The 72089-nt window shown below is 31.9% G+C and overlaps 3 protein-coding genes and 1 pseudogene across 7 annotated transcripts; 3 read left to right on the forward strand and 1 right to left on the reverse strand.

Moving 5' to 3' along the window:
* Positions 1-16717: 16717 nt before the first annotated feature.
* Positions 16718-21219, reverse strand: LOC112721566 (exosome complex component RRP41 homolog; annotated as a pseudogene).
* Positions 21220-41655: 20436 nt separating this feature from the next.
* Positions 41656-47772, forward strand: LOC112737211 (serine/threonine-protein kinase Nek4). The gene is made up of 15 exons (XM_025787002.3): positions 41656-41786; positions 41940-42075; positions 42251-42317; positions 42863-42928; positions 43238-43284; positions 43399-43444; positions 43559-43639; positions 43732-43774; positions 44048-44097; positions 44217-44298; positions 44420-44469; positions 44999-45072; positions 45506-45557; positions 46201-46659; positions 46847-47772. The coding sequence occupies exons 2-15, from the start codon at positions 41990-41992 to the stop codon at positions 47489-47491; spliced, it is 1848 nt and encodes a 615-aa protein (XP_025642787.1). The 5' UTR covers positions 41656-41786; positions 41940-41989; the 3' UTR covers positions 47492-47772.
* Positions 47773-49053: 1281 nt separating this feature from the next.
* On the forward strand, positions 49054-54732 carry LOC112737220 (serine/threonine-protein phosphatase 7 long form homolog). Of its 5 annotated transcripts, none has more exons than XM_072214974.1 (5): positions 49313-49666; positions 50088-50320; positions 50774-51516; positions 51611-51698; positions 51794-52896. In XM_072214974.1, exons 2-5 carry the CDS (start codon positions 50252-50254, stop codon positions 52496-52498), a joined length of 1605 nt encoding a protein of 534 aa, XP_072071075.1. In that variant the 5' UTR covers positions 49313-49666; positions 50088-50251; the 3' UTR covers positions 52499-52896. The 5 variants fall into 5 exon arrangements, with proteins under 5 accessions (XP_025642832.1, XP_072071075.1, XP_072071074.1 ...); XM_072214973.1 differs by having other exon boundaries at positions 49335-49666; positions 50036-50320; XM_072214977.1 differs by having other exon boundaries at positions 49335-49666; positions 50065-50320.
* Positions 54733-70018: 15286 nt separating this feature from the next.
* On the forward strand, positions 70019-71873 carry LOC140176553 (uncharacterized). Its single transcript, XM_072208077.1, has 6 exons — positions 70019-70519; positions 70669-70735; positions 70814-70922; positions 71038-71104; positions 71269-71708; positions 71765-71873. The coding sequence occupies exons 1-6, from the start codon at positions 70019-70021 to the stop codon at positions 71871-71873; spliced, it is 1293 nt and encodes a 430-aa protein (XP_072064178.1).
* Positions 71874-72089: the final 216 nt, after the last annotated feature.

A 72089-nucleotide genomic window follows, 5' to 3' on the forward strand; every position in this document is an offset into this window, starting at 1 on the left:
ATGTTAGACAAAAATATTATTTTTATAAGAAAATAATAAAAAAAGTAATTAGTCATATGGTGATGTTTTTGTATATAATATTTATATTTATTTTTATTAAAATTAAGTCATTTGACAATTTAGTTATTTATTTGGATTTTTTAAATTAACATCAAGTAAGGAGTGCGAACAGCTACGGATGTAATTTAAATTTTTCGAAAATGATGTACAAAGAGTAACTGTCAGTTGATATTAGGTTAGTCTATAAATAGCGCTTTAGGAACACATTGTAGGGAGTTCAGTTCTTTTGAAAAACAGTTAGAAACTCAAAATCCTTTCCGCCCCTTGACATCACAAAGTAAAATTGGAAATCTTAAGTAATTCCTCTAAATTCAAACACTTGTAATTTGTTTCTTTCCAGTTTTTATTAATAAAATTTTTCTATTTTTATTTGTTCTTCTCTTTTATGTTTGTGTTTTTTTCTTTATCTTTTTTTATTACTTATTTTAAGGGATAAGTATTGTTTTGGTCCCTCACGTTGAAGGTCGGAATCGAAACCGTCCCCAACGTAATTTTTGATTTAGAATCATACTTAACGTTTTTTTCGTATTAAAATTGTCCTTTTAATTTTTTTGGACCAAAATACCCTCACCACTACCAACACAATTACCTCCTTCACCAGCACCACCACCAACACCAACACCAACACCGCCACCACAACCAACACCAGCACCAACACCAACACCAACACCAACAACACCACCACCACCACCACCACAACCACCACCAACAACAATAGAATAAACAAAAGAGAAAAAAATTGAGACCTGGGAAGCAGAAATTTGGAGCAGAAAAGGAGAAGGAAAAACACAGCACCAAAATAGCACAATGAACAAAAGTGATGGATTCATGCAGTATTCTATTTGTTGAATTCAACAACCAATTACAAGTAAGCAATAAGAATTCAAACAATTACACCCAACTGAATCCAACAATGAAGGTCACATTGAAACAAGAACTCAGCAGCAATAACAACTCAAATTCATACATTGAGCAAAAATCATCCCTACACAAGCAACCATTAACAATATTTAGTAGCTGATTCACTCCAAACCGCCATGAACAAATGCACAGCAGCAAGAGACAGGGGTGCAGCAGAATCAGACAAGCCAATTTAGCACTGGGCAAATCAATGAAACAGCAACATTTTCAAACAGCAGCATTAATCAAAACAAAAAACCTAAATCCACTATCCAGCTCAGATTTTCTAACCACCTGGGAAGCAGAAAATTGGAGCAGGAAAGGAGAAGAAAACGTGGTGGTGAGGAACGGGTGGAGCAACTCAGTTGGCCTGGTGGTGGCGCTGGCAATGTGGCAGCGGTCAGGACGCAGTGAAATGGAAACAGGGATTTTGTCCTGTTCTAACCTTCGAAGACAGTGGGAGGAGCGATGGAGCAAGGAGAAGGGGAAAAGGCTTCGCACGAAGGGGAGGGGCCTGGACGCCGCGGCGGCGCTGGGTTGGGTCGCCATGGCTCGTCGATGGTGGAGGCTACGGGTCAGTGGTTCGGCCATGGGGAGGTTGGTTCGCGATGGTGGTTCGACGCTGAAATTAGACGCGAGGGGGAGAAGAGGGTAGAGGGTCACGGGGGTGGTTGGCTGGGTTAGGGTTCGGACAGGGGATGGTGACGGGTTGGGACGCTGGTAAGGGCGCAGTGACGAAGGTTGGGTGGCAACGCCATCACTGAGGGGCGCGGTAGCTATTCGGTGGCAGAGTAGAGGAGAGTGGGGCAAGGGGACAGAGAAGAGATGAGAGAAGAGGAAGAAGAAAGGGGAGAGGGGGAAAGCTGGTCGCGGTGGCTCGCTAGGACTATTCGGTGGCAAAGGAGAGGAGAGTGGGGGCAAGGGGATAGAGAAGAGATGAGAGAAGAGGAAGAAAAAAGGGGAGAGGGAGAGCGGTGGCTCGCTGGGGATTAGGGGTAGTTTAAGAATAAAATTAAAAATTTTATTAAAAAAGACGATTTTAATACGAAAAAAAACGTTAAGTATGATTCTAAATCGAAAATTATGTTGGGACGGTTTCGATTCCAACCCTCAACGTGAGGGACCAAAACAATACTTATCCCTTATTTTAATTTTTACAATTTACTTTGTCTCATATACTTCGCATTTCTTTATTTATTTGATATTTTCAATCTTTTTTAGTTTTTATTAACTATATAACTACGATATTAAAATACCTACTAGACATTAATAAAATTTGAGTAAAACACTTATATATATGCATTATTATCGGTTGACTTCCTGTTTGTGGCAAACAAGGAATCAACGTAAACAGTGATTTTTCTAATACGTATGTATATGTATCTTAAAAGGTTGTACTTGAATGAATAGCCTAATAATAGTAACGGAGAAAATTTGTTGTGTATATACTATGGAACAATTTTTTTTTTTTTAATGTTTGCATGGCCATTGACCAGAGATCGATCTGCATGATGATCATAAAGAAATTATCGGTGAATAATGGCATTATAGTTCCCATGTTTGTTGCATTTAATTTGGATATACTGCATGTGCCACACACTACTATAATAATAATAATAATAATAATAATAATAATAATAATAATAATAATAATAATAATAATAAGTTTGTTTTTATCTGCCTTAATCAAGCATAGGTTTAACCAATGACAATACATAGTTCTACAAACAAACCATATTATAAATTAAAGTTTATAACTTAAGCTTTATTTGCACGCTCATTTTAGATTGAAAATAACACAGAACCCTATATGTAGATATATATGTCTTATAATTATTGCAATTTTGGAGTGGATTGGTCCTGAAGCTGAGAGTCAAGAAGAATTATCAAGATGAATTATACATATATATTACATTATATATGATGGAAGTTAATAACTAATTAAAGTGTAGTGGGTTGTATGCAGGAGTGCATATCGATTGATCCAGGTTTAATTAGACTCCATCTTGATCCTAATATTTTGTTAGATCTATTTTATACCGATTTTAAATTTTAAATTGATCCGAAACAAATTGGATTAATTCGAGTCGATTCAATATAAAATTAGTATATATAAATTTATAAATTTTATATAATAAAATTTTATTAATAAATTATTTTAAATTTAAAATAATATTATATAATATAAAAATTTCAATTAAAGTATAAAAATATAATATTTTTATTAATTTTACTTTAAAATGTATATATTTTAATTATAAAACACAACTTTAAACTAAATCAAATGATTTAAAGTGTGACTCGAACCAACCTAAAAATAATACTGAATAAAAAAAGATAAATTTAAATTCAATAAAATAAATTTTGGGTTTACATACACCAGATCAGATTAAATCTTGAACATTCTTGGATATATGTGAATTTCTGATCATTTAAGGTGGTTGACCTGTGCAATATATAAAGGACTTATTAGTTAAACCACTACATAATAAAGATATAGAATGTTCATTGAAAATTCTTAAGGAATTTGAGAGGTGTAGATTTGTTTTTTCCTATGATTGAGTTTGACCTTAGTTGAAAAGAGAATTGAATAATAAAATATATTATATATAAAAAATTTAATTATTCTATCGGTTCTTAAACTATCGAATTTTTAATTAAATTTCTATACTTTTTTTATTGGATTCCTGTGTTATATCAGATTTTGTAATTAAGTTCCTACCATGACAAAAACATTAAAATTAACAAAATATTCTATTTAACTATATAGAATATTCAATCAAGTGTTAGGCATATTCGTTTTGTTTAATGGAATATTCCGTTCATTCTAGTATTTTTGTTACGGCAAGAATTTAATTACAAAATTTAATACGGTATAAGAATTCAATCGAAAAGAAAAAAAAAGTATAAGAATTTAATTAAAAATTTTTGTAAAGTTATAGGGACAAAATAATTAAACTTTTATAAAATAATGTAAGATAATTTTATCTAGCAATATATAATTGGGTAACAAAATTTTGTTACATATACGTGACCATACATTATTTAATTTTAAATTTTATATATTCTCTGAAATCTCTGAATTGTATCCATCAATATATCTCTTCATTCCTTTTGTTGGTTGATTTTCTAAAGAATTGAAAGAGACATGAAAGAAGAATAATAATGTAACAATATATGACATTACAAATAAAGAACCCTTTAGGATTTCCCTTTCTTCAATTAATGTTTCTTAACGATTTCTTCATTCCCATTGTTCTCATTCAATCAGATTGTGACTAGAAATCAACAATTATCAAAAGGGACACACGATGAGTATAAAAATTCACAGGCAATGCGAGTTGACTAGTGGTCCAAGCCACTAGCTAGGGTTTGCTATGAAGAAGCCATGTGGTGCAATGAAAAATTATGCAATATAATCCTTACCCTATGCTTTATTAATTGACCCCACTAAGATCATTATAACTAGTGTTGCTTGTGTGTGGCCCGGAAAGCAAACAAAAAAAAAAAAAAAAAAAATTCTGTTCTCAATGTAAGAAAAAATTCTTATCTATACTTGGTTATCTTTTTTATATATATGCGGGAGACGTTTTATAAAATTTAAAGTTTAATTTTAATATAGTGATAATGTAAAGTATTTTATATAATATGTAATTATATTTATTTTTTTATAATTATTTATACGGTTAATATAAATTAAAATATATTAAATATACATATAAAATTATTTTATATTGACAGTGTATTAAAATTAAATTTAAATTTAAATTATTTTTTTAAATTTACTCAAATATAAATTTTTTTTTTATTTTTTAAAAATAAAAAAGTGAAAAAGTGATTTCTGATTTTAAAAACAAAAGAAAAATAAAAAGTAAAAACAAAGGGCGATTTTTATTCGTAAAAAGAAAAAAAAAATTCGCATTGCGTCACATATTCGTAAAACATCAAATAAAACGTATGAGTTATTTATTTTTGTTTATCTTTTTATTATACTTTCTCTCTTTTCTTAAATGTTTGTACTAGTAAATCAATTTGAAAAAAAAATTACACTTCATTTATATATAATGTATTTAACAGTTTCACAAAATTAAAACATATTTGATGCCACACTTGTTTGTTCACTACAAGAGACGCGGAATTTAGCAGTCGAAGATTGTTGGCCGTTGTTCCAAATCGTCATAGTTTTATTGAATTGATGCGGTTTTTACTATGTAATTAAGCCCTATTCTAATTGATCTAACTTGAAGCGATTTTGGGCAGTCACCGTATCAAATAACCTTAGGAAAAAGGAGTTTTGTTTCCTTAAAATACCCAAAGAAAAATTATTAGGCGCCATAAACCTTTAGCCTTTGGCGCGAGAACTCCAGCAGTGCAAAGGTAAGTTAATTACTGGTCTCTTTTCCCGCCTCATAATTCTTTCCTCTGTCAGTTCCAGCTTTCACGTTCGCTTCATCGTTCGTCCCAGTCACCAATCTCCTCCCTCAGCCGTGTAGCTCCCGTGCACGAAGGTAAAGTGGAAGAGGTCGTCCAAGTTTTCTCCTTCTGCCGTGCATGTCCGTGATGTTGTCGGCGTCCTCTCCAGCCATCCGTCCCTGTGTCATCATCGACAACCTTCTCCTCTTGTCCTGTTGTGCGTTGCCGATTGCAAGAGACTCCCCTCTCAGTTGTATGTTCTCCTCCCTTGTCCCAATTTAATTTCGGTGGCTGTTGATAAATTAATCTTGCATCAATTTAATCTTTGTGGCTTCTGAATTGAGGTTTGAACAACGTTGATTGATTAATTTTGGCCAAATTTTTCTTCCCCAATTTAACATTCAGATTTAGTAGTTTTTCCCCAATTTCTGAACCCGAGTCTTGATATGTTTGTGTTTATTGCTTCGGCTCATTTAGCACATGCTGCTTAACAGTTTCTCCTGACGATAGCAACTGATGCTCAAGTTATTGTGACTTCTCTTTCAGTTCTCCTTTAGCACCGTTGATTTCTGCTTCAATGCCTCTTCTAATTTTTGTTTCTTTGTTGAAAGTTCTGCATTTTTCTTTTATAGATCATTCACCAGATTAGTAACATCTTGATTATCTTTTTTGAATGTTTCTATTTCTTGTTTCAATGCTGAAATTTTCATGGTTTTATTCTCAAGATCTCTCATCAGCTTATCAATATCTTGGTTACCATTGTTCAATGTTTCCTCTAATTCTCGGAATAACATTCTGAATTTATCTTAACTTAAGCTTATCTATGTATTCTTTTTGTTTGCCTTGAAGCAAGTTCTCTGACGAGCGGATATTTCGGAGATCTGAAATAAATTACTTGGGGTGTGTTCCTGTACCTGCAATTGTGACAGGTATTTCATTTGTCAAGAACCAATAAGTCTTGTACAAAATCTTTTTGAGAATTTACTTAGTATTCATTTTTAATCTAAAGACCTATAAATTAATGGTAAACTACTCCACAGATCTATTTGTTCTATTATTCAAGTTGTTCTACCAACCAGAATTAGTAAAATCTAGGATTGTTATGTACAAATGAAATTACTTATTTGAAATTCAATTAGCACGCTTTTAAATGAAAAATGTATTGTCTCACCTTTATCCTTTTTTTTTTATAAAATTTTTGCACTCAACTTTGTGTTTTTGGGTAGGAGCAGGTGTATATATAAATCTTGTCTATAGACTAAAAAAAAGTAACTCTTTTTTACTATTAGTACATAAAAATAAATTTTACATTATTATTATTATTATTGTAATTTTAGTGATTGAACTTGGAAGGGAAGAATATGGTATGTCATATTCAAGACTAAAATATTAAAAATGAAAAGGTAAATTGAACTTGAAGTTGAATTAGAGTTTCTTGCTTCTTTTTTTTCTTGATTTATACTTCAATAATTGAAATCTAGTTAAACTTAATCATCATGTTTCAATTAGTTATCAAGTTATAAACATACTTTAAAATAGCTATGTTTCCTCAAATATGGTTCAATCATCTATGGTTTGGTCTAACTGTGCAACAATTTTATATTGATAACTATTTTTTGATTCATGAATAACTTATGATGAACAAATAATACTCATGTTTTCATTTTATGTTGACAATGACAACCAAAAAAACTCGAACGTTGTTGACAAGTGCTGCACATGTTCATTTGAATCATATTGATTTTTCAAGCACACCAGGAACTTTTCCTGAAAATAAAGATGGCTTTCAGTTCTGCTTTGCTAACTACTTTTAAATTGAATTTTTGAAGAACTATACTAGCAAATGCTTGAAAGAATGAAAGAAAGAAAATAATTATTAGTTATGAAATTCTTGAATAATATACAATTAATAGCTTAGAAGTTAGGTGAAGATAATTATAACTTCACAAGATGTACAAAATAATGAGTCAATCGTATATATTCCATATTCAAATGAAGTCTTCATCATTTATTTTATTATATATTTTGTGTTCTTATGTGATATAATTAATGGGTCAATTAGATTTCATACAATTTCAGTTCCGCAATTTTAATATATAAGAACTTCAAATTGATTCTTAAAGAATGAAATATTAAACATAAAAAGGTTAATTGAACTTGAACACCCGTTAAACTCAATCATCATGTTCCAACTAGTTATCAAGTTATCTATGTACTTTGACACGGCTATGTTTTCTCAAATGTGAAACCACATACATTTGGGTTAGGAACTAGCGGATAATTACTAATTAAATCATGTATTATCAAATTATTGATGTGAAAGAAGAAGAGTAAGAAGAACCCACCTATACGCATATAACTATAGATAAATATAGGATGTGTTGTTTAACTTCTCCTTTATATTGGTCATATTTCTAATATAGAATAACAAAGACAGAGAAAATTAATGAGTTAGCATTTCAAAAGATTTTGATATTTTCATTTTGGGTGTTTCCAAGCATAAAACTATTCTCCATGTTATCACTTTTACCATTTTGATTTACCCATTTTTATTTCTATATTGTTTAGTTCGCCAACTCATACATTATATTGTAATACTATATTAATTTCTCATTTTATTATTTCTCAGATTAATATAATATTCCTCTTTTTTATTTTTAAGGAAGGAATTTTTTTCATTTCAAATTTTTGACATTGAACCCAGAATTTCTTTCTTCTAGTAATTTTTTTTAAAGTGTAGAATTTTTCAATGAGTAAGCAACCTTCTCAAATAATTATTGATTTGGGTGGGTTTTGTGAAAAAGAAATTAAGTGAAAAATAATGGTTAATATGAGGAATTTGGGGTAAGTATACTTGTGAGGAAAAATACTTCTATTAATGAAAAATAAGCAATACAAGAACCAATGATAAGAAATAGAGGTGGAGAACAAGTGTTGAGACCTCCACTAATGTCACAAGAGGATGAATGAGTTTTGTTTAAAGTGGACAAGGGTTGGTTAATGGTTGTCGAGTGTTTTGGTGGAACACCAGAATGCCAGTTTTTACTCGTGAAGTGGTGAATGAAATAAAGAACAATGAAAGAAAATTTGGGTAGAGGAAAAGATGGATTTTTTAGCTTATTAGCTTCAGAAGTCAGAAAGGTCTAGAAGAAGGTGAAGGTGAAAGTGAAAAGTAGTGAAAGTGAAAGTAAAAGTCTGGTTGAAGGTCTGTGAAGAAGAAGATCCTCAAGGTGAAAGTGAAAAATGAGAGTCTGGTTGAAGGTCTGTGAAGAAGAAGATGATGATTTTAAGAAATGGTTTGAGGTCATTTTATGGTGTAAAACTATAATGAAGAGAAAATCTATTGTCCAATGGTTTTTAATCTGATATTTGGTTTACTACTTTTTCCAAAATATCTTTAGGTATTCGTATTACCTCAAGTTTTGTCAACTGAAAAGGTAGAAAGTTGATTCCCGCACGTTAAACTAAAGCTCCTGACATGTGACATTAGTGAAGGGACATCTAGTTTGGTTTTCTTTTAACTATATGACATCTTTATACTCCAAATCTAACCAATCCACTTCCACCAATATAGTTCCCATTGAAGAGAAATTCAACTCCTCAAGGTATTCTTTTGGGTTCCATCCTTTTAGCCCAATACCTTTAGGAGGAACTTAACTCTTTTTTGACCATGGTTGTAGGTCATTATAAAAATTAATTATGTATAAAAAAAGGTTTATATTTTTAGTACACAATCATAAGCCCCCATGTAGTCTTTGAGGGTACAAAGTATTTCTTCAAATTGCATTAAACTTTTTTGTACTCAACAGAATAAGAATAATTTAATTTTTTTTTTTTTGGGTTAACATACCATAACTCTAAAGAATCAAAATCTCTCCTCTTTTATTTATTTTTTTCATAATAATATATGTATTTGTAAATGATATTCAAATATAAATATTTCTGTATAATATGAATATAATTATGTACTCATACAAAATGAATAAAAGAATATTTTTGTACAAATATTTTAAATATTAATAAAATAAATAAATAGATAAATAAGATTAGTAAATAAATATATTCATAATTTATTTGTGTATACGTATGTATTTATTCTTAAAAGTAGTGTATGTGTGTAAATAATAATAATAATAATAATAATAATAATAATAATAATAATAATAATAATAATAATAATAATAATAATAATAATAATATATTAAATGAAGAAAGAGGGATGATTTTATTTAATATAATAATTTAAAATATATATATATATATATATATATATATATATATATATATATTTTAAGGAAATAAGAAGGGGGAAACTCTTACCCTTTTAATTGGACGCGTTTTAAATTTGAGTACCTGAATTTGGAGAGACACAAAAGGAGAGAGTATACCTGGACTGGAAGGAAGGGAGGGTAGGAGAGGGTGTTATTCATCATCTCTGCTAGGGCATTTTTTACACAGTGTAGTATCATCACTACTATCACCACCACCATCTAAATTCTCTGTCTTCTTCATCAATTGAGAATTTTTCTTAGGGTAAAGGACACTCCCACATTCAACTTCGCTCTGTTCTTTTTACTCTATCTTCTTACTTGGTAAGACCCTTTTTCTTCTTTTTTTATTTTTGTCTTAACCCATCTCAGCCCCCATGTATATTGAGTTGCTAATTTTGGAATTAGCTATAGGAATTCTTTGATAAAGATCTTTCACCTTACAATTTTGGATGTTATATTCTCATTTGTATACGTTTCCAATGAAATCACAAATAAAAAAAAAAGAAATTGAATTAAAATTATGAGCAATGTTCATTTGTAACCATAAATAGATATTTAAAAATAAAAATAATTTATTTTTTTTTTTTTTTGCAAGAGGAGGGTATGATTTTAAGAAAAGCAGGATTATTTACTGCTATTTTTCTTCTGCCCTTTTTTAGGCCGAAAAAGGAAGGTACCCATAACTTTCTTGCCCTATTTATGCTCTACTCTTTTTAGGAGCTTGGAGGGTGGGACACATCACTTTTTAGGAACTATTTTGTACTACAAATTTTTTAAGATGCATCATTCACATCTTTTAAGTGTATGATTGCTAATGCAGTTTTTTCATGTATTGTAGGATGCTTGTAGAATAATATAACATAAACATTGGCTCTTGATAAAGAAGTCTTTTGGAATTAAAATTCTAACTACTAAAGTTGAAATTAGGCATAGTACTTTTTAACGTACTTGAAATTGATGGGTCGGTAGTTGTTCCATGATCCGGGTCCAGCAGGATGCAGTGTCTGTTGGGGTGTATTTCAGAAACAATGTAAGGACCCTCTCATTTGGGAGCCCATTTTGGCAAAGACATCTTTCTCATTACTGCATTTATTGATTTTAGTACCAGATCTCCCTCTAGAAACACCCTGGACCGAATGTGCTTGTCATAAGGTAATGCTGGTCTTCTGGTGATATTCTTCCATCTTGCTTTCCACAACTTCTCTTTTTCCTTCCAACTCTTACAACTCAGCTTCACGATCCTTTGCCTTGTACAATACGCGCCAACTCCCTACGAGTAACTGGGGTGTTCTCGTCTTCCTCCATATTCTCCGGATTCGCGAATGGAGGTGGTAAGGGGGTTTTATACCTCGTTTGATCTCTAGCCATCACGTCGAAGTGTTCCTCTCCAGTGGAGTCGCCAGATGATTCGGGTGGGTTTTGTAAAAAATAGATTAAGTGAAAAATAATGGTTAAGATGAGAGATTCAGAGTAAGTATACTTGTGAGGAAAAACACTTCTATTAATGACAAATAAGCAATACAAGAACCAATGATGAGAAATAGAGGTGGAGAATAAGTGTTGAGACCTCCACTAATGTCACAAGAGGATGAATGAGCTTTGTTTAAAGTGGACAGGGGTTGGTTAATGGTTGTCGAGTATTTTGGTGGAACACCAGAACGCCAGTTTTTACTCGTGAAGGTGGTGAATGAAATAAAGAACAATGAAAGGAAATTTGGGTAAAGGAAAAGATGGATTTTTTAGCTTATTAGCTTCAGAAGTCAGAAAGGTCTAGAAGAAGGTGAAGGTGAAAGTGAAAAGTAGTGAAAGTGAAGGTGAAAGTCTGATTGAAGGTCTGTGAAGAAGAAGATCTTCAAGGTGAAAGTGAAAAATGAGAGTCTGGTTGAAGGTCTGTGAAGAAGAAGATGATGATTTAAAGAGATGGCTTGAGGTCATTTTATAGTGTAAAACTATGATGAAGAGGAAATCTATTGTCTAATGGTTTTTAATATGATATTTGATTTACTACTTTTTCCAAAATATCTTTAGGTATTCGTGTCACCTCAAGTCTTGTCAACTGAAAAGGTAGGAAGTTGATTCCCGCATGTTAAACTAGAGCTCCTGACATGTGACATTAGTGAAGGGACATCTAGTTTGGTTTTCTTTTAACTAGATGACATCTTTACACTCCAAATCCAACCAATCCACTTCCACCAATATAGTTCCCATTGAAGAGAAATTCAACTCCTCAAGGTGTTCTTTTGGGTTCCATCATTTTAGCCCAATACCTTTAGGAAGAACTTAACTCTTTTTTTACCATGTTTGTAGGTCATTATAAAAATTAATTATGTACAAAAAAAGGTTTATATTTTTAGTACACAATCAATTATGTTAGCTGTGTATTATCCTGGATGCTAGTAAATGTGTGTTTTATTATTCGGTTTAAGAGTTATTCTCCCATTCTATATCAAGTGTCAATTATTAACTTTTTTCTCGTGGTCTGACTTTATTTTATGATTTTTCGTCGTTCTACTATTTCATTAAATTAGATATTGATAAGAGTTGGATTTCAAAGCCACCAATTGGTGCAGAATATAGGAACGGTTTGACCAGATTCTTAGATTTTGCATTTGCCAATGCATCATCCGATGGGATGATACGTTGTCCATGTCCGAAGTGTGGGTTCCGCCTCTTACAAAATAGAGAGGATGCATTCGATCATTTGCTGATAAACCCTTTTCCGTCTAGTTACACATTTTGGATCCATCACGGTGAGAGACGTGTGGTCGAGAGCTCTAATAACGGACAAGAAGATCAATCTGAACGAAATTTCAACGCCCTGATGCTTGATATGGTCCACGAGGCATTCAACTTCTCAGGACTTCCCGGCGATGAAGAAAACTCAAAGAATGAATAGGATGTCGGCGCTGTGTATGAGTTGCCTTACTTATACAATGAACCTAGTCGAGAGACCTGCAATTTTCATGACTTACTCGATGATGGGGAGCAGGAGTTATACCTAGGATGTTCAAAGTTCTCTAAGTTGTCTTTCTTGGTGAGGCTCTATCACATAAAGTCCATGTGTGGAGTGAGTAATAAGGCCTTCGGAATGATATTGGAGTTGCTCGCGGATGCCTTTGAGCATGTCCGGATTCCATCCACTGTGCACGATGCCAAGAAAGTCATAAGAAAGCTCGGTCTCGCATACAAGAAGATATATGCATGTCCACATGACTGCATGCTATACCAGGGCAACGACCAAAAGCTGACCAAATGCAAGCGGTATGGGACATCGAGATGGAAGCATAAGACTAAGAAGAACTCTAGGGTGAGGATCAAGATGGTTGATAAGAAGAATGGCAAATCGCAAGCGGCAAAGATTCTTTGTTACTTCCCCCTTATTCCACGATTGCAGCGGTTATATATGTCTAGTAAGACAGCCATTGACATGCTATGGCATAAGAGAGGTCCTAACTCTGATGGTATGTATAGGCATCCAAGGGACGCCGAGGCATGGAAGTCATTTGACATACGATATCCCGACTTCTCTGGTGATCCGCGCAGTGTTCGCCTAGCCTTAGCTAGCGATGGCTTTAAACCTTTTGGGAACATGAGCTCGAAGTACTCAATTTGGCCCGTGGTTTTTATTCCGTATAACGTGCCCCCTGGATTTGCATGAAATCCACTTTGTTTATCCTCTCTATGATTATTGCTGGTCCTAAAATGTTTGGAAATGACATAGATGTGTACCTAGAGCTATTGATCAATGAGTTGAAGCAGTTATAGGTTGGTGTTGAAATTTATGATGCAGTCGAGAAAAAAATCTTCAAGATGTATACTGCGTTGATGTGGATAATTAGTGATTTTTCAAACTTGGGCAACTTATCTGGGTGGAACACGTACGGTGGGAGAGCATGTCCTGCGTGCAATTTGGATGCTGAAACAAACCGGCTCACACACAATCAAAAATGGTGTTTTATGAGTCATCATCGCTTTCTGAATCATGACCACAAATATAGAAAAGACCGGTACTCCTTTGATGGAAAGATAGAGGATAGAGGTCCACCTATCAAATTCTCTGGTAGAGACATTGTCCGGCATTTAGAGGGTGTGCATGTCCAACTTGGCAAGGTGCAATCGGTTACGGGGAAAAGGACACGTGGACAGAAAACTGCCGTACAAGACGAGACTCTTTGGAAGAAGAGGAGTATATTCTTTGAGCTGCCATATTGGGAGAACAATGGATTGCGTCACAATCTTGATGTCACGCACATAGAGAAGAATGTGTGCGACAACGTAGTTTTCACCATACTAAACGAGAAAAGTAAGTCTAAAGATCACATTAAAGCTCAAAGAGACCTCCAGTCGATGAGAATCAAGCATGATTTGTGGTCACGAAAAGATAAAAAGTACCCATCCGTCATCTTTATTATGACCAATTCACAAAAGGAGCTCTTTCTAAGGACTATCAAGAACGTGGTCTTTCCAAATAGATACTCTAGCAACATTTTCCGCTGTGTTGACTTACGACAGCGCAAGTTATCGGGTTTGAAAAGCAACGACTGTCACATTCTAATAGAACATCTACTTCCAATCGCGTTAAGAAATGCATTGCTTGCTCCAATGTCTTTTGTTCAATGATAGTTAATTTGTATTCAATGACCATGATTATCTTAGACCAATCATAATAAAAAAAAAAGATTTAATAATATATATTTAATAATAAAAATATACAAAAGTAAACGTAATTATTGTTTGAATAATAACAAGAATAATTCATGTTAAGTGTTATAAAAAAAAATCGGTACCTTATACTAGATCATCAATGAGATTTGGCATGATTTGCCCCATTATAAGAAATAAATAAGACAATATTGCTTGTGGCAAAAATCAGATAACTAACATGATTAAATAGTTTTTCATAAGTATTTGAAATTGTGGGAACCTATTTAAAAAACTGTGGCAGCTTTAATTTTATGTGTGTGATGCTATATCTTCTTTTTTTTTCTGTCTAGTCATTATCACATAATTCTCTGGATCAATCTATAGATTTGGATTATTATATCACCTTATTCAAAATAAATACATTATTTTTCATGCTCAAATAATTAGTATAAAATGATTAAATATCTAACAAGTATAATATATGTTCGATCAGCAATAATTATTTAGGTTGACTTTTGAAAAGATAAAATTTTTAATCAATTGCAATTTTCGAATCGAACGAAGGTGGTACTTATAAGAGAATTTCAATGGAAATCAGAAAAAAAAAATTTGTGTATACTTTGAAATAGATATTTCACCTAATATTTATAGTATACATGTTATGAATTCGAGAAGAATTTAACCAGATTCTTACCAAATTTAGTGGGATATAATTTTATTTAAGTATTTCGTGATCCAATTATTCTCTAAAAAATACATTAAGACCGATAAGATACCTTAATCCCAGTTAAAGATACTCAATTGTAATAACATCCAAACTCACATTGTATTTATTTGTACAATTATTATTGGCTCATTTGTATTTAATCCCAGAGAGACAGTAAGACGAGAGAAATGTACTTAGAAGTAGGTTTATAATGTAATTTTAATATCTATAGATGGATTAGAATTGTTATTTTTTCTACTGCTTTCACTTTTTAAGAGGATAGGAAATACAAAAAATTTATATTACAAGGTATCATCATAATTAAGTATTTTTATCACATTATAATTCATTCAATACATTTTATATATATTTTCTAAATAAAATTATCCACTATTAAGTAGAATCATAAACCTAAAAATTATGATTACAAAGTAAACCAAAAGTACTATAGATTAGTCGTATTCTTGTCCTTTAAGTTGATGGCTTATATATAATTATACCATAGACCTAAAGTTGTGACTTTGAGCTTTGAAGGATCATGTCCACAATCTAAATTAATAGCTTTCTTTATTTTAATTATTATTACCTTAATTTTTTCAACATTGTCTTAGATGAAACTCATCAACATTGTCTTCATAATTTACATGATAACAAAAATCTCATTTTTGAAAATGTGTATTTTTTGAGATTTACTAACGCCACATGTAGTGCTTTCTTAACTGTTTCCTGTAGCATTATTTGTTATGACATGATGATTATATATTTTTTTTATTGGTATGATATTATGATTATACTTGATAGCAACTGCATTGGATGATCTCTCTTAGGCGGCGTTTGGTAATTGAGAAAATAGAATCTAAATAATTATATAAAGATAACGAAACAAAATAGTATATATATATATCAGGATATATAATTTTTCTGGCTTTTCATGTTCTAAAAAATAAAGATAAAGAAAACACAAATTTTCTGTCTCTTAACATAAATTATATTTTACAAAGTTATGCATACTACCAAAACAAAAAGCTTAGTCATGAAAAAATTCGTGGCTAAATTTAAAAAAAAAAACTGTGGCAATTATACTTTCGCAACAAATGAACATATGTAGCTAAAGAGGGCGACGCGTTTTTAATTAGTCACACTTTTTACTCTGAAAGCTACAATTTTAACACTCGTAGAGACATTTTATTAGCCACAACTTTGACACGTTTAGACACATTCTTTTTCGTAATAAAATAAAAGGATGCATAACAAAATAATTGTTTTTGCCACGTTTTATCCGTGACAAAATTGGCTAAGCCGAACTTTTTTGTCACACTTTTTCTGTGGCTAACGATAAAAGTTAAATTTAAAAAAATATCATAATAAAAATACTCCTTAATATAAAATTACATCATATAATATTAAAAAATAATTACATTATTCCTATACATATTATTTATAGTATAAAAATATGAAATTAACTAATACTTAATATTAAAAAGCAAATATCCTAGATTAAATGGGTTTAATGTTAAAAAAATTACCAAATAAAACTATTACAAAATAAATATCAAATTTTACTAAAATAATACAGAAAACTAAAAGTCTAAAAGTACCAAGACAAAATGAATTTATCAAGCTATACATTTCTTGTTACACAGATAACCCACATGCAAAAATATATTTCCAGGTAAATAGCAAAAAAAGACACATAACTTCAGCTACTGAATTATACACTCCGTCAATACTCCAGTTGCTTTGTATGCTCCAATAAAATCTGTTAAGCAAGATATTAAGCTAAGAAATTAATAGGCCATAATTTGACTCCTTCGAAAATTATCAAAAAAATTACGGTATAACGCTTACTTCTCGGATGTAATTTACAACTGCTTTGCAGCCTTCATTTATCAGTTGCATAACATTTTTTAAAATGTCAATTGATAGTTTAGAATCTATCTACAGTCAACAACAAAAAAAATAATGCATATTGGAATAACAAAAAAGAAAAGTCTAAAATTAATTTACATTGTTGACTAAAAGAAGTGTAAAAAATAAAATGATATCATGAAAATTAACCTGAAAAAATATAACTTTATCCCATTTTAGCAAAATTTAAACAGTAACATCAGGATCTCCAACACTATCTTTTACATAGTTTAAATCTGTCCATATTCATACAAGTCTCAATAATTACAAAGCCATAAAACTAAATCAAAAGTTGAACAGTTTAAAAGAAAACATAAACTTAAATTTAGCCAATTAAAAAGTCAAGTAAAATAGATGCATACCAAGCAAATGGATACTATTAAGGTATCCAGCACTACATGAAGTTACAAGATCATCCATGGGGATCCCAATATCAGCAAGAGCTAAAGTTACAGCATTGATACACGTAAATCTAGTTCCTAGACAAGGAATATTAGAAAAAAGAGGTAGTGAATGGTCAAAAAATAATCTTTTAAATAAAAAAATAACCACTAGCAAAAAATTAATAACTTACATCACTGGTGAGAGCACCTATTTTTTTTATTTTATCTTTGAAGTAAATGCTTTCTTAGTTTTAGATAAATAATTCAATAAACAAACTGTTAATCCCCTTTATTAGAGAAAGATCCAACAAAGAAAAAATAAGTAAACATAAAAAAAGGATGGTGCTGCAGTTTTCAAAGAGATTTAAGGGTTAGGGTTCTTTACTCTTCGGGGAGAATAATCGAACAAAAATAAAAAAAATTGGAAATTATATTGTAATTATTTGGCTGTCCAAATAATCAGCTACAGAAATCACATTAGGGTTGCAAAATTTTATTTTTTTATGAGACGTATTTTAAATAAACACAATATGTGACTTATTTCGAAAACAGCTAAAATGCTTGCTTGAGAAGGGAAAAAATAGTTGATCTAGAAGACCCAATGATATAATGGATTAAAATAAAATGACACATACAAAATACACAAAAATATGTTATTTTCAATTATTAGACTCACATGAATTTAATTAATAGTAAGTAATTAAATTAATTATTATTTCAATTAATCATACTTAATAAATTCTACTTTCTAGAATTAATTAGACCTATTCTGTTAAAGATAAATATGTACTCTTATTGTATTCTTTTTATAATTTTAATATTCATTCTCAATTGAATTATTTTATTCCATCACCAAAATCTTTAAATTAACACATATTGTAAAATTATACACTGAAACTGCATTTAGCCAGAAAAAATATGGCCAATAAATGTAACAACTAAAAAATATAAATAATAAAATTATATATATATATATATATATATATATATATATATATAATTTGATCTCTTTAGTGGCATTACAATGTAATTTTTATACAAGTAATAAACAACACAATTACACTAAAAAAATAACTGTTAAAAGGAAAAATTAACAAAATCAGTGCGTAACCAGTACTAAAGAAAAAAATAAGATTAAAAGATATGATAGAGTTAAAGAATCATATCAAGTGAAAAAATTGCACATCATCAACAACATCTAAAATCAAACAATTAACATACCTTATTAATTTTTCAGTGACAGCACTGAGAAGGAGGGAGAAGAAACCAAGGATCGAGTAATTGAAAAAACTTGCATCCTCACTGATAAATTGAATTTACCTTAGGTTAGGATTTAAATTTAAGAAAAGTATAAACTGCATAAAAATATTTGAAAAGAAATGGAGGAAAACATTAAATTAAGTGCAGAATTCAGAAGTGAAATCGTTCGATTTCGCCACGATGATTATTGTATCTGTGGTAACTGAGAGAACTCATTTCAAGTTGGCCACGAACAAACAAAACCGTCAGAAAACTCCGCAAATTTACCCACAAAGATGCAAGATGTTGTAAGTGATTACCACTATCATAAAAATTTGCCACTATTTTTATTTGTGGGTATCTTTCCGTTGATAACTCCCGTATTTCTGGTAGTGACAATATAATAAAATAGTATTTTTGTGACAATTATTTTTACTGTTTAGCGATCATTTTAATCGTTGTTAATTTTTTTTTTTTGCGATGGTTAAAATAGTGTCATTGATTTGAGCGTCGTTAGTAGACTTAATGACAGTTTTCAACAAACAATTAGTAAGGTCGTGGCTAATTTTTTTGTAACAATTTTAGAAGTATAAAACTATTGCTAATTTATAACACATATAAAAAAGTTTTTTTTTTGCTATATTTAGCAACGGTTTAAAGTTGTCACTAAATTACTAATTTTTATATGTTTTTTTTTTGTTAAATTTAGTTGCGGTTTTACAATCTCTTCGGCATCAAATTTATCATTTTTGAATACTTGTGTCAGTTTAAATCAGTCATAATCTTTTTAACATCAAATTTTTTCTTAACCCAAAATTACTACTATATGTTATTTTTCCTTTTAATTTTACGCATGAGTTTACTTTTTGTTTTATGCTGAAATTCTATTTTTATTGAGAAGAATAAAACAATAAAAATAAAATTCTAAATCTTTTATCATAAAAAGTTTGATATATATTATATTATTTACCAACTCTCTTAAAAATTTAGTATGTTAATTAGATAGAGATTACTGTTACCCTTGTTTCTTTTCCATGATGAATCCAAAACAATGGCACCACATAATTTAGGAATACAGGTGAAGAGTAAAATATTATAAGGATTAGGAAGCATGTATAAACAAAAATGTCCATCAATATATAAAGCTATTTGTAAGAATGATCAAAACTACTGCTCATGAATCTCTAATATATATTGTTGTAAGCTTCGCTATCTCCTTCAAGCACCACTCTTCAAGCACCTAAGGAGATTGTGGATATATATGTATATGTAGTCCAATATTAGATAATAAGAAATTTTACCTTGATGTTATTTAAAGAGTAATGTATATGGAGAAAGTTCAATAGGGTTTTTGTCCTTATTTTCTCCAATTCTTCAAAACAAAATTAAGATTGTTGTATTATTAAAAACAACTCAATTAGAAAACTAATTAAGTATTTTTTTCGTCAACTTTATCTCTCATATCGCACATCCACCACTGCACAACTATCACTGCAGATAGTGCTATCGGTTGACCACTCACCGTCGACAATTTATATCTTTAACACTAAATTTTAAATATTAAATATTAAATATTAAATTATAAATCTTCTAAACGTTGAGGGTTAAAAAAATTATAATAAAAAATACTAATATTAATTAATTAAGAGTTTTTCAATATGAGTATAAATCTTCCTTTTTTTTTGACAACAGAGTATAAATCTTCTAAAGTGAAAATTATACCTGCATTGATCTATCGCATTAATTCTTCATTTTTTTTTTTGGACCTGAATTCTTCATTTTTTTTTTGTTCATTTTTTTAGGTACATGACTTGTTTTGGGTTTTTTTGTGGGCCTGGATCAATGCTTTACTGCTAAGCATGTCATCGTTGAACCTAATTCAGTTAGAGCGACCCAATTTTCTCATTATATTTATTTTTATTTGCATTTCTTTTCCCAAGTCTGTCCCATGTGACAACTCTTATTGTTTATTTTAGTCAACTAGATACAACTTTTATTTATTTCTTGGATCAAGTTTACTATTTTAAGTCTAGGTTGAGAATTGTTGAGTTGTTGGGGACATATAACGGGCTTAAGCCCACAAAAAGGGCACTAACTTTAAGAAAACGCCACCTAGGCTCGTATATCAAGTATCAAGAAATTATTTTTAGAATATATACCCATTTTGATCCTCAAAGAATTTTAGACATGACACTTTAGTCTCCAACTAAAATTAATTACTTGATTGATCCCTAACAATTAATTCTGTCAGTCACTTAAGTCCTTTACTACGTTAATTCTAACGGAGGACAAAATAGTTCCTGACAATTCTAACAGGGGACAAAATGGTCCCTGATTTTCTCTGTTCGTAAACGACACTGTTCTCTCCCAATTTCCATCATATCTTGTATAACACTAATAGTCTAACACTATAACTTCAAACTACACAATACACACTCTATAAATTTAATGTTCACAAGAAAAAAAATTCTCAACTTGTTCTCAACCAATTCATACTCACAAAACTAATGCCTATGTCTCTCAACTAGTTGTCGTCTTCGATGGATCCCATGAATCTAGACAGTAAGCCTGATTTGTTAAGACTCGTCGTCGTCGTTGCCATCTCCTTCCTCCTCTGCCTTAACATCTCCATGACCACATTGTCCTCTTCACCTTCTTCTCCGAACCAATGTTCAGTAATCGCTTTAGTTTCCATATGAGCGGCAACGGCGATATTACTCGTTGTAATAGCTTAGATGCGGGGTCGAAACTGTCTGCCAATTTGGACTCCGAAAAAGAAGAAATGAAGCATTAGGTATCAATTTCAAATGAGAATTTGCATATAATGTCGAAGGAGAATCTTCTCTTGATGTTCTAATGTCCAATAATCTATATTACTTGCCGGAGAGTGGAGAAAGGCGTGCCCTTGGAGTAGTTGTGGAACTTAGTCTTGAGGATGTCGTGGACGTTGTCGGGGTTGGAGGTGATATTATCAAAGACGTGGAAGTAGATGCTTTTGGTGGGTGAAATGCAGAGGAGGTAGATGTACTAGTCACAAAGATTTAGAAAGTGTATGGTCCATGACACATTGAGGTAGGTGCGACACGTGTGATAATTACACCATCACTTAATCTTGGAGCTAAAGAGGAGGAAGGAAAAGATGGAAAAGAAGACTGTGAAGGTGAAGAAGGAGAGTATAAATGTTAGGATTATGCGAGATATGATAAAAATTGGGGAAAAACAGTGTCGTTTTTTGAATAAAGGGGTCAGAGATTATTTTGTCCTTTGTTAGAGTTGTCAGGGATCATTTTGTCCTATGTTAGAGTTTTCAGGATTCATTTTGTCTTCCGTTAGAGTTGACGGAGCTAAGGACCTAAGTGACTGATGGAATTAATTGTTAGGGACCAATCGAGTAATTAATTTTAGTTAGGGACTAAAATGTCTGGTTTGAAATTTTTTAAGGACCAAAATGGGTATATACTCTTTTTTTTAATCCAGAGATAAAAATTGTGCTTTGATTAAATATTGATATTTAAAGTGCATTATAATATTATAGATGTATAAAAAACACCGATATAACACACAGGAAGCATGTGCTGCAGCTTGACACGTATCCAACATGCATCCTGCATGTTAGCCAGAATATTGACACATATTCATATATTCTGTATATTAGTAAAATGTTGACACGTATCTAATACGTATCTTGTTATTAATTTTCTACCTACAAAATTTATCTATCTGTAATTATACTAAATAATCTCATTTTTACCAAAAGTATTAATATTTTTTATAATAAAAAAATTAGTCTCAAGTATCAATATTTAATAATTAAAAAGGAGTAACCGTTTGTTGAGTGATTAACTCATTCGTACGATTAAATAAAATTCAAATTTATAATAGATTACTCCTTAATTTATTAAAATAAAAAATATTTAAAAAAAAAAGAGGTGGCAGAGGCATTGTAGTAATGGTCAATGTATTTGCATCTTAATAGCCACATCTCAGGTTTGAGTCTCAATTGTAACTGGGTTGAAATAAAACTTTTAAGGTGTGAGTGTGTATGACCGAAAAAATAAAATAAAAAATAAAGTTTTATTACAAAAAAAAAGGATTAAAGTTTGGCAAAAAATAAATAAATAACATTGAAGTAGAAAAAGTGAACAGTAAAAATGTTCTTTTGGTACATATAATTTAGTTCCTAACAAAATTAAATTAATAAATAAGGTTTTGATATTTTAAAATATAAACAAAGTAATATTTTATTTTTTAAAATTTTAAATAACTTTTTAATATCAATTTATTTTTAAAAAAAATAGGAACAAATTTGTTATTCTTTTAAATAATATCAAAAACTTATTTACCTTTTTATTTGATTAAAATAATAATTTGATGCTTTAAGAAATTAGAGTCTAATTTATTAGTTTTATTTTTTTGAAAATTTAACTACTAATACAAAATTTGTCAAAGGTAAATTATATAATAAAAATGTAAGTTTATAGATTTTTTTTATGAGATAAAAAAAATTAAAAAATTAAGATCTATATTTTGATCAACAATAAAATAATAAAAAATAATTATAAAAAAATTTATATTTTTTTATACAACTTTAATCTATATAATAAAATGCTATTTGTCAAAATAATATTTCAGAAGCTATTCTTAAAAAAATCTTAATCCAAAAGAAAAAGTGATCTTGTTTCCGGGCAGGGGTGGGAGAATCACGTGAAGATTCTTCCCATAAATCCATAGTCGCATTAAATATCTAAACAACCATTAGAATAGCAATTTCATTTCCCTTTTTTCCACATTGTCATTAATAGCAAATAGTAATTCATGCAGGTTTTGTGGAATATTGTTCTATTTTTTAATGTCCTCTTTCTTCTACATTGATGTCTTAATCAAGTTCGATATAAATCAAAATTCGAAATCTGCCTATTATTTGTGAAAGGACAATCTTTCACTCATTTTAATTTAAAAAAAATTCGATAAAAATACACATAATTTTTTACATAATAAATAAATGTACATTGTAATTTTTTAATGAGTTATATATATATATATATATATATATATATATTAAATTTTTGTTGATCATTTTTATCCTTTCGTTATCTGACTAACTTTTCTAACAATAATAATGATCAGGTGCTATTTTGTTTACTATGATAGTCCTGTACATTGTGTGATTAGACTTTTTTTTATGACATAATGAAAATTAAGTATTAGATTATTAAATTTGTTAAATTAAAAAAAAATTACAAATTATAACGTTTTTTTATTCTCTTCCTTCTTAAAAGTTATTTCGAATAGAATCTTAGCAGAAAATAAACAATGAAAATAAATTGTTAAAGTTTTTATATTTAATTTTGTTGCAGTTCGTAGTCTTCATTCTATTATAAAGACAAACGTAAAAGGCGAGAAAAGTTTCTTCCATACATAGGGTAGTAGGTAAACGAGGAGAATTGAGTAGCAAACGCGATTAGAGATAATACTTCTTCCCTTGTTAATTGTTGACTTTGACTTATGTTTTATTGAAAAGTTGTTCATTAGTGATTGATGTTAATTTAGGTTATGTTTGTTCTATAGTTTGATTGAGAATTTTTACATAAACAGATAGCAAATCATATAACATTTATGTATCATCATAAAAGACGATTTGAGAGAAATACGAATGGAGTTTTGAAATATGTTAAAAGGGAGGTTGTTGCTATTTCAAAAGTGAATATCGAACTCTCAATACATTTTTTGTGGTGGGTTACTTAACGATTTGGGATATGTTTCTTTCAATAATTTTTACTAGGTTGAAAATAAAATAGCACCAAACTCATAAGAGAGACGCAAAAAAAATTTAGAGAGAGGATTTACTTTGGATTCTTTTAAAGATTTATCTTAAGATTTACAAATTCCTATTATGAGAGACACGAACAAGATTTAAAGAAAACATTTCATCTTAATCTCACAGAATGAAAACTACGAACTGCAACAAATTCGAATGCTGAACACTTCAGAAATACACTTTCATTATTCATTTTTTAAAGTACGTTCTATTCAAAGTAACTTTTAAGAAAGTAGAGAATAAAAAAACGTTGTAACTTATAAATTTTTTTTATTTAACATCTATTTTTTGTTGTGTCATCAAAAAAGTCACATCGCATAATGTACTAGCCATTATATGTCAAATAAGGTGGTTGATAATTATTACTGGCAAAAAAATTATTCAAATAACAAAAAAATAAAAATAACTAACAAAATTTAATACTAATATATACATATATCTCATTAAAAAATTAAAAAATATATATCTCTATTTATCCTATAAAAATTCATATATACTTTTATTTTTTTTAATTTATCAACCAAGCTTAGCTTTAGACTCAACTTTTTTTTTTTTTTTAACCGACGAGTTTTTTTTAATCCTAGTAAATTTACATCTTTCTACTTATTAAAATAACACCTGGTGTATCACATAAATTACAAACTTACCGCTTAATATTTTCATCCACCATTCCTATAATTTTTAACATAAGAAAAACAAATGATTTATAGTTTTAATTTTAGAATGGCAAAACAGGCATATATTACCTCAACCAGATATAAAATATTTAGTTTATAAGGCTTTTTTTGGTATTCAATATTTAATTATGGACAAATCATCTAGTTATCTCTGTTTTAAAAAAGACAATTCTTTTAAATAATTTTGTTGTTTCTTTAAAAATAGGATTCACTATTTTTAAATTTGTCTTTTTCTGTACCTAAAAAAAGCTCAATAAATATATTTTAAGGTAAATAACTATTTCTAATTATAAAATATTTGAACGCTGACAAAATTAATTATAAAAAATTAAAATTAAAGTTACATTCATATAAAATAAATTTTGTTCGATAAAATGACCAAATCTTAAAAAATAATAAAAAAATTCCAAATTACCCCTCTCTTTTCACCACTCACCCATCAAACCATCAGCATCATCATCACATTATTCTCTTTCCAATTTTCACTCCACCTCATCAAACCGCCATCATGGACACAAAGATTGGATTCGTGGACTCGCACAAACTCAGCTCCCAAGCAACAACATCATCTCCTGCGCCAACAACAACTTTACTATCGTCTCAGCCACCGCTGTCGCCTCATCGAAAGCCATACTCGGCCGCCACCTAGGGTGGCAAGAGTACCCGAACCTACGGGTATCTGACCCATCTCGTCCTTATCTGGTTGGGACGGGTTTAAACCCGACCCAAGACGGGACGGGTTTTGAATGGGGCGGGGTCGGGGTTAGGGTAAACCCGCCCTTACCCGTCCCGGAGTACAAAATATACATATATGTTTTTAGCGATTAGGGCTTTTAAGTGTCTCCACCAACCATCAGACCCCAACTCCCAAGTCATCTTCTTCCTCATATAACCAAAGCTCTTTACTGCTCAGCTCAACCTCTCATCCCCACCCCACCATTGCGCCGTCGCTGCAGTTTCTTGCCGTCGCCACAGCTCCTTGCCGTCGTCGCAACTCCTTAGCGTCACTGCTCACCTCCCGCCTACCATCGCTACTCAGCCGCGCAACTCCTCGCCATCGTTGCTCAGCTCGCACAGCTCCGTAAGTTCATCTCTCTCTTGCTCTCTCGTGCTCTCTGTCTCTCTATCATTGTGAGATCTAAGTTCTTCTCTTGTTCTTCCACAGATTCATTGATTGGTCGCCGTCGCTGTGAGCCTGACCGTCACTGTTGCTTGTGAGCCTGTTACCAGAGTCCTTTTTCTATGCCTTTAACCACCGATAAGTCTCTGAACCCCTCTGTCTTTGCAAATGTGTCATCCCACAAGCGTGCTCTACCATCTTTGCGAAAAATACAGGAAGCTCACTTTGGAATACTATAAAAAAACTGAACTAAAAATTTTGACAAATAATGAACAACCACCTATAACAAGAAAAAATATGATCTATCAATTATTATTCGAATAATATACTTACATGTTTATCATGTGAATACAATTGAATTAAGTATATATATGGTATTTCATGATTTTGCTGTGAAGCTAGTCTTATGGTGAAGATCGATGATTTTTAATTAATTATTCTTGTGTGCATACCATTACCAATTTAATTTGGCTACTATTAAGAGTGCTTCTGTTGAGTTCCTCATGTCTATTGCACCTTCTATGTTGATACACATTATTAATTGCTTTCGTAGGATACATAATATTGATTAATTTAAGGATATGTGATTGGTTGAATTATTATTCTTTGCATAATCTGATTTGTTGATTTGATGTGCCAAGTGCAAACTATAGGAATTAGTTCTACAAGGAGTTTCTTAAAGCCTTACAAGGTGGGTTAGTATTAGTTGAGAAAGATTTCAAAGCCATTAAAAAAGCATTAGAGGAAGCATTTGCCAAAGCTGACACCAAGTTGATGAAATGGTAAAGCCAATAAACTAGTCTACAAAGTAAGGAATCTACAAAATGTGTCTAATTGAATTGGTTTCCATATTGGTATGATTCAATTCAAGGTTTAGACAATATTTTATTTTTTTAAAGGCTTGAAATGAACAGAGAGGAGGATGAATCAGGCGCAATAGCAACTGCAATCTTCATAGGGGATGATACACTGCTCGTTTCACACATTGGCGACTCATCTGTGGTATGTATCGTCAATCTTTCAATGAGTTTTCGATGCAGGGTATTCTGTTTTTATTTTTGAAATAGAGCTTCTTAATTTGGTGACAATTAATTGCTATCTCTTTTGATTTTCAGGTTTGAATCTTGTCCTTCAAACCTTCAATAATGATAAAGATGTGAAAAGTGATCAAGAATAAGTATTAAAGACTCTTATATTTAATGATGCAATTTTTATTTATGGCATTAAATTTTTAATGATCAAACATTAATTTTTTTTAATTTCAAGTTATTTGACATTATATGAATCTTATGTTTGTATTTTAATTTAGGTATAAATTAAAATTTTTTATCTTAATTTATATATGAATATGTAAAAATTAAAATCTTATTTAATTTTTATAGGGGTGGGTACCACAGGGGCAGGTTAAGGTAGAGCAGTCTACTACTCACGGGTAGGGTAGGGCAAGTAGTAGTGGAGTGCAAGAATGGCGGGACGAGGTCGGGTAAGACAAAAGCCCACTCCACTACCCCTACCGCCACCTAGCCCGCTGCCTCGTTCAAATTGGTGTCACCGACGTCTTATCTATCCCCGGTGGCTTCAACCTCACTCTCCTCGACCACCTCATAACTGAGCCAGGCCTCAACCTTATTGGTTGTTGTAACAAGCTCAATGCAGGGTACGTTGCAGACAACTACACGCAATCACGTGGAGTTGGCGTGTGCGTTGTTTCGTTCACTGTTTGAGTGTTTAGTGTGCTATAAATGCCATAGCTGGAGCTTACAGTAAGAACTTACCATTGAGATGCATAGTTAGTGGACCTAACTCCAATGACTATGAAACCAACAGGATTCTTCGTCATACGATTGGCTAGGTGGGAGGAGGTATGGAGGAGATTGTGCGACGTGAGGGAGATTTACAGAGAGAAAGAATAATGTGATGATGTTAATGGTGGGATGGGTGAGTGGTGGAGAGAGGAGGGGTAATTTGGAGTTTTTTTTTATCATTTTTTAGTGTTTGATCATTTTTATCGAACAAAATTTATCTTGTATGGGTATAACTTTAGTTTTGATTTTTTATGGTTAGTTTTGTCAGCGTTCGAATCTTTTATAGTTAAAAATGACTATTTAGTATTTACTCTATGTTTTATTAAGATCAAAGATCCAACAAAAAGTATCCTCCTTCTCACAGGTTAGTGTTGTAAAAATTAGTAAAGCTAAATTTAGAAAATAAATAAATAAATAATAGCTAAATAAAATAAAAGGTAATAAACAATCCTAGTTTATAAGCATAGAATTCTAATTGTTGAAAAAGAGAAGAATTATATACTTCTAATTGTCAGATGGTTCATATTGAAGAGACTCACCTATAAATTGAGATTTTTCTAATTCATTTCAATTCAATTCATCCAACAAGAATAATAGTAACATTGAGTTACATAGAGAATTTTTTTTTTGAGAGATTTTCTCCTATATTTAGAGGGAGGTGTATTCTCCTTTTGTTAAGAGAGAGTGTTATGGTAATCTCCTTATAATAGAGAGAAGTTGTAATTCTCAAAAAAAGTTATTTGATACAAATTTCTAATTTTTCATCTCTATATTTTGCTGTGTTATTTGTCTGGTCCTAATAGTAGTATCAGAGTCAAAGGTTGCTGATTAATAATTTTTTCTTCCACAGCGCGTTACCATCTAAAAAAATGACAGCAAAGTATGAGATTCTAAAATTTAGTGGAAGTAGTTTTTCTTTATGAAAATTGAAAATAAAAGCAATTATGAGAAAAGACAATTGCATGGCAGCAATTAAAGGTAGATCCACTGGGATTATAGATGAAAAATGGAAGGAGATGGATGACAATATTGCTGCAAACTTACACTTGGCACTCGGTGATTCAGTCTTGTCAAGTGTAGCAGAGAAAAGGACAGTAAAGGAAACTTAGGATGCTCTCACTAAATTATATGAAGTCAAGTTACTTCACAACAAGATATTCTTGAAAAGAAGACTTTATACTCTTCGAATGAGTGAATCTACATCGGCAACAGATCACATCAACAATCTAAATATGCTATTTTTCCAACTTTCGTCGTTGGATTACAACATAGCAGAAAATGAACGTGCAGAGCTTCTACTTCAAAGTCTATCAGATTCATATGATTAGCTCATCATTAACTTAACCAATAATATTTTGACAAACTATCTTTCTTTTGATGTTATGGCTGCTGCAATTCTTCAAGAAGAATCCAGGCGCAAGAATAAGGAGGATAGATTAGATAGCTCAAAGCAAGCAGAGGCACTGTTGATGACGAAAGGAAGATCAATAGAGCATGGTTCCAGTGGGAGCCAAAACAGACCAAAGTCACAAGGAAAGAAGCAATTCAAATGCTACAATTGTGGCAAGAGATCGCACTTTAAGAAAGATTGTCGGAATAAGAAGAGTATAGAGAAGGTTCCAGAAGGATCAAGTTCTCAAGGATGTGTTATGAGTACTGCTGATGATGGAAAAATCCTGTATAGCAAAGCAACAATTGGTTCTAAAGGCAGCAAACAACTCACTGATGTCTGGATTGTTAATTTAGGAGCAACCTGACACATGACTCCTCATCATGATTGGTTTTGTACATATGAACCTGTCTTGAAAAGATCTGTGTTTATGAAAAATGATCATGCCTTAGAAATTGTTAGAATAGGTACTGTCAAAATAAAAATATTTTATGGTTCTATTCGTTCACTTCAAGGGGTAAGACATGTGAAAGGCTTAAAAAAGAATTTGTTGTTGATTGGGCAATTGGATGAACTTGGTTGCAAGACCCATATTGAAAGTGGGATCTTGAAAGTTGTTAAAGGTGCTCTTGTGGTAATAAAAGCAGAAAAGATTGCCGCAAATCTATACATGCTTATGGGAGATACTTTGCAAGAGGCATATGCATCAGTTGCTTCAGCAAGCCAAGAAGAAATGACGATGATCGCAAACTGGGCCACATGTCAGAATGAGGCTTGAAGATTCTTATGGAGCGTAATCTCATTCCCAGGCTCAAATCGGTAAACTTACTATTTTGTGAGCACTGCATTACAAGCAAGTAACATAGATTGATGTTTGGTAGATCAACTGTTCGAAACAAGCACATATTGGAGTTGATTCATTCTGATGTATAGGAATAGCCGGAGATGTCCCTTGGAGGAACAAAGTTTCTTGTATCATTTATTGATGATTACTCTAGGAGGCTATGGGTGTACCCGATCAAGAAGAAGTCAGACGTGTTTGTGATGTTTAAAGAGTTCAAAGCAAAGTTGGAACTTAAATCTAGAAATAAGATCCAGTGTTTAAGGACAGATAACGGAGGAGAATATATATCGATTGTGACTTTCTAACATTTTGCAAGCAAGTAGGTATTCAACGGTAATTCACAGTTGCATATACACCTCAGCAAATGGTGTAGCAGAGCGAATGAATAGGACTCTCTTGGAAAGAGCACGAGATATGTTGCAAACTACAGGTTTAGCTAAGTCTTTTTGGACAAAAGCTGTTAAACTGCCTCTTATGTGATAAATCGATCACCATCAACTACAATTGAATTGAAGACATCAATGGAGATGTGGCAAGGTAAGCCACCTAATTATTCTTTTTTACATATATTTAGTTCTCTTGTGTATGTGATGTACAATTTTCAAGAAAGAACAAAGCTGGACCCAAAGTCTAGAAAATGTATATTCTTAGGCTATGCTGACGAAGATAAGGGATATCGCATGTGGGATCCCGCTGCCCGCAAGGTAGTTAGTAGTAGAGATATAATATTTACAGAAGATGAATTCCAAAGAGAACAAAAAAATGATAGCACTATTAAAGAATTCATCACTGTTCAAATAGATGAAAAATGTAAAGAAGGTGATCTTTTTGAAGTAGAACCTGAGCACGAAGAACAAGAACCAGAGGCCAATGACATAGAAGTTTGTCGATCCACTCGACAAAGAAAAACACCATCATGGCTCTCAAATTATGTTTTGACAAGCCATGATGCATATTGTCTTCTGACAGGAGATGGAGAGCCAAAAACTTTTATGAAGGCTATGCACAATCTAGATGCTTCTATGTGGATGACAGTAATGCAATAAGAAATTGAGGCATTACATAGGAACCATACCTGAAAACTTGTTGCACTTCCAGCAGGTCGGAAGGCCATTGAAAACAAATGGATTTACAAGATCAAGCAAGATAGCAATGATCAGATGGAACAATATCGTGCAAGATTGATTGTCAAAGGATATGCTCAGAAAGAAGGTGTTGACTTTAATGAGATAGTTTCTCCAGTGGTAAGACTAACTACTATCAGAGTAATTTTGGCTATATGTGCTGCATTTAATTTATATCTAGAGCAATTAGATGTAAAGACTGCTTTTCTTTATGGAGAACTTGAAGAAGAGATATATAGGCTCCAACTAGAAGATTTTGAAGAACAAGGAAAAGAAAACTTGGTTTGCAGGTTAATTAAATTTCTGTACGGTCTAAATTATGCGCCAAGGTGTTGGTACAAGAGATTTGATTCTTTCATTATTAGCCTTGGATATAACAGACTTAGTTCAGATTATTGTACCTATTACAAGAGGTCTGGTGATAATGATTTCATCATTCTGCTGTTGTATGTGGATGACATGATGGTGGTAGGTCCCAACAAAGATCAAATCTAAGAATTAAAGGCACATTTGGCTAGGGAGTTTGATATGAAAGACTTGAGACCAGCAAACAAGATTTTAGATATGCAAATCCACTGAGACAAAAAGGATAGGAAGATTTGGCTATCGCAAAAGAATTATTTGAAGATCTTGCAACGCTTCAACATGCAAGAATGTAAGCCAATTTTCACCCCACTTCTTATGAATTTTAAATTATCCTCAAGTATAAGCCATAGTAGTAAAGCAGAGAGGATAGAAATGTCTCGAGTACCATATGCATCAGCAATATGAAATCTTATGTATACCATGATTTGTACATGGCCAGATATTTCTCAAGCAGTTGCGGTGGTAAGTCGATTTATGACAGATCCCGGTAAAGAGCATTGGAATGTTGTTAAGAGGATCCTGGGATACATAAAAGGGACCTTGAATGTTGCATTATGTTTTGGAGGATCAAAATTCATTGTCAATAGATATGTCTATTCAGAATTTGCAGGTGATCTTGATAAACAAAAATCTACTACAGGATATGTGTTCATGCTTGCAGGAGAAGCTATGAGCTGGCTATCTAAATTACAAACTGCTGTTAGGGATGGCAGTGGGTCTCCATGGAGGCGGGGACACGCCCCCTGCCTCCGTCACCATAATCCTCTCCCCGTCCTTGCCCTGTCCCCGCCACAGGTAACGGGGACCTCGTATCCGACGGGGACCTAGATATCTGCAGATTTTACAAATTAACAATTTTAAGTACAAAACATTAATAATTAAACGAATCCTAAATTCCCAAATAAAAATTCAACAACGATTGCCCAAACAAAGATAAAACTCAAAAGATTAAAAATTTCAAACAATTTCAAATACAAAAAATTAGCAATTGAACAAATCTTAAATTCCCAAATAAAAATTCAACAATTGCAGAAATAAAGATACAAACTCATAAGATTAACAATTTCAAAAATTGAACAAGCCCTAAACCCCAAATGTTGAAAAAAACTCAAAAGAAACTAGTCAAAGAAAGGGACTTATTGATGCGACAACGATGAGACTTCGAGAGGCCTGACAATTAGCGGCGAAGAGGCTGTTGGAGGCGACGACGATTGTGCTGGTGGCGATGACGATTCTGCTGGAGGCGGCAATGACGAGGAAGGCCTATTAGGAGGCTACAATGATGATGAACGAGCATGGAGCAGGGGGCGGTGACGATGAGTGAGAGGGCAGTGATTTACAATGTGAATGAGGGAGGGAGGTGGTGACCAACGATGAGGCTTGTAAGTGGCAGAGACACAGAGAGCCTTGGAGTGGTTGGCGAGGTTACGAGGCGGGAGAAAGACGGCGGTGACGCTGTTGTTGGAGAAGAAAAATAGCAACTGGAGGTAGAAGAAGAAAGAGGTGACTAAGTTAAGGTGAGGCTGCTAGGTGAGGGAGAAAGTGAATCTAAAGCGAGGCTGCTAGGTAACATATATATATATATATACATGGGTATTATATGGGTACCTACAGAACGGATAACTCTTTCCCTGTCCCTGCCCCATTTAATAGACAGGTATCCGTCCTCATCACCCGCGGAAAAAAAACACTCCCCATATCTATTCTTTAGCGGGTAAATCCCCGCATATACCCGCTCCGTCAGGGGAAATTATCATTTCTAACAGTTGTAGCTTTATCTACTATAGAAACTGAATATATGGCAGCTACACAAACATGCAAGGAAGCTAATTTGATCAAAAGGTTGATGGAGGAACTCCGGCACAAACAACAGAAGATTCTTGTGTATTGTGACAGTCAGAGTACCTTGCATATTGTAAGAAATCCTGCATTTCATTCAAGAACGAAACATATTGGAGTACAATACCACTTTGTCCGAGAAGTAGTAGAAGAAGGAAGTGTTAATATACAGAAGATTCACACTAAAGATCACCTAGCAGATGCCATGACAAAACCAATCAACACTGAAAAGTTTAAATGGTGTAGATCCTCATATGGCCTATCGAATACATGAGCAACATGAATTTTGAAAATTTACCAAAATTAGCTTTAAGTGGGAGATTGTAAAAATTAGTAAAGCTAATTTTAGAAAATAAATAAATAATAATAGCTAAATAAAATGAAAGGTATAATCTTAGTTTATAACCATAGAATTTTAATGGTTGAAAAAGAAAAAAATTATATACTTCTAATTGACAGATAATTCATATTAAAGATACTCATTTATAAATTAAGATTTTTCTTAATTCATTTCAATTCAATTCATCCAACAAGAATAATAATATCATTGAGTTACATAGAGATTTTTTTTTTTGAGAAATTTTTTTTATATTTAGAAAAATGTATATTCTTCTTTAGTCCTTTTGTTAAGAAATAATATTATTATTATTATAATCTCTTTTAAATAAAAAAAATTGTAATTCTCAAAAAATTATTTTATATAAATTTTAACTTTTTTTATCTCTATATTTTGTTACGTTATCTATCTGGTACTTAACAAATGTCACGTGGTTAATAGCGTTTATTAATTCATCAATTTGTATCTTTTGTATTTAATAAGAATTTGTTTTACTTTAAGAACTCCTCCCACTTTGCTTCTAATACACCATATCATATATGTAATACATGAATCTTGTTGAGTCAATAGGTAAGTTATTCGATAGTTTTTAAAAAACAAAAATCTTCCCACCATCTCCTATATTTCTTAATATGTCTTGCTTTGTAATGTTTATAATGAGTAAGGATCTAAAAAATTTTAGAAATGATCGCAAAATAATATAGTAAAATAATAAAAATATTAACATTAATATATTTAGGTATTAAATTTTGAAGTATATTAGGTAGTCGAATTTTTAATAAATAAATATAATTAATATATTTAAAAATATATTAATTTAAAAGTTTTTTTATTTTAATATTTTGTTAATATTACATGAATAATATATTATTATTAATATTAAGATTTAGTCAAATATCTAATATTCGTCAAATCAATATTTTTATTGATTAATTTTATATGATACAAAAAAATTATAATTCAGTAGCTAAATAATCTACAAGTATAATTTGAATGAATTATTTTATAATTTTTACTATTTTTTATTTTGGTGCTTGGGTCTTCATTAAAATTATGTAAGGGGGACAAAAAATTTATAAAAAAAAAATTAAATCAAACAACTATAAATAACAAAAGTTAAACGAATTAACCTATTTAATCCATCAAACTGACTATAAACAATTTAAACTAAAAAATTATGATCCATAAATAACATAAACTTAAACCAGCCAACTCAAAATTTAGGCTAATCAAATCTAAATAAGTAACTACATCTTTTATCCTCAAATTTCTATATTTTTTAACAATTTGGATGAGTTTCTATTTTACCAAAAGAAATATTATATTGACTACTTATTCTTTTTAAAAAAAATAAAAATCTTTATAGTTGTCATAAAACTACTCATCCCAAAAGTTTAAACTGATAAGAAAATGTAACACTAATAATTATATCTCTAACATTCTCCCTCAAGCAAGAGGGTCTCTTTTTGAGTTTGCTTGATTTTCTATTTTTTTCACTTTTGGGATTCACCAAGGATCAAACTCTTAACCTTTCGGATATAGAGCTCTGATATCATGTCATGGTACCACTCATCCTAAGAGCTTAAATTGATAGGAGAAGGTAACATTAATGGTTATATCTCTAACATTTTTTCTCAAGCAAGAGCCTCTCTTTTGGGTTTGCTTGATTTTTGCATAGGCTTTCTTTTCTCTTTTATTTGCCTTATGCAATTTTGGTTTCATGATATGGTATCAGCGCTTCTATGTCCAAAAAGTCAAGAGTTTGATTCTTGATAAACTCCAAAAGTGAAAAAAAAAAAACAGTATAAGACAAATAAAAAAGAAAAGAAGGCCTATACAAAATCAAACAAATCCAAAAAGAGGCTTTTATTTGAGGGGAGTGTTAGAAATTAGCTTAAGAAGGCCTATGCAAAATCAGCTTAAACTTTTGGAATGAGTGATTTCATAATATAGTTGTACTATTTTATTAATCTCATTAAGTGTCTTAAATATGCTTTACAATAGGTTAGGAGGCACTGGATTTGATAGTCCCAAAACATTTGGACCATTAAATGGTCTTATAACAAAGTATGTTTTTAAGTTTTTTTAATAACTGCTAAATAGTCCTTATCTAATTTTAATTGCAAATTAATCCCTTATATATTATTTAATTATAAAATTTATTTTTTATTTTATAAATCATTATTTTATCATTCATCTATCATGTTTATTAATAATAAAAAACTAGAACAATAATAACTTAGATCTTCAATTAATCATAATAAATATTTTGCAATCTTAGTAGATCATAATTTTATCATTGATACGTTACATACGTATTGGATGAAAAAATCGTGTTTGTTAAAAATTCAATCGATTGGAATTGATACACAATCGATTGAATTTTGCAAGGCATGTGGGCAATCGATTGGTCATATTACCCAATCGATTGAAATCATCAAAACAATTTGGGTTCAGTTAATTCAATCGATTGGTTCTATTACCTAATCGATTGACTTACGCTATTGGAATGATATATGAAAGTTTAATCGATTAGTATGATAATACAATCGATTGAAATTTGTACGCGACTAATGGTATTTTCCAATTCAATCGATTTAAATGTGACGTGAATAAGATTTTTTTCTACATTCAATCGATTGGTATGATAATACAATCGATTGAATTTTGATATGCGCTATATATTAAGCCTGATAACCATCCGTGTTCAGCCTCCCTTCCCTTTTTAATTTTTACAACTCCATTTCTGTATAACCTTTCTTCTCTCTTTAAATCTAGAAAACTTCTCTCTTCTTCTTCTCTAATTTCATCTACATCCACTCCAAACTAGATACATATTATTAATCCTCATCCAAATTTCTATAAAACCCGCCGAACCAATATCCCCAAAATGATCAGAACTAAAAATGCAAAAAGAGCTAAGATTGAGGGTGAAAGTTCTGGATTTACTAATTTATAACCTTAATATTAAAGAAAAAATAAGATTAGAGTATCTAAATCAAAATAAAAACTTAAAAATTGAAGATAGAATTTTAAAAATAAGATATATGGATAATAAAATAATAATAATTTATAAACATGAGTAGAAAAATTGAGAACGGCATAACATGTAATGTAGTGCACAATTCAATCGATTGGATAACATAACCAATTGATTGAATTGTGAAAATTCATATTACTTTAAAGATTTAAATCGATTGGATAACACAACCAATGGATTGAATTGTAAGAAATCATATTACTTTGAAGTCTTCAATCAATTGGGTAATATGAACAATCGATTGAATTAGAAAAAACCCACATTCTAATCATAATTACTGTTCAATCGATTGTGTAAAAGTTACAATCGATTGATTTTTGAGAAAACCATACTATCATCCAACATTCAATCGATTGTTGTGTGGAAACCTGAATTCCAATCGATTGAATTATGAAAAATCTGAAATTCAATCATTGTTTTATTAATCCAATTGATTGATTTTATAAGAAATACGATTTCACAACCCTATACTGATGTAACGGATCAAAGATAAAATTTTAATCGATTAGGATTGCCAAAAAATTATTACGATTAATAGAAAATCTAATTCGTTATTGCTTTTGTTTTTTATTATGATAGATGAATGATAAAATAATGATTTATAAAATAAAAAATAGATTTTATAATTAAATAATATATAAAATTAATTTATAATTAAAATTAGATAAAAATTATTTAATAGTTATTTAAAAACTTAAAAAATATATTTTATTATGAGACCATTTAATGGTCCAAACATTCTGAAATCATTGAATCCTGTGCCGAAGAGGTTATTAAAAACCAATTTAACAGAATACCATCTTATCATCCTTTAGATAAGACATTACACTTTAAAAAAGTTTGAAATGATTGAATATTGTACAAAAATAAAATTAAAAAGCTACATTTTACAAAATTTGACAATATAATAGGTAGACATTAAGCCAAGTCTAAATTACTGATAAATATAGGCCTAAATTATTTATCTATTTATTTGTTTATATTTATAAATTAGTATATTTTATCACTTTTGGTGAGATAATTTAAATTTTATTCTTTTTAAATATTTTAGTTGTGTTTAAAATAGAAATTGAAAAACAAAAAGAAAAGATAAAGATTAAATTAAGTTTATGTACTGTATTTAGTATAAATTGTATAAGACTGAATTATATTTCAGTATTCTATTTGATTTAAGATAAAAGTAGAGATTAAAATTATTGAAATTACTAAAATATCCTTATTTATACTTCGATGTTAAAATAAAACCCTAACTCCCTCCTAGTATATGCGTAAACAATGCCTGAGCAGTGAAGCCAACTTCCCTTAATCCAGCCGCCGGCAGCATCACCAAGGTCGGTGTAGAAGACAATCTCCTCGAACAAAACGCATTGCTATATATCCAACGCTTAGGGGTAGAAAAAGGTCAGGCGGTCTATTAGAGGCCTGCAGCCTGGCCTGTGTTTGGTCTGGTCTAACCTAGCCTGTTATAAAATAGGTACGAGCTCAGGTTCTTATAAAAGTCTTATTATGTTAATAGATCAGGCCCAAGCTCACTAATTAGTCTTATTAGCCTGTTAGGCCTGCTTAGACTTTTTAATACATAATTACATATATAAATAATTTTTTTATTATTAATAAAATTATGAAATATTTAACTTTATTATATTTAATTAAAAATAGTTTAGTATATTTTAAATATTTTAAAGTTTAAAAATTCTTATAGATATGAGATATGACATTTTATATATAAATATGTTTATTAAAATTTTTTTTAAATAATATTTTTATTTTTGTAAAAACAAAATTAGCAGGTCTTTTAACAGATTTTGAGTTAGGCCAGACTAAATAACAAGTCAGGCTTAATAATTTAAAAAAAATCTATAACAAGTTGTAAACTAAATTTAGGCCAATCAACTACATAACAAGTCAGACCTATTAAAAATAAAGTCTAACCTGACTTGACTTACTTCCACCCTTACCAACGCTTCTCAATCACACCGTCAGAAAGTCTTAAAGATCATATTTTCGGTGCCGTTTCTTCCCACCACATTGGAGGTTGCTACTCTGAGATTAGTGGACCTTGGCTGATGATTTTTTTCTCTATATCTCTTTCTATGACCTACTATGTGAAACACTCAGATACACAAATACAACCTTTAACCTAATCGTATTGAATTAATAATAATTCTTTCAAAAATAAATTTTTTCATCAAATTTTGAAAAATAAAAATTTAAGACAAACGAGCTCCAAAATATGTAAATAAACATTAATCAAATGTGGGAAGAGCTCATGACAACTAGCCAGAATATTATTCATGAACAAATTTTTTGACGGTAAAAAATCGAGCAAAAAATGATGGATATTCAAAATTCATCCCCTATATCAAATTAGCACAAAATCCAGCAGTAATATCAAGACTTTAAAAGAAAAGAACAATGAGTTAGAATTTGTGACAAATAAAGTGGTAATAAAAAGAAACCACGATTTTTAGAGGAGAAAGAAAATAAGGTTAGAGCTTTACTCTTATCTGTTTGTAGAGGAGTGAAGTTAGAAATTTTAAAATATAACGAAAATAATTTAAAAATAAAATATTATTAAAATTTTTATTTTTATTTTAATAAATTTTAATTTTCTGTATCTTTATTTTTTAAAAATATTAAAAAATTAAAATTTTAATTTTAATCTTTAGCCACTAAAAACAATATTAAAATTTAATTTTCAATTTCAATCTCAATATTAGTACCCGTACCAAACGTAGCCGAATATCACATCCATAAATTAGGAAGTACTTATATTACAAAGAGATTGCATAATTTTGTAAATTCCGACAATTAATTAAATCATGAAAACCAATTTAAGTTGAAAGTTCAATGAAATGAACAATGGCAATATTGAGAGAGAGCGGCAAAAGAAAAGATTGGAATTTTGGAATCAAAGAAAGAAAGAAGCAAAAGTGAGAAGAGGGCAATAATTGAAATTCAAAAATGGTAGGATGAGGACAAGAATGGAAGTTGGTCAAAGCATGCGTCAATTTTCTTAAAGTGTCATTCAGGAAAAGGACTCAACAAGGACACAAAAATTAAAATAATCCCAAGACTGAAGTTGTTATGTCTTGATGATGATATAATAAATAAATAACTTTGACTAAAATTGTTCAATTCAAATTTCACTTTAATGTATTGTAATATCGTTAGTACAGAATGCTATTAAGATTATTTGACTTTAACTCAAAAAATTATATAAAAAGAAAATATATTCTCTTTCTTTATTTTTAAGTGTACTTTTAGCAACAATACTTATTAAAAATCTAATGCACTTTTAATTAAAGCAAGTATATATGGGTATAATTAGAGGGAAAAATGAACATTTTTCAATCTAATTAAATGATAAATAATTTTATATAATTATTTAAAAGTATAACATTTTAAAAAAATAAATACTCACGTGTAATTATTTTTATATGGAATTAGTAGTTGATAATTGTTAATAATAATTTAATGAAATATGTCAAATTATCTAACAATTTTTAAGTTTTAACTAATAATTTCACATAATAATAACTAATATTTTTTAGCTTGATTTCGGTGAATTGTAAGCAGAATTGGACATGACAGATATGTCATCTATTAAGGTGTAAGAAAATATTATTACTAGTAAAATATCTTACCATTTCTCTAAGAACGAATTCAAAATTAGTCAAGACATAGAAATCAGTGATTGACAAGGTGAAAAAAAGCTAAGTCTATGAAAAACAAAGCCTCTGAGTAAAATGTGTAAGCTAGTTCTTATTAAATCTGTTCTTAATAACTTGCTTGTTTATTATCTCAACTTGTACAAAATATTTAAAACAGTAGCAAAAAAGTTGATTTTCTTACAGAAATTATTCTTATAAAGTAAGGAGGACGAGAGGAACGTGATGCATCTAGTGAGATGGGAAATCGTTCAAGCCCCACAGGTGGGTTAGGAGTTGGTGATGCGGTGATTCGGAATACAGCTCTCCTGTTCAAGTGGTGGTGGAGGTTTTCGAATCAAAATTGTCCATTATGAAAAAAAATTGTATGCCACTGTGATAACATGAGTCCTTTTAAGATGATTTGTGGTCAGCCGATACCTACAAAAGGTGGTCCGTAGAAAGATATCTGTCAGTTACAAATTAGAGAGTCACAAGTGAGAGAGAAGATGATTCGAGAATTGTCTATGGAACTAGGAGATTGCAGGATGATACGATTTTGGAAGGACAATTAGTTATCAAGTGGTGTGCTAAAAGATATATTTTTAAATTTTTTTTTGGTCTCAAATTTTAGAGAATCTGTTATAGGAGATTATAGATATTTTAGGATAGGTTAAAGTGAATATTAAATTTTCAATGATAAAGAAAGTTATTCAATGAGAGTTAAAATTAATAAACCAATTTCATAAGATTTTAATATTTTACAATCAGTTAAACTAATAATTAAGAGAAAAGATAGAATGATCTGAAAATTTGATAAAAAAATGTATTTATTCGACTAACTTTTTTATAAACTTTTATGAGTAATTTGGTGGTGAATTTTGTAAGTATTAATGATAATGTCAAAAATACTTAAAAATTATTTTTTGATTATTTTTAGATTTATAAGTTGTTTTTTTATTTTTTGTTCTAATTTATTGTGTTGAATTTCTTTGACTTCAAAATAAAAAAGAAAAACCTATATACGAGTTTTGGCCTCTTAAACTTAGTCTCTATTAAATTATTTCTTTTATATTTTATCCATAACTTAAATGTTAAATTGTTAATTAAAATTTCCTAATAAAATATTAAAGCCACGGGTACTCTGTGTTCTTCATTACTCAGGAGCTACTTTGCCACCACCAAAACAAAACAAAGCTCCACTTTCACTTCCTCTTTATCACCTTTATCCTCAGCTATCTCCCATTTTTGGGTATTTTCTTTTAGTCTTCTTCTTTTATTTATTTATTTTGTTAAATGTGATCACTTTTTTGTTTTTATTTTCGTTTCAAAGTATGTAATGTAAGTGCATATGTTGTGTTTGTGGAAATGACTGAGCTTAATGTTGTTGTCACTGTTTTTTCAGCAATGAAGTTTGAACCTTTGAAGTGTTGATTTTCTCATTTCACAGAAAAAATGGAGAAGTATGAGATTCTTCAACAGATTGGCAAAGGTTCCTTTGGTTCTGCTCTTCTTGTTAGGCACAGACATGAAAACAGAAAGTAATGTTCATTACTATAACTGTGGTTCAACATAACTTTCTTTTTCTCTATCTTTGAAATAATTTTCAAGCTTCTTCTATAAAATGTGTATGAACTATGAACTAATGTGTAATGTTTGACTATAATGTGATATTTATAAATTAGTTTTAATTTTTTATATTTGTTTCCATTTAAGGTATGTACTCAAGAAGATCAAACTTGCTCGCCAAACTGACAGAACTCGTAGATCTGCTCATCAAGAGGTAACATTCTCATTTTTATTTCTATGGTTTATGGTTTTGCCACTTTTGTTTGTTTGTTTGTGGATTTTGAATTTCATGAATAGTTCATTTATGTTGTTTAGAATGATACATTTTTTATTGTTGAGCTTTAAGATGAGTTTTATTTGTTTAATATCTCATTTGAAATTTTAATGTACCTTATCTGGTTTCCTTTTATATGTCGCTGTCGGTTTCTGGGGTTTAGGGTTTTCCTTTGATATCACATTTGAATTTTAATGTCATGTAGTCCCTTTGTTTTCTTTTATCTGTCATTGTTATTTTTTGGCACATCATTGGTATATTTGGATAAATTGATATAATGATGTTCTCAAAAATGACGCTGACGGTTAAAAGCGAGTAAAGAGTATATTGAGAGTGCAATTCTTTATATTTGTTGGTTTATAGTTGTGTTTTTAAAAGGTGAAAAGATATACTTATGTTGTTCCTCTTTTTGGGGTGTACTAATACTTTTTGTTGTTTCACTAATTATTAAATTGTGCATGCTTTGTTGATTTCTTGTTTTGCAGATGGAACTCGTCTCTAAAGTTCGAAATCCATTTATCGTGGAATATAAAGATTCCTGGGTAGAAAAGGTCAGGCTTTTGTTATTATTTCTTTTTTAAAAAATAATTTTTGGAAAAGAAATTCAAATCTTTCTAAGTTAGTTGTCTATTGTCTTTTTTGTTTATTTCACTTAAAAGAGTTCCAAGAATGAAGATTTTAACATAAAAAAATTCAATGGTGAGGGTACTTATTTCGTTTCAAATGCTGATTTTATATCATACTAATGAGTATTGATGATTTTGTTAATTGAACTAAATTTTATAACACAGAACATAGTTATATAATTCTTGATTGATTTTATGATTCTGAAATTGGCAAGTTGGTACCTTCACTTCCAGGGTTGTTTTGTATGTATCATCATCGGCTATTGTGAAGGCGGAGATATGTAAGTACTGGTTATTGTCAAATTCCTGAGGAACTATGAATATTTATGCAGACACTACTTTTATCTTTCAATTGTTAATAATGCAGTCTTTCTTTGGTTTCTATGTTGTGACAGGGCTGAAGCTATAAAAAAGTCTAATGGTATTCATTTTTCTGAAGAGGTTGGTCGCTCATTGTGACTTCTTTTACTTACAAGCCTGGTGAACGGTTCATTTGTATGCAAATAACTTTTTGGAACTTAATTTTAACACATTCTTGTCAACTTCGGAATACAGAAGCTTTGTAAGTGGCTTGTTCAACTGCTGATGGCACTTGATTACTTGCATGCAAATCATATTCTGCACCGTGATGTCAAGGTGAATGATGAATCCTATAATTTCAGTCACGCTGCTAGTTATATGAAATCATTGAGCAACCATGATGATCTTTTTCTCCACATCTGTTGCAGTGTTCAAATATATTCTTGACAAAAGATCAAGATATACGTCTAGGTAATTGATTTCTTCATTCTTTTTACTTCACATGGCATTTAGTCTCGACATCTCTAACTCCATGCCTTCTTCCTGCATATCTGTTGAGAATATTGATCAGAGAATAACGAGGACTAAGAGAAAAGTATAAACCAAAATTTCCCTAAAAGGTGGAAAATGTTCTGTCATGCATGTGGTGTTAAACCTTATAAAAGTAACAAACTTTTTAACTATCTACTAATCGAGTAATATCTCTACTAATGTCCTATCTTATGTTATGTATGCTGGATGCAGGTGACTTTGGTCTTGCTAAAATGTTGACATGTGATGATCTTGCTTCCTCGGTGAGTGTTACGACCAAGCCATTCTTTTTGTTCACTAGTTTGGTGTTTTCTTTGATCTTTTTCTTTTTCTTTTTCAAAAAAAAAAAAGGATCTCATTACTGTTCTTGCTCTACAATTAGGTTGTCGGGACTCCAAGTTATATGTGTCCAGAGCTTCTTGCTGATATACCTTATGTCTCTAAGTCAGATATCTGGTCTTTAGGTAACATACATTTGTTTTATTCTCATGAGAGATCACATAGACTTATTTACTCTTTTATTCACTTCTTTCTGCATTTCTTTTTCAATTGAAATTGACATTGTTGATAACTTATATTTTTCAGGATGCTGTGTTTATGAAATGGCTGCACATAAGCCAGCTTTCAAAGCTCTTGTAAGTAACTATCTGATCCTGGTAGATATTCACTCTTTTATTCCTCTTCTAACAGAACATTACTCAAATTTGTTTATCCTAAGAAGGGAAATTTGGTGGGGGTATAGTAATTAATTTGAAGAGTAAACCATCTATCAGATTCTTGGTAGAAAATATGGAGGACAAAGTCGTCACTCGGGATTTAAAAATGACAAGTTTGTCCCCTCACCATTTGAAAATCATGACAAAATGGTGAGAGGCAAATTGATTGTTAAGAAAATGGTGTGGGGGGATTTGTCATTTTTAAAACCTAGGACTATTTTGTCCTCCATGTTTTTTTGTTATGGATGAAACTGAGGATTTACTCTAATTTGCAAATCATCAAATATTGTGTTGTTTCATAAATTAATGTCCTGTTATGTCTGGGAATTTTCATTTTGGTAATCATCTTGCTCATTCAAGAAGGTAATTTTCATTTATGATGTTTGGACCATAAAATAGTTCACTATAATATTTTTTATTTTTTATTTTTTGTCTTGTATCTGAGCAGGATATGCAAACATTGATTAATAAAATAAACAAGTCTTTAGTGGCTCCACTACCAACCATGTATTCCAGTCCATTGTGAGATCTCTATTTCCTAAAATATCTAAGCTCTTTATGCATACTATATTTCTTTTACTTGTGTTCTATTTAACTATTATGCTTTTGTATTTTCTTTTGCTGATATCCTACAATCAAACTTCAAGCTGTTGTGATTTTCTAATTTGTATAAAGCATGTCTACAGCATTCAATTTATTTGATTTTACCTTTCATTAAAAATTAACTGATGATATGGAATTTACTTTGCCATTATACATTTTGGAATGTTATGTTTAGTTTAGTTACAAGCAATCTTATTTTGTTGAATTCTTGATGAACTTCAAGAGCTAGGTAGATGCATAGAATTGACTTGCATTTTGCTTTTAATCTTGTAATTTACAATCATTATTTGCCACTTGTTTTGTTTACATGATTTGAGTAACTTACAATGACAATTTATATTTTTTCTTCAAGTCGAGGGCTTGTCAAGAGTATGCTGCGGAAAAATCCAGAGCTTAGGCCAAGTGTATGTTTACTGCCTTGACTTCTTAACTGTTACTTTTCATCTTTTAAACTTTGTATTAACTGATGAAAACTGAAAAGTTGAAAATCAAAATCTACCCTTGCTTTTGTTTCTCTTATAAGCTGATTGTTTTCCTCCTCATCATCATTTTTTGACATCAGCCATCAGCATCACTTGAATTCTCACATTCGTTTTATAAAGCTTAGGAAAGGATTGTACATGATAATTTGAGGTTTTATTGTTTTAATGCTAAACATTCAGGTTTAAAAAAATGTCCTACATACATTTCATGAAATGCCCTGCTATATTTTGCGATGTTGTTCATTCCTTGTTTATGCACATTCTACTTAGTTGACTACTTAATTTTATTTTGATGTAATTCAAGGTTAAATTTCTCTCATCCCTATAGTTTCGTTCAATTTTTTTGTTAGGTCCTATAATTTGGAAGTTTGTAATCAAGTTTCTAAATTGTATAAAATTTTTTATATTGATTTTTGTAATTTTAACATTTCTAGTTGAGTCCCTAAAGTAGTATAATTTACACATTTTTTCTAAATACAAAGACTTGATCTGAGTTAAGTTATAAGGACCTTCAGAGTAATTAAACCTATATTTGATACAAGTTAACCGTAGTTTATTTTATCAGGCTGCAGATTTATTAAATCATCCACATCTTCAGCCTTATATTCATAAAATTCACCTGAAACTCAATACCCCAAGAAGAAGTACTTTTCCCTTCCAGTGGCATGATTCGAGTTACTTAAGGAGAAACCGCTTTTTCGAGCCAGAATCTGTTTCTACTATTTCAGACAGATACAAAAGATTATCCTTTAGCAATGACAGAGCTTTGAATCCTAGTATTTCTGGAACTGAAGTAGGTTCTCTCTGTTCTGCTCAAAGAGCACAAGGATCCTTCACTTATTCAAAAGAGAGATTGTATGATCTTTCTGTTGGTTGTGTCCGGGAAGAGTTGAATGCTAACAAGTCGAAAGCAGCAAAGTTCTCTGCTTTCGACAGGACACCAAGATCGCAAGCAGGGAAGATTTCCACCCCAAGACGGCCGATAATACCGTCGATAGCACATACTAGCTCCAAGCGTGATTCAGTAAGTTCAAAAGCATGCTTACAATTTATGGAACCAAATTGAACCTTGACTCTATTTGTTCTCCATGCTTTTTAATTTAATCTGAACACTTATATCCAAGTCATATTATCAGGTGAAAAATTGTATCATCTTTTGATTTAATGTTAATGTCTTGTAGAGCTAATTTGCCATTTGCTATTGATATCAGCTTCCAGCATCTCCGGCCGCAAAGTTCGCCCCACCAACTCGTCGAGCATCTCTTCCACTTCTTACACCTTCAACTGGAGTCATGGCAACAGCTACCCCTTACAGAGCTAGCGTTGGCCTTCTAAGAAGCCTGGACTCACCAGATATTTCTGTCAATGCACCACGAATCGACAAGATGGCAGAGTTCCCTCTAGCATCCTGCGAGGGCAATCATTTCTTCCCCGTTCGTGGCACCTCATCAACGTCGGCTCATTGCTCGTCTAGCTCCCCCGGTAGCGCCGAATGCTCATTCACAAAAGACAAGTGTACAGTCCAAGTTGTGGACAAGGCCAGTGTCCCTACTATTACCACTGGTGTTAATAGCACTCCAGCTCCGGTCTCTCACGGCAGCGAATGCTCTGAGCCCGGGGCAACCATTGTTTCAAGCCATTCCTCGGCTGACTCTCGTCAGCGCAGGTTCGACACCTCGTCGTACCAGCAGCGCGCGGAGGCGTTGGAAGGGTTGCTGGAGTTCAGTGCAAGGCTCCTACAGCAACAGAGGTTTGAAGAGCTTGGTGTGTTGTTGAAACCATTTGGACCTGAGAAGGTTTCACCAAGGGAAACAGCTATTTGGTTGACTAAGAGCTTCAAAGAAACTGCGGCATAAGGTTTCTTTTCTAATGCAAACTCTTATGATAATTAACCAGGGACAGTATATATTAATTAATGTAGTTCTACTTAATGACATTAGAGTTAATGGTAAGATTAGATCCTAGATCCTAATCATATATGTAAGTGTAGGTACTTTCTTAGATGTAAGCACTTTTATTTGGTTATTTTGCAGTAGTAGTTTGAACTTTGAAGGTGATGATTATCTCAATCTCACCAATAGATCAAATTAACCTGTTCACTTTTTCTATCTGTGAAAGAAAAAATTCACTATTTTTATGCTTGATCTCCATGCAAATAAAATAATACAACTTTTACGTACACAAAATAGGTGTGACGTGTGTGTAACGCCCAAAAGCACCTCTAAGAATTTCTTAAAATCCATACCTCTATAATACGTATAATAAAGTGAGTATTTTAATTATGGGAGGTGAAGTAGAAACCCATGATAGAATTAAAATGCAGTAAATTGTTGAAAATCGTTAGTAGTTATTACGAAAATGTTTCGCATTAAATTGCATTATAATTTGATAAAGTATAGAGATTCAGAGACAGGATTTGTCATCTAGCACTGTTGGAACAAAGAATACCAGACCAAAGAGGGAAACAGAAACATCAACAACAAAGTTTATGAAATTGATTAAATGAATGACGTTATTATATCCTATCATATATAAAAATCTCACCATTTTATGAGAGTCTTTTTAAGTCTTCTTTTTGTCTATAATCACTTGTTCGTCGCATCTGTTTATTATTCTCACCTCTAACTATTTGTCCATCTTTCATTTAATTCATTATTTTAATAGAATATTCTAGTACCTTTTTTCTATTTCTATAAACCACTTTCATTATTTTTTAACAATGGGTGTCATTCTAATTTTCTTTTTCATATCTTCATTTTTTAATCTATCGATGCACATACCACTTGTTTCGAAGGTTATTTGAAACGATGATTTGAGTTTAAACGTGAGGTTCAGACTCTTTGTGAGGCAGCGTCGGACTTGTTCTTGCGCCGAGATGCCACCATCCGAGTTCTTTGTGAGGAGGTGAGGGGTGATTCCTGCAAGAGACTTCGATGCTTAAATTTGCAAGAGTTTTAGGCAGATTTTTAGTAGTATTAGAACGTAAATATACTTAAAAAGTGTCCGTATATTTATAGTTGAGTCAATAACCATTTTTTTGGATTAGTTTCACCTTCCTTGATAGATGACCATTCCCTTTATCTTAAAAGTTTATTGGAATCTATTTTTTTGGTGAAATAGAAATAGTAGCCTTTTTTCTATTTCTACAAACCACTTTCATTATTTAACAATGGGTTTCATTCTAATTTTCTCTCTCATATCCTTATTTCTTAATCTATTGATGCACACACATACTACTCATTTATGAAAGTTAAAGTAAAAAAATCGAAATTTTACTTAAATTAAAAAAATAAATTAAATACGTAAAATATAAAATCACAACAAAATTTGAATCATAAAATTGTCATATTTATTATAATTTTTTTAAAATTGTTATATTAAAAAATTTTAAAAGTTAAATTGAGATTATAAATTTATAACTACTATGAATTGAAAGCATTCTCATCGGATAAACTAAACTTATGTACATATTGACTTTGGTCGCCCAATGCTCCTGTTCTATACAATATAAACTTACTCTTAAGATTTAAATGGGCGTTTTTGAAAAAGAACAAAAAGAGTGAGAGACCAGACATAGTAGCTAAATAGGAGACAAAGAATTGAAGGCCCAATTGGAGAAGCACAAAACCACCTTGGAGCCCAGCCCATTACATAGAGGCCCAAACCTTGGATCACGTGAGAGTGTTCCTCTGGTATCACACTCTGCAACTGTTTCAAACAGAAACAGGGACACGGCAATGGAAGAAGAAGAAGAAGCAGCAGCAGAAATCCTACAACTTCACGAGCTTCACCATTCCGACCTCATTCTCTTATCTTCTTCAAATCCAACTTCAACTAATGCTTCTTCTTCTTCATTCGATGAGGACCTTCTTCGCAAAACGAGCTCAGTAATGGAAGCCCTAGGGCCCATGGGCCCAGGCCTGTTGGCCGTTACGGGCGTCCCCAACGTCTCCGAGCTCCGCTTCGAACTTCTCCGTCTTGCTCCCAAGCTCGCCCTTCTCCACCGCGACACACGTAAACGTGTTCTCAAGGTGCTGAAAATGTTTATTTTTAATTTCAAGTAGAAACAAATCTAAATCAATTTCTATAATAAATAACCTTGCACTGAAGGACCATTCAGAAAAATGCAGTGCCATATGGTGATTGAATTTGGAAAAATCGAAATGTTCATTAATTAGTGGGTTTTTAGTATTTGCATATATAAAATAAATTAAATTGCATACGTATGGGTCCTTTTTTTGTTACTAAGTAAATCGCGGGAGGTAGACGCGTTTTAAACTTTAATGTGTCCAATAAACTCAGCCACCTGTAACGATTCTAGCTCAAATTTGTTATGCTCATTTACACGTAAATCGAAGCATGTTACCCCGATTTATTGAAACAAATGGAAATACCTAAAGGAATGCCACAATTCTCTCACATTATAAAGAGGGGCTGCAACAAATTTTGAAGGTCACTATCAATTATCAAAACCCCTGGTCAGCCGCTATTGAAGAAGAGAGACCACCATTGTGGAGAAGAAGAGTGGAAATTGGAGGGAGAGAAGAGAAGAATCGCTGCTGTTGAAAGGAAAAGGGTGTTGGTTCTCGCAGAAAAGAAGTCAAAACAGTCAGAAAATGGACGAAGCAGATCAGCTATATCGACTAAACGGCATTGCTCATATTGCAGGATACATTGACAAAGAGGTTTGTTGAAATTTTTGCTTTAGTTACGTAATTTTAGCATTTTGTTTTCTAATTTCAGCATTAGAATATATTATACTGAAACAGGATAAATGTAGGTTTTTAGTAGAATATTTGTTGACTAATTTAGAATCTCTAATTAGGATTTTGTGTGAATGTTAAATTGTTGGATTCTAGCAGTAGAGAAACTGGAACTCTTTTTAGTGGCAGGATGCATTTACGAAGAGGTTGCTCGAATTTGTTGTTCATTTTTAAGTGATTTTTGCAGATTCATTTGTTAAATTTATCGTCTACGTTAGTTGATTCTATATATTATATTGAAATAGGATGAAGTAGGTTTTTGGTAAATTATTGTTGGTCAATAACTACTCTTGCTAGTTTAAATAAATTTGTTCAAATAATCATGAGTGTATTACGGTGATTGTCGAGTTCCAATTTGTTTTTGTTTTTTCTCAGCCAACCCGTTGCATTTCAAGTGTTCGTCGGCAGCAAAATATGAAATTGCATGATCGTGTCATCCCCTACCTGAAAGTTGCTGGTCTAGAGCAGGTGGCAAGGCTTAATGCACATTGGTTTAAGCTTGATGAGCCTCTTATTAGTGCATTTGTTGAGCGTTGGCGTCCGGAGACGCACACATTTCATATGCCGTTTGGTGAGTGTACGGTCACTTTACAGGACGTTTCATACCAGCTCGGTCTTCCGATTGATGGCGAGGCAGTCAGTGGATGCCTTTCTGATTTTGAGCAGCTTATGGAGGGTGGGAAACCGGCATGGACTTGGTTCCAGGAGCTGTTTGGTGAGCTTCCTCCTGCCAAGTGTATCAATAAGTTTACTGTGACATACAAGTGGTTCCAAACGAGGTTTGAGGTGCTTCCAGATAATGCGTCAGAGGATACGGTTAGGATGTATGCTCGGGCCTATATTATGGTGCTACTATCATCCCAGCTGTTTGGAGACAAATCTGGGACTCGAGTTCACATCCGGTGGTTGCCTTTCGTTGCTCGCTTAGAGGAGTTGGGCCGGTATAGTTGGGGATCATCTACATTAGCATGGTTGTACCGTTGCTTGTGCCGTGTTGCTAACCGCAATGTGGTTAAGCTCGCTGGTCCATTAACATTGCTCCAATCTTGGATTTTCTGGCGTTTCCCCACATTGCGGCCTCATGGGTTCAACACGCTCACTTGGCCATTGGCGTCAAGGTAATAATGATTAAATACTATTTGTATTTTGTTTTGTTGTTTCCTCTTATGCTTTGTTACAGTATTTTAAATGCCTATTGAATTGCATTTTTAGGCGGGCGAAGTATATTCCTTCACTTGACCAGAGAGCCCCTCGAGTGTTGCAGTTGAGGCTCAAGCTCGATAAGTTGAGACCCGATGATGTAAGTGGATGTTAGGTTTTAAGTTATTACCTCAAATTTTATTCCCTAAATATTATAGTAAGTTACTTAGGTTGACATGATAAACCTTTTTCCAGTTTCTGTGGATGCCATATGCTGTGCCTGAAGTACTTGAAATTGCGGCAGTGGATGCCCTGGACCAGAGACACCAGGTTTTATGGAGGTCGACGACATCTTTGATATACTTCGCTGTTATTGAGTGGCATCAAGTGGATCGGGTCTTGCCACAGCTCGGTGGGGTCCAACATCGGCCGCACAAGGCCCTTGACATAGATTCTCTTATGGCAAAGGATGGTAGAGGAGGAGACCGGTGGTTCCCCAATGTCTTTGCCACCTGGCACCAACATTGGAACAATAGGTTTGATAATGTGCTCCGTTTTCAAATTGTTCCTAACCCAGGCCCATCAGTAGATTACCTCAATTGGTGGTTCAGGATAGCTCGGAGGTTCCTTTCACCAGAACACTTACTTGTAGATCCTAGGGTAGCTGGGATTCCTCAGGATGCAAGACCAAGAGGCGAGAGCGCTAACCCCGCGATGGTGGAGGCCCCGGATGTCCCCGATAGGCGTAGCATTGAGCGTCGTGCACGTGTTGGCACTCGTACATCTCAGCGCAACTATGGTGGACGACAACGTCGAAGAGGGAGAGGAGGCGGCAGAGTTGGGAGAGGAGGTGAGCTAGGCAGTGATGAAGGCAGAGGTGATGGAGGAGGAGGGGGAAGTGGTTCTGGAGGTAGCTATATGCTGGGTTCGAGTTGCCGGGATCCCTTATGTGGTAATTGACTCACAAACTTTTGCTCAGGAACGCCAATTATTCGTAGTATGCTACTCTGCACATCCGTCAAAGGGATTGATGGTTCCACAAAGACAGCTATTGGGCCTTGCTACAAAAAGTTGTTCCCTCTCTAGTTTCCTTAATTTTACTTTTGTGGTGAATCGCAGCAAAAAAGAACTCAAACATTATGATTTAAGTTTACTTCTAAGTGTGTCTAGCTCAATTAAGGTTATTCTGCAATAGTATGCAACTTCTCTTTTTCATATTTAGAGTGAAAAATCGTTTCTGGGAATTGGGGTTAATAATTCGTTCAGTAATTGCCACATGATGTTGGGTTTACAGAAAAAAGCTAGGAATCCTTTTACCTCTGTTGATTTATTAAAGCAATTTGTTTATTGTTGGGTCATGTGTTTATCTTAAAATCTATAAACCCTCTTGCCTGTAGCCATTTATGTGTAACAGGATGGTAAGGTTTATTAAGACTCATGGCAGGCCTTCAAGTATCACAGGTTTGTTCAACAATCGCTATTATGGAGTAAATGGGCATCGAATTTTGAGCTGGAATCTCTACAGGTTATTGGATTTATTGAACAATGCTAAAACTCCACCTGTAGCAATTTTCATAATAATAATAATAAAAGTCATAAACGTATGTGTTTTCTGATTAGAAGAATCTATTTAGTGGGTATTTAATTTATTTTATTTATGTAAAAATTACTTGGGGAAAATGAAAGCTACTAAGTTTTTCATTATGCATAAATTTAGATTGAGAATTTTTACTCTGATAATTGCTAAATCGAAGTCTTGATATATTTTGAACTGTGATGATTTGAAGGAAAAAAGAATTCAATTGTTATATAGTTTGATTAATGTCATTATTGCGTCTATGGCTTGTGAAATTTGTTTAGGTAATATCGAAAAATTTTCAATATGCATAAATCTGAATGGAGTTCAGGCTCACAATTAGCTTATTCATTTGTGAGTGTGCTCATTCTGATTGCATTGCATGCTTTTTTTAGGAACACAACTTGGGCAGTGATGTTCCTTTGAGAAATCCAGATAGGAGTGTGTCCTCCTTTGCTATGAATCTCAAATATGCCAAAGCTCCGGAAGCATTGACCATGACTGATCAATTACATTCCGAAGCGTATCCTCAAGATGTCGAGGAAGCATCTGCAGAATGTAATGATATGGAGTTTAAGAATCTAGGGAGTACTTTCAAAGAGTTAGGGCTTTGCATGATGGAGGTGGGACTTTGCCTTGCTCGAATATGTGACAAGGCCATCGGGAGCAATGAGTTGGAGCAGAGCCTCTTGGAATCCTGTGCAGCGAAGGGGCGGCTTATACATTACCATTCGCGTTTGGACAGCTTCCTCCTGAAAGAAGTTGAGAAGACCGGCGCGGCAGGTGAAAGAAAAGCTAAAAATAACAAGAGGGACCAGGGTAGCTGCGTTATGAATGTGCAGAAATCATTACAAGGATCATCAGAGTCGAATTCAATTGCTCGCGATGATCATAATTCATGTGGAATTCATTCAAATTTGTGGCAGCAGTGGCATTATGATTATGGTATATTCACTGTTCTGACAGCTCCTTTCTTTCTTTGGCCATCATATTCGGATCCAGCCAAAACAGAATATGTATTTGCTGATTCATGTTTTGATGAATGTCCATCGCCAACCGGGCATAGCTGCTTGCAAATTTATGATCCGAATAAGAAGAGGATCTTTATGGTGAAGGCCCCTCCTGACAGTTTCATTATTCAGGTCGGGGAATCTGCCGATATAATCTCTAAGGGGAAGCTTCGCGCAACCTTGCATGCCGTTCATAGGCCTGTGAAGTTTAACAATTTGAGCAGGGAAACTTTTGTTGTGTTTCTGCAGCCTGCATGGACCAAAACATTATCTACTGCAGATTATTCTCATGCAAAGTTGATGAAGGAATATAATGATGATGATGAACAGGTTGGGGAGGATAGATATAAACAACTGAGCTGCGAATTTCAGAAAATCGTCCCCCCACTTTCATCGAGGTTGAAGGATGGGATGACTTTTGCTGAGTTCTCGCGCGAAACAACAAAGCAGTATTATGGTGGTAGTGGTTTGCAATCAAACAAATGATGGTTTCTGGTTTGTCTTGTTTCATCAATGTATACCATCTGAAAAAACTTGATAGATTTTGGGGAAGTTAACCTTTTATTCTTCATGAATTTCAGTAATTTTTTCAAAAGAATTTTCACAAATTTGCAGAGTTAAACAATAGAGGACTGAATATCATTTAAGAGAATGGCGATGAAATTGGGGAGTTGCATAGCTTAACACATATAAAACTATTTCTGTTAATTTTTGTATGGATCTCTAGAAGAATAATTTCTTCTTTTACAGAAATCAGCATAAGAATGACCTTATCCTGCAAGTAAATTAATGGTTTATTTTCTTGAATTTCTAATATATTTGCATTGCAAGGTTCTAGCCCATTCTCTATTTCTCTTGAATTGACTCCAAAGCTTAAGCTTAATAAAAGTCCTACTTCTATAAACAAAGTATGCAACAATCCATTGATCAACGATAAACTCTTAAATGAAACTTAGTATTAGGGCGGATTAGTCCTTGTCTCCTTGACATGCTACGTTGGAAAATACTGTAGGAATTAAAAAAGAATATAAATATAAGAGTATTTTTTTTTTTGGACAGGAATATAAGAGTATCCTTAATTGGAGCTACATAGCCCATTTAGTCACATTACTATCTCCTAATTGACTATATTTTATCCTTCTCCTTGGACACAAGTTTGTTTTTGCCATTGGCATAGAAATGAACACTGATAATGCTATCATATGTCATGTATTAGGGTGATTTAATGGCCTAAATAACATAACTTTACATTAATAACTTCTATTAAATTTATACTATTTATCAAAGTTTGGAAGATTAGACTAGTAATTGAATTAGTAAAACTAGAGTTTCAAAATTTAAAAATTCAACTAAAGTTTTATTAGAGTTGAACGGTATAAAATAAAATAATATATTATATACATTCTCATAATTTTTTTTTAAAAATTAATTTTTAGCTGTTTTTCCATAATAAAAAATTTCTGTTCAACTAATTCATTAGTTTTTGACCAATTTTTTAATTGGTTTTTTAATCTGAACCAAATCAACCAGGTGATTAATTTCTGATTAATCCGGTTCAATTTGATTTTCAGAACAATCCTATTTATTTAATAATTGAAAATAAATGTGCATGTATATGCTGTGTATGCGTGGAGGGGCCATCTTCACCTTTGGTAAATGAAGAAGACAAAGAGAGATACGTTTGAGTTGAAAAGAAAAAGGATGGGTAAAAATAAACTTAAAAAGAAAAAAAGAGAAGAAAAAGAAAACCTACTCTCACTTTATGAACAACTTAGCTTCTAGGAGTATCTTAGGTTTGATGATGAGAAAGCTCAATCTCTTATTTGAAGAGTGTAAACTACTATATTTTAGTTGCTTAATAATTAATATGTTTATTAGTAGTAAAATTAGATTAACTTTTTCTCACATAATTTGGTTAGAAAACAAATAAATAACTACAACTTTTTGGTTGCATCAAAGTATGATTGTACAATCTATGTACGAATGAAACTTTAGCCTTTAGGTATTAGATTTCGCTTTCTCATTGCTAGTGGTCTAAAAGGGTGACCAAAATTGACTTCAAAAAGTGAGGGAAAAAGAAAAAATAACTGAGAGGAGAGATGATAAACCATTCTCACCATAACATCAAGAAAGCACATTTGAATTGCAATTGAAATCCAAAGAGTAATCATCATGGAGGAAATGAGGCAAAAGGAATAAAGTTATTACCTTTTGTCAGTAATAAATGATCAGAACAAAAAATATCCACTAATTATTAGTTAACAAAACCATAAAGTTAAGGCTGGTATATATTGTTTATTTCTCATCACTCACACCCTTTTGTTTTTTCTTTTAACACGATATTTCTTAACTCGAGAGCTCAAAGACTAAGTGTGTGTTTGGATTACAGTTTGCAAACGAGAGTTTGAATAAAATTGATTTTGCAAACTTGATTTTGATGAAAAGTAAGTTTGTGTTAAGTGATTTATGTTTGGCAATATTTATATCAAAATGGATTATAGTAAAATAAATGTTGTTTGGATTACACTATTCAAAATCACTTTTAGAAACAAAATTACTAAAATAGACATCAACTTTAATAATTTTTGTATATTATTTTAATTTAGATATTTGAATAGATCTTATTAATTAATTCTATAATAAAATTAATATTTATACACTAAAATAAAAATAATATATAAAAATTGGCAAAATATACTTTTAATTAAAACTAACAAAATATAAATTTTAGAGAGTACTAAGAATAATAAAAAAAATTAAATATTTATCTTGGTAGTAATTGAAATAAATCAAAAAAATTTTTATGATATTTTTTATATAATATATTTTTAGTACTCTTTTTTAGTATGTTATAATTTATTATTATTATTATTTACAATTAATTTTTTGTTTAATTTACTTTTTTAATAGGATCAATATATTATATTATAAAAAAATAAAAATAATACAAAAAAATTATAATTATAAAAGTGTATAATATCAAATAAATAATTAAATAAAAATAATAAATAATAGAAAAAGATAATTTATATAAATAAAAATAATATAAATAATACAATAGTATGGATAAAGGATAAAATTGGTAAAAGATAAATAAAGATTGAGTATTGATGGCTAAAAGCCCGTTGATGAAACGCAGAAGCTTAAAATTGTTGCTTCTTGAAAACGTGGTTTTGAATGCAAAATCACTTTTGCGTTCATAAATCAAAACTTTGCCAAACCAAAAATTGCAACTTTCAAAATATTGAAACGTACTTCTTCTCTTTGAACGTGGTTGTCAAACACACCCTAATTCATTGTGTATCAGAGTTCTATTTAAAGACTTTCGGACTTTAGACACTTGATTAAATAGACTATTAACTACTAAGTTTATTTATATAAGTACCTAATCGATACAAAATATTTAGATAGGTTTGATTTCTTTTTAATTAACATTAAATGACTAATATAATTCCTTTTTTTTTCGTTTGGGTGTTCAAAATACTAGTAAGGGGAGACATATCAATTAGTAATGGTAAATTTAATAGCTTTTAATTACAAATCTTTATCTATTTAAATTAGTTTAATCTAAGACCCATGACAAATTTTTGGATAATAAAAAATTTCTTTGTGCGTATTCAACCAACAAAATAATGATTTCAGGAGAATTCAAATTCGTCACTATAAAAAGTCATGAATTATATATTAGATACTCTAATTATTTGTGTCAACTTCAATTGGTGAATAATATAAAATATCAATCCAATCAGGGAGTTAGTATATATCAACCAACTTCAACTAAAACACACACAAATTTATTCATTAACAAATTTTTTAAAATTACACTTTTATCTCTTATCACTTCTTTTTTTATCATTTTTAGTTTTTAATGTTCTTTTATGTTTATTTCTTCCAATTATTGGCTAATTTTTAAATTAATAATTTACTAAATTGATGTTAGCTACTTTTTCATAAAATATTAATCTTTATATTTATATATTAATGTTATAAACCCATAAAAATGAAAGGGTCATATCTTTTTTCTATGATATAAATTTACTTTATATATATATATCAATCTAGTTAAGCCAATAATTTAAGTATGATATCAAATCCTAATTCTAGTAATTATTAAATATTGAATATATATTGTGTTTGATTTGAATTTCTGAATCCTTTAAAGTACACCCCATCATTAAAAAGTTATCAACTACCTAAGGAGAAATTAATGACATTAACATATGGTATTTTCAATTTTTATACAAACAGTAAGAGACAAAGTAATCTCACCCTAATTTTCTAGCTATTTAGATTTTAGACTAAAGAGAAACACAATGATTAAACTCTAGATCACATAACATAACATAATTATAGAGATTCTGGTAACATATTATGAATCAATTTAGTCAAAAAGAAAATATTATAAATCGATTTTTTTCAAGAGATTTATAATATTATGTAAATAAAAAAAGGTAGTAAATACTGTAAATTAAAGTGTATATAAAAATAAGAAACAAGAGGTGCTGATGAGTGATGACGTATGCATATATGCACGCGAATTTTGGCGCATGTCCCCTTCAGGAAACACAGCTTTTGTGCCCAAATCAGAGTAATTAAGAAAAAATAAACAAAATCATAAATTATGATAATAAATAATAAATAATAATAATATGATTTTGTTTTGGACTTACTTGCTAACAATATGTCGGGCATGGATGTTGCCAAGACCTACTGTTACAACTTACACCATCATTCAGCTCTCGACTCTCAAACCCTATTATTAGTCTTCTTCACTTCTGACAGATAATAATAATAATAATAATAATAATAATAATAATAATAATAATAATAATAATAATAATAATAATAATAATAATAATAATAATAATGAAACAACTATTAAAATTTATTATTTTTAATTATTAATCTAATTTTTTTAATTTATTAATCCAATCATATATTTTAACCCATATTTTTAAACATTAATTAATAACTAAAAATAATAAATTTTAATATTTTTTAATATTTTTCATTATTATTATTATTATTTTAATTTCTTCTTTAATGTAATGTCAGGGCTTCAGCTTCTTCTTCCTCTTTCAAGGAAGAGCAAGTATCATTATATTTTCTCTTTAATGTAAATTGTTTATTTATTTATTTCCATCAAAGGTAAATTGTTGCATCCTCCTTTTTCTTTTTAGCAATCTTAATATGTAGTTCAGAAAAACAAATATTTTTAAAATAAATTTTATGAATTTTAAATGTTCACTAAATTTAATTAAATCATCATAATATGGTTGGTATGTATTTTGTAATTTGCTGTTTGGTCAGCTCCTTAAATCACATCTAATTTCACGTCATGTATACAACTTATTTGTTATTACTATTTTATTTTCAGAGGGGTAAAAAGTCCTATATATAATATTGTAAATTATTGTGTCATATGTATACATGCATGCATGGCAATAAGAAAATAAAATTTCTTAATGGTGACATTGATCCAGAGTCATAATAGATACGCAGATTGATCAAAGTACATACATGAGAGTCCGGTAAATATGTCTTGTCTCTCAATGACATAAATGTCACCAAATTTCTTGCTATGCCCCTGCACAAAATCCCCCCCTATGCTATACTATACCCACTAGCTACTCCCTAGTATGTGTAAAAGAATAGATTAAAATAAATTATACATAAATTAAACTACTTCATATGGCGCAAATTATTTTTTATATTCGGTGGAAATAACTCAAAAAAGTATATTTTAAATTTATGGACGATAAAAATATTAATCTCAAATATGATTTTATTTGATTTAGAATGTAAAAATTAGATTTTTTTTAATTTCTGAAAAATAAAAATTGAAAAGTCCGCTTACATATTTTGATAAAAAAAAACACATACGTAATTAATATTGTTGTAAAAGTCCGTTTACATATTTTGAGTCTTCATGTGATACTTCTATGTTATTATCTAGCTAGTCATTTTAATTTAATTAATATTAATATTTAAATATTTGAAATGAAATTTTTTATTTATTTAAATTTTTTTTATTTTTTATTTTAAATTATTTTAAAAAATTATGTTGTTTTGCATTTCTCATAATTTCGTATTTACTGTTTGCGAAATTGAAATAAAAAAATTTATTTTTTATTTTGACAGACAATGAATAAAAAATTGTGAAATAATATTCAAAAATATAATTTTTTTTTAAATAAAATAAAATGAAAAATAAAAAAGATTTAAATAAATAAAAAAACCCTATTTAAATGGCATGGTTAATGTAAATGTTAAAAAAATATGTGAAAGAACATATGACAGTACTTTTTTCACCTTTGCAGTAAGTGAAGGGTTCTTGACAAAGTACTTGGATCACATGGTGTATGTTTGACTATTTCTTAGACCCTTTCACAGTTCCACTCACTTTTAATTTTAACATTTGTTGACCATGCATTACCATTGCTTTTTAAACATTATCATTTAGAACTTCCCATTCCGGAAAGATCATATACATTTTGATTACAAGTGTATGTAGAGCAAAAAAGTGGAGATTAAAGTTATTTTATTTGGTTAAGAGTGGCATGTTACTTGAATATTTTAAGAACTAAATGTATATTATTAGTATGAAAATATTTGATAACAAAAAAATTAGCTAAAAATTAACTGTCAGAAGAATTTATTTTATTTAATATTTATTAATTATTATAATAATTAATAAATATTAAATAAAATAAATTTTAACTTTTTTTTTCGTTGTTTTCATAACATTATCGTTATTAGTATATATAGTTCCCATGAAAGAAGAGGTGCCATAATCAATTAAATTAGTAACATAAAGTTTTTTATCAAAGATTCTAATTTAAAAACCGAAAGAATAAAATCTGAACACTAGTTAGAGAAGATGGAGAAGTCACTTCTGATCCAACAAGTATAGTGAGGGTGGCTGAATCTTATTTTTAGAAGATTTTTATGGTTATCAACCAAGCTGATTTGGGAATACTTTTTGAGGATTTTAGACCTACGGTTACAATTAATATGAATCCTAAGCTATTGAGACCAGTTTCATTTGAAGAGACTAAGAGAGCTACGTTTAATGTTTGCACTCAGAGTGCTCCAAAGATGATAGATTCACAGCCAAATTTTATCAATTTTTTTGAGATGTCATAGATAACGATTTGCACAAGACTGTTTGTAGTTTCTTTGGAGGGAAAAAAACTTTAAAAAGTTTTAACTACACACAGATCTGTTTAATACCCAAGATTTTGGATGCTAGAGATATGTCATAGGTCAGACCTGTTGGTCTTTCATTAGTCTTTTACAAGATTATATCAAAAGTACTTGTTTACAGACAATAATTGTTTATGAAGAACATTGTGAGTACTAATCAAAGTGCTTTCTTGAAAAAAACAGGTTAATATCTGACAATATTCTAATAGCTCTTGAGTGCATGCATTATCTTAAGTCAAAAAGACCAAGTTTGGTGAATGAAATGACTTTACAGTTGGATATATATGAGCAAGACCTACAATAGAGTGGAGTGGTGTTTTCTGTGGTTCGGAGATGATGGGTTTTGATGCTAGATGGATAACATGGATCAAAGAACTGGTTTCTACTGTTTTTTACTCTGTACTTATAGATGGCCAATTTTTTGGCTTTTTTAGGCCAACTAGAGATATCCATCAAGGGGACTCTATCACCGTATCTTTTCCTCTTTTGTGCAGAATGACTTTCCGTTCTGCTACATAGAACAGAAAAAAATTGGGTTATTCAAAAAATTTAAATTCATAAAAGAAGTTCGACTGTTAACCACCTTCTCTTTACAGTTGACTGCATTTTATTCTGTAAAGCATAAGAAGAATCATGTGCTAATATCCTGACTCTACTCTATGACTATGAGATGGTTAACGGACAAAAAGTCAACCTAAGCAAGTCAGCAGTCTTTTTCAGTCATAACATTCTGCTCCATATTAGACATCAACTAGCAGAACATCTGAATATCGGTCATATAGGGTCCAAGATAAATATCTAGGTCTCTGATCAACTGTGCAACAAAGTACAAAAGAAGGTACAATCTTAGAAGAGAAATCTATTGTCAGCAGGTGAAAGACATGTCCTAATTAAGGCCGTTAAAGAAGCAATTTCTGTATATATTCTATTCTATTTTAAGCTACCTGACTCACTTTTAGATGAGATTAACAGGATTTTAACACAACTTTGGTGGGGTCAGATAGGCACTAAAAAGAGAATGTCATAGATTAAAATGACAAGACCCAAAAAAAAAAGGGAGGAGTGGGTTTCCAAGACCTGCGTGCACAAAATTTGGCTATACTTAAAAAATAATTTTGAAAATTGGCTGTTAATCCTAATGAACTACTGAACAAAATGTTAAAGGGTAAGTATTTTAAATATAAGTCTTCTTTGACTACAAACAAAGGGAATAACCCTATTTGGGGCTGGCAAAGTCTCTTAGAAGATAAAAAAGTGGTAAAAAAAAGATTGTTGTAGAGTATATGATCAAGAGATGATGTTAATGTTTGGCAAGAACTCTGACTGTCGTCCCATACCCATATCATATTAGTCTCAGCAATCAATCCAGCAACAATATATTTTCAATAATTAATATAGTAAAGGACATACTGATCATAGGAAGAAGATAAAAGAGAGAGCTTATCGAATTAATCTTTTTTCCTGAAGTAAATGTCCACATCCTCTCTATAGAGCTGAATAATAATGACAAAGACTCATTGATTTGGGCCTTGAACTCCAAAAAACAATATGATGTGGCTCTGGACATGTGGTTGCGTATGGTTTTGCGCATGAGCCGATCAATCGGCTACCTGCAATCATACAAAACCCAAGAAGTTGGAGAAAGATTTGGGGGGCTTACAGTTACCAACAAAGATTAAAATATTTTTGTGAAAAGCTGTGCATGAAAGATTACCTGTATTGAGCCTCATTCACCAGCGTTTCCAGTCAACTCCACTTTTGTGTCTCAGATATAGATTAGCCCTGAAAACCATCATCCACTGCCTTCAATGGTGCGGCCCTGCTCAGGAGGTATGGGGAGCTGTTGATTTGAAGCTGGTGCCGCCATTGCAAAGTAGTTCTCCTTTTGTGGAGTGGTGAACCCAGGTACTATTAGGTGCTGAAAGTGGGAGAGAAGGTAACAACGCCCTCAACATCTTCGCTGCTCTTTGTTGGGTATTGTGGAAAGCACATAATAAAGAAGTGTTTGAAAATAAGAAGACCTCTATCTAACAGATCTTGAATTCAGTAAAACAGATTTGTCAGGAGATGAATAAAAGAAAAATTTATAATTTTTAATATATTTTTCTTTCTTTAGTTTATTATTATTATTGTAGCTACTTATAAATTCAATTGAGAGAACTCTACTGCTATTTTTTTTGTCCTACATTAGACTTTGTATCACTTTTTTAAAGTAATGTAATTACCTTCACTTTAAAAAAAAGTGCCATAATTATTGTTCAAAGTAAATTAAGATTAAGATTATGTTATTATTTTTATTTATAAAAGTGTAAAAATTAAAATTGATAAATTTATTTATATAAATAAGATTAATTTTGTATCTACAATAGATAGTTTTTATGTAATAAAAATACACAAATGCTAATTTTATTTAGAGAAAAGGACAAATAGGTCCTGACCTTTTGCCCTGCAGACATTTTTGTCTCTGAGCATTTGAAAATACTTTTAAATCCCCCACTTTCACAAATCTTAGATGGATGAGTCTCTCCGTCCAATTGCCTCCATTAGACCCAACAGAATAGTCTGACGTGGCTGCCATTCTGATGACGTGGCATGACGGGTTGACACATGGACTGCTGATTAGAAAGGTACTTTCAAAAATTGGACAAATAAGTCCTTGTACCTAAAAACGACGTAGTTTTTAGAACTTGGAGCCTTGCTTATTCCTTTCTTCTTCATCTGTCATCTGATTAAAAAGCCTACAACCTTCGTCGATCAAGCCAGAATGGCAGCAAGCGTGAAAATGGCAAAAAATATGACCTCACTCGACCTCGTGCCGGATTCAATCAACTCTGCAAATTGTTTCAATGCTTCTTGACTTCTTGTCCATGTCCATTTATTGCATTCTGCACTATCTCTATACATCCCATCTGATTTGGCTTCCATCAATGTATTCATGGACCTATCTGCGATAATCAAGAAGCACAAAACCGGCAACATGTTCAAAACCTGATGCCTACATTTCATAGAACATGTCAAGTGATTCATTCAGATTTTGAAAATTGGCGTTGCACCAATCCACCTATCATACTAGTCTAAGAAACAATATCCTTCTTAGACATTTCATCAAACACTTGCATTGCATCATCAACAGACTCACATTTCATATATATATCCATCACAGCACTGTCTATCTCTAACCGACCCAGTTTTGCACAAGCCTTGAGTATGCTAACAATAGTTGCCACATTAGGCTCAACATTCATTCTCAAAAACAATGCAATGGCTTCTTCAAACAACCCATCCTTCACATACCAATATATCAAACTAGTCTAATTGTCTAAGACACCACATCTCTCAGGCATTTCATCAAACACCTTACAAGCACTATATTTGTTTCAAGTTGCTTCAAGCTCCAATCAAATTGCTTCAAGTAATTGCAGGGGTAATGAACCTCAGTGACATTATTACTGATAAAATTTGAAACTTTGGAGATAAGTCACTAGAAACAAGGACAGAGATTAATAATTGTGCATGGATTTGCTTGAAGGATTTCAAATAAAATTCAATAATATATTTTTAGATACAGGAACTTATTTGTCCAATTTTTGAAAGTACTCTTTTCGTTAGCAGTTCACGTGTCAACTCGTCATGTCACATCATCAGAACGACAGTCACGTCAGACTATTCCATTAGGTCTGACTAAGGTAATTGGACGGAGGGACTCATCCGTCTAAAATTTATGAAGGTCGGGAATTAAAAAGTATTTTCAAATGCTCAGAGACGAAAATGTCTGCGAAACAAAAGGTCAGTAACCTATTTATCTTTTTTTCGTTTATTTATTAGTAGATTTGTAATTATTACAATTTTTATGAATAAAAATAATAATTAATTCATCTTTTATAATTATAAAACTATTTTTTTTTACATAATTTCGTTTGTAAATAGATTTACCAACATTTTTAAATTTTGTTGAAAAAGGAATTAATAGCTTACTCGTGAAGTAAACTCTTGCGAGGAACGTTTTTATGGATTCGTTCATTGATTATTGGTGGATAATATATATTAATAAGTATTCTCACCTTAAATTAAGCTCAAAATAACCCTCTTCCATTAATTCTATACATACGCATATGTCTCAATCTAAATTTAGCTATTTCTATATACAAAGAAAAATAGTTGTGCAATTCATTTAATCATTTCTATGTGTATTAAAAATAAATTAAAAAATCAATATTCTAAATATATATACAAACGAGGAAGTGAAAAATCCTGAAAATAAGTTATATTAGTTTATATAAAGTCATCATAGTTATCAAATTTGAAATGAATCCGCTAGGCCAATTATAAAATGGGTGGATTGGTTAACATATCTTTATTTTATTAGACTTGAATCAATTTAAACTGATTAATATGAGTTAGCTAGATTGGTTTAAATAATCAGATATTTGATTGAAAATTAGATTTATAAAATATTAACAAAAATAGAAAAAAATAAAAAATTATGCAACAATAAAAAATAAAAAGAAAAAATAGGTAAGAAGGGAGAAAGGAAAATTGTAATTGTGGGTGGCTGAAACTGGAGTTAGGTATTTTTAAAATTAGCATAAATACTATAATTTTTTAGGTAAATTTTATTTAATCTTTTTTAAAATAATATGTAAATTATTCTTTATAATTTGTCACATCTTAATTGGATATTTGTATATTATATTGTAATTAAATTTTTAAAAGGGATAAATATATAATTTATTAAAAGATTAGAAACTGATTTTTTTTTATTTTTCAAATAACGATGGTCCTAATCCTAAATTTTTCTTTTTTGTTCTCTCACAATGTCACTCGGCAACTCTTCCTCACCAGTCAGCCTCTCCTGAAGTCTCGAACGGCCGAACTTCAGAGTCCAGAAGTTACAATCGCCGGCTCCTCTGATTCGTCTCGCCAGCTCCGGTGCGTCTCTAACACTGCGCCGTCGCGTTTGTGGCACCCCTACTCTGCGTCGTCGCGTCTCTTTGCTCTGGTCCGTCTCTCGTTGTCGCGTCTTCATCTGTCGCTGTTGTGACCCTTGGCCAGAGTCTGCTTCGCCGTGTTTGGACAGGTTGGTTTTCTCTCTTCTTTGCATTCTTGAAACTCCCTATAAGTTTTTTTAGTTATTCAATTGGCTTATAATTTGATTACAATCAATGAGGCAGTGCTGCTTGAGAGGTCCGACGAGGCTGAAGGAATGGGGGAGGAGGAAAAGGCTGAAAGCTATTACAAAGAGTTAGGATACATCTTCTGAAAATGATTTGGGAAAAAGACATGTTTCAATTTTTAATATTTTAAAAAATTGCATAATTGTCCATTTTAAAAACTAATTTAATTATAAAATAGTCTAACCATGGTTAACCTAATAACCAAATAAAAGGTGACACATCACACAGAGTAAATTACATGTTACTTTACAAAGGATATGATAGAATTTAGCAATTTTTTAATGTGATATATAAGATAATTGAGTCGTTAGATTCTGTACTCTTAAATTTAATATCCGAACGAAGTGAAGCTTATTGAATTGCATCATATTTTGTTATTCAACTAAAGTTTCAACAACTATCTTATTTCTACCACTTATTACAGGGACTTTATTTTATGTTAACGCGGATGGTTAGCAAATGTTCTCTTAGAGTTTCTATTAAGAAAATTGATCTTGTTGAACGTAGCACGAAAAAAGTGAAGAATCGAGAAGAGGGTGATCTAAATTAATCAGGAGTGAGCATGGAGATTGCGAAAAAATAACAAGAGAGTCCAAAGATGTCTTATAAGAAATCCTTATTAATGATGCCGGATAAAGGCGTGGAGATGATTGATAACCTTTCTTTTGATATTGAAGAAGATGAACCTGTTCCTGAGGACTGCTTATATAAAGAAGAAGAAGGCCATATGAAGGAAAAACTCTTCGACCCGTGCTCGTTCATTCAAGTCATGAAAGAAGAATTTGATAAATAGTGCAAGCCCTGACATGCTGCTTTAATTGTCAAAGTTCTTAGGAAGCGAGTAGGATTGGGTTTCATGGAACAACGTCTGAATCGTGATTGGGTTACGAAAGGTAAGATTAATATTATTGATATGGATCATAATTATTTTCTTGTTCATTTTTTAGATGAAGAAGATTACTCCCATGCACTTATTGGCAGCCCTTGGATGATCGCTAGGCACTATCTAATTGTTCAACGATAGAGACCTTTCTTCCTGTATTCAGATCATACTATGAGGAAGATAGCTGCATGAATCCAGATTTCTAATTTACCTATTAAATTATATAATTATCGGTTTTTCTAGTGAGTAGGTTCAGCTATTGAAACTATGTTAAAGATTGATCACGCTACATCTATTCACCCTCGAGGTCGCTTTGCAAGAATTTGCATAGAGATTGATTTGACCAAAAAGCTTGTTCCTAGGATCTCGATTTTTGGAACTATTCTAAATATTGAGTATGAGGGTCTTCATTTAATCTGCTTCAATTGCAGCAAGTATGGACATCTATCGAACTCATGTTTGGAGCCATCGGAGATGGTGGAGAGTTCCCAAGGAGGTCTAGTTACCGAAGAGAAAGGACAAAGGCAAGCTAATTTGAATCCCAAAATTGCGGGCCAATTTAATGAGACTCAAGGAAATCAATCACATCCTGACATTAAAAAATATAATCAGGAAGCTCCACAATTTGGGTCGTGGATGATGGTTCGGTGACTATTGAAGAAAAAATATGAGAAGAAAGTGCCTAACAACAAGAGACCTTATATTGAGAAAGAAGATTTCTCCAAGTTGGAAAAGAAGGATTATGTGCAAGACAACAATAATAGGAAAGGATCCAGGTTCGATATTCTGGCAGAAGAAATCATGGAGGATACGGTTGTGCAGGAGAATCACATGGAGAGCTCTTCAAAGAAAATCATGCTAGTTGGGCCGACTATATCTAAACTGGAGTCCCAGAAGAATAATTGGCCACCCCAAATTCCTCCCAAGAACGTGATGAAATCTAGAATGGAAAAAATCTGTAGGGTACCAAAAAAGGACATGCTATGAAAGTTGGGCCAATGTCAAAGGAAAAATTGCAAGGCTAAGAACAAGGTCAATGAAAGCAATCTCCCCCTGGTTGATATCTCTAAAACTGAGGCACAGAAAATTGTTTTCTCAACCAGGAGAGTACGGAGAGGAAGGCTATGAAAATGGCCAGGCTTGAAGACATGAGGTGGCTAAACAAAGTGCATATAGAGGAATTTGTGGCTGCTAGAATGGCAAATGATATGTTTGATGTTCACACTGTGAGAAATGAATTCTTAAACCAGGTTCCGACGGAGATCCATGATCCGTCGTCCTTGAAGGTGAATCTTAGGCGCCATCCTTCTCTCTCGGTTGTCACTCCTAATCATTTGAATAGGGATCTAGCTAAAAACACGCAGGTTGCGACTAATTTTGCTGCTGTCAGTTCCGTGACTCCAGCGAGCAGAGATGGGTGTTCTTGAGTTTGGGTCCCTAAAGATCTTTCATTTTTATTTTAGTATATTTTTATGACTATTATAATTTGGAATTGTAGAGGTGCTGGAGGAAAGACCTTTCCTTCTTTGATTAAAGACTTGAGAAGAGAGTTCTATGCTAGTTTCTTTGTTTTACTTGAGACCCATGTGAGTGGGGGCAGAGATGGGGATATCTGTAAAATGATGGGTTTTGATGGAGTCTTTGTCGAAAAGGCAGGAGGTCATAATGGTGGTATTTGGTGCTTATGGGACACTAATATTTGAAAAGTGGATGTGATGAACTCCTGCTCGCAGGTTATTCATATGAAGGTCTCGACAGGTAATCATAATCCCTGGATTCTTTTGGTAGTGTATGGTTGCCCTTAGAGGATTAATTGAAAGGAACTTTGGGACAATATTCGTTTGTTTAGAAGGAATAATAACCTTCCCTGGTGCCTCGTTGGAGATTTCAACGCCTTTCTTATTGATCCCGAGTGTAGGAGGTGTTTTTAATCAGAGCAGAGGTGCTTGTTAGGACTTCCAATCATGTGTTAATAACTGTCAGTTAATTGATTTGGGTTTTGTTGGGTCCCCTTTCACTTGAAAAAGGGGGGGATCTCTAGGAGAGGCTTGATAGAGGTTTATGTAATCTAGATTGGCAAATTGCTTTTCCAGAAGATTTTATCAAGCACCTTCCCTACCTTAAATTTGATCACACTCTGTTATGCCTCAATCTATCTTCGACGATGACACCTAACAGAGGAAAAAGGCCATTCAGATTTATGGCTTCCTGGCTTTGATACCCTGGGTTTGAAGATCTTGTCAGCAGCTGGAAACTTGACGAGTCTTGATCTAACTGCATGCTTTCTTTTCAAGATGCTTTAAAAGAGTGGAACTTATCTCTCTTTGGTAATGTCTTCAAAAGAAAAAAAAATAATTATCAAGAGATTACAAGGGTTGTTTGTAAGCCCGAGTAACAAGTATAGCTCTTATCTTGAGAATTTACAGTATTTTATGGAAAGAATATGAAGAAATTCTAGCCTAAGAAGAGATGATATGGTTCCAGAATTCTAGATGCAATTGGCTAGAATTCGGAGATTGGAATACTAAATACTTCCATGGCACCACTCTCACTAGAAGAAGAAGAAATATAGTTCTCTCCCTTCAAGATGATAGTGGTAATTGGATTTCAAATAAGTCATGCTTAGAGAATATGGCTATTGAGTTTTATATTAAGCTTTATAGTGATGACGCTGTTGCTATGAACTATATTCTCAAAAATGCTTTTCCTCATCTAGATCATGGTTCAACGGCTATGTTGGATTCACCTTTAACAGGGAGAGAGATCAAAGATTCCATTTTCAGCATGGGAAAAATGAAAGCTCCGAGGATTGATGGCCTCCAAGCCATCTTTTATCAAAGTAAATGGGATCTGGTTAGGCTCGATCTCTGCAGGTTGTTGTTTTGTATATTTGAAGACCTCTTGAAAGTAGTTGAGATTAAGAAAATATTGATCATTCTGATTTTGAAAGTTGAGCTCGCGACCAATCTCAAACAGATGCGTTCGATAAGTCTATGCAGTGTCTCTTACAAGGCTATGACTAAAATCCTTTCTACGAGATTAAGAAAAGTTATGGAGCATTTGGTTTCTCCTACACAATACAGTTTTGTTCCTGGAAGACATAGTTCGGACAATATCATCATTCATAAAGAGGTGATACATTCTATGAGAATAGAAAATGTTAGATGGCAATAAAGATCGATTTTGAGAAAATTTATGACAGACATAAATGGAGTCTCATCAGAGATACCCAGATTGATATTGGTTTTCCTCATCACTTTGTTGAATTGGTTTGTGCTTAGATCACTACTCCAAGGATGAGACTTCTTTGGAATGAGGAGGTGCTCGAGAAATTTGCCCCCTCTAGAGGTATTCGCCAAGAAGACCCAATTTCTCCTTATATCTTTGTTTGATGTATGGAGCGTTTGTCTCAACTAATCAATATAGCAATTGGTCATGGGTTTTGGAAACCTATCCGTCTGAAGAAGGATAGTCTCAGCCTCTCCCATCTTTTCTTTGTGGATGATCTTATTCTTTTTGTGGAGGCTAATATACAGTAAGATGAAATTATCAATCGGGTACTTAAAGCTTTCTGTAATAGTTTTGGTCAGAAAGTTAATAATGAAAATATTCGAATTTTTTTTCTCTCATAATGTGGGCAATAATGTTAGAGAAGATATTAGTGAAGCTCTACAGTTTACAAGAATGGATGACTTAGAGAAATATCTTGGAGTTCCTGTCCTTCACAACAAAACATCAAACGACACCTTTAATGGGATAATCAGCTGGCTCAATTTTTGGCTTAGTAACTAGAAAGCCTCTTTTCAATCTCTAGCAAGATGAACTATCCAGGTGAAATCTATCATTTCTTCTATTCCTAGTTTTAATATGCAAACTGCTAGTTTACCTATTGCTACTTGACTACTTGTAATGAGATTGATCGTAAATGCAAGAACTTTCTCTGGGGAGAGACAGATAACACAAAAAATGTGTACCTGCTCAACTGGAGTGAGATCAACAAGCCTAAAAATTCAGGTGGGTTAGGTATTTGTCATGCTAAAGGCCTCAATCATGCCTTTATGATGAAGGCTGGGTGGGTTCTTATTGAAAGGCCTGATGCTCTTCGGACCAAAGTCCTCCACTCGAAGTATAAGTGGGTAGTAATATTATACCAAAAGTGGAAAGAAAAAGTTGTGAATCTAATCTGTGGAAGGGCATTTGCAAAGCATGGAGTGACGTGGAACGTAATACAATATGGCGCATTGGAGATGGGTCTAGAATCAAATTCAAGAAACATAGATGGCTGCCAACCTTGGATAGCTTGGAAAATCATACAACTCAGGTAATGACTAGTTTGGAATTGGATCCCTCCCTGATGGACTTTTTGAATGTTTCAAGTGAATGGGATGGTGAGAAACTAAAGGATTCTCTTTCGTTGGGTATAGTTCAGAAAATTATGGCTATGTCACCACCTTCACATTGGAAGAATGTTGATCATGTAGCTTGAGACCGAACTTCAGATAGAGCTTTTAGTTTTTGAACAACATACCAAAGCATTATTAAGGATCCAGGAACGCCGAATCGTATCTTCAATCTGATTTAGATTTGGAATAGGCCTGAGTGTGTCTGCACCTTCCTTTGGCTAGTGGCATAGGAGGCTATTCTCACTAATTCAGAACGAAGACGAAGACATATGACAAATTCAGCCTTGTGCACCAGATGT

Source organism: Arachis hypogaea, chromosome 2 (genome assembly GCF_003086295.3).
Source record: "Arachis hypogaea cultivar Tifrunner chromosome 2, arahy.Tifrunner.gnm2.J5K5, whole genome shotgun sequence".
Lineage (NCBI taxonomy): Eukaryota > Viridiplantae > Streptophyta > Magnoliopsida > Fabales > Fabaceae > Arachis > Arachis hypogaea.

Bases quoted from the DNA above. Each gene is read 5' to 3' on its own strand.
- LOC112737211 (XM_025787002.3), top strand. From the start codon at position 41,990: ATGGAGAAGTATGAGATTCTTCAACAGATTGGCAAAGGTTCCTTTGGT. The intron at 42,076-42,250 runs GTAATGTTCATT...TTTCCATTTAAG, and splicing joins CACAGACATGAAAACAGAAA to GTATGTACTCAAGAAGATCA. The intron at 44,299-44,419 runs GTAACATACATT...TATATTTTTCAG, and splicing joins GTCAGATATCTGGTCTTTAG to GATGCTGTGTTTATGAAATG.
- LOC112737220 (XM_072214974.1), top strand. From the start codon at position 50,252: ATGGACGAAGCAGATCAGCTATATCGACTAAACGGCATTGCTCATATT. The intron at 50,321-50,773 runs GTTTGTTGAAAT...GTTTTTTCTCAG, and splicing joins CAGGATACATTGACAAAGAG to CCAACCCGTTGCATTTCAAG. The intron at 51,699-51,793 runs GTAAGTGGATGT...ACCTTTTTCCAG, and splicing joins ATAAGTTGAGACCCGATGAT to TTTCTGTGGATGCCATATGC.
- LOC140176553 (XM_072208077.1), top strand. From the start codon at position 70,019: ATGGCTATTGAGTTTTATATTAAGCTTTATAGTGATGACGCTGTTGCT. The intron at 70,923-71,037 runs GTAAGATGAAAT...CAATAATGTTAG, and splicing joins TTTGTGGAGGCTAATATACA to AGAAGATATTAGTGAAGCTC. The intron at 71,709-71,764 runs GTAATGACTAGT...GAATGTTTCAAG, and splicing joins TGGAAAATCATACAACTCAG to TGAATGGGATGGTGAGAAAC.